The sequence below is a fragment of the Propithecus coquereli genome, unplaced genomic scaffold, assembly GCF_000956105.1.
Source record: "Propithecus coquereli isolate 6110/MARCELLA unplaced genomic scaffold, Pcoq_1.0 Scaffold45, whole genome shotgun sequence".
NCBI lineage: Eukaryota > Metazoa > Chordata > Mammalia > Primates > Indriidae > Propithecus > Propithecus coquereli.
The window spans coordinates 890,039-962,127 of record NW_012150285.1 but is presented as its reverse complement, the minus strand read 5'-3'; the positions used below and the strand labels follow the sequence as shown (position 1 = coordinate 962,127).

General features: G+C 36.8%; 1 protein-coding gene across 3 annotated transcripts; it reads right to left on the bottom strand.

Moving 5' to 3' along the window:
• Positions 1–31,109: 31,109 nt before the first annotated feature.
• VCAM1 (vascular cell adhesion molecule 1) lies at positions 31,110–49,974 on the bottom strand. 3 transcript variants are annotated; one of them, XM_012654904.1, is made up of 9 exons: positions 49,699–49,974; positions 48,871–49,146; positions 45,960–46,280; positions 44,375–44,641; positions 40,378–40,653; positions 38,155–38,475; positions 37,020–37,286; positions 35,398–35,664; positions 31,110–32,029 (listed from the first exon to the last, which is right to left on the bottom strand). In XM_012654904.1, the coding sequence occupies exons 1-9, from the start codon at positions 49,760–49,762 to the stop codon at positions 31,869–31,871; spliced, it is 2,220 nt and encodes a 739-aa protein (XP_012510358.1). In that variant the 5' UTR covers positions 49,763–49,974; the 3' UTR covers positions 31,110–31,868. The 3 variants fall into 3 exon arrangements, with proteins under 3 accessions (XP_012510358.1, XP_012510359.1, XP_012510360.1); XM_012654905.1 differs by having other exon boundaries at positions 49,057–49,146; XM_012654906.1 differs by lacking the exon at positions 40,378–40,653.
• Between the last annotated feature and the right edge of the window lie 22,115 nt (positions 49,975–72,089).

Here is a 72,089-nt window from a genome sequence, read left to right as displayed (position 1 = left end):
TTATGTTTCCACCACCAGTGTATATAAGAGTTCCTTTATCCCTGCATCCTTGCCAGCATTTGTTATTTTTTGTCTTTTTGATAATAGCCATCCTAACTAGGGAGAGATCATACCTCATTGCGGTTTTCATTTGTAGTTCCCTGATGATTAGTGATGTTGAGCATTTTTCCATATATTTATTGGCCATTTGTATGTTTTCTTTTGAGAAATATTTCTTCAGATCATTTGCCTATTTTTTAATCAGATTGTTTGTTTTTTTGCTGATGAGATGTTTGAGTTCCTTGCATATTCCGGATATTAATCCCCTGCTGGATGAATAGTTTGCAAATATTTTCTTCCATTGTGTAGATTGTCTTCTAATTCTGTTGATTGCTTCTTTTGCTGTTAAGCTTTTCAGTTTGATATAATCCATTTGTTTATATTTGCTTTTGTTGCCTGTAATTTTAAGGTCTCATTCATAAAATCTTTTCCCAGATCAATGTCCTAAAGTGTTCCTCCTATGTTTTCTTCTAGTAGTTTTATACTTTTGGGTCTTACATTTAGGTCTTTGTTCCATTTTGAGTTGATTTTTGTATAGGATGACAGGTGGGGGTCTAGTTTTATTCTTCTGCATATGGATATACAGTTTTCCCAGCACCATTTATTAAAGAGACTGCCCTTTCCCCAATGAGTGTTCTTTGCACTCATACATTTCTTTTAACTTAGAAATCCTCTTTGGAGGGTTCTTCCTAGCCCCTTTCATTTAAATAACACTTAGCCATCTTTCAGGACCCAACTCAGGTATCACTATTTGGGACAATTTCTTTAAAATCTCTGATGGTCCCTAAAGGGAGGAACTATTTTATTCCTTAACATTAGGCACAATTTGATGAATAAATACAAGAGGGAATAAATGAATTGGTCCCATACCAGCTTGTTTTTTTGATTAAGAATGTGTCAGGGGCTAACTCTGCATTTATTAAATCAGTTATTATCCACTTTGCACTCATCAAAATATTCTCCATAGTCCATTCTGTCTTTTAGGTCCATAGGTATCTACCCAGATGTATATCTTCTTGGCAAGGTTGTCTTCCCTACTAAAGAAGTTTTCTTGCTCTATTAAGTAGTATCTTACAATGTTTAAGAATATTCTTTGTTTATTGTATTCTAATTTTGTATTATACCTGTCCAAATCTCAGTGATGGTTAGAAAACTTCATTCCACCATGTATTAAAAAATTCATATCATTTCTTGTGATCTTTGCATTAATATATAAATCTGTAGGCCATATGCTTTGGTTTTAAATACTCGATCACTTTTCGGTCCTTACATTACTATGCTACAGAATCTAACACTATGGAACACTTCATCCTTGCTACTCTGTCTTCTTTTAGCTTCTGTAAGAAGAAATTTCCCTTCTCCACCTGCCCCTTCCTCACCTTCTGGTGGATAATTCCTGATCAGTTCATATTGGAGTAGAATTTTAAATTTAACTTCCTTTTATTATGCACTTGAATGAAGAAAGAAGTCATGAAAAGCACCAAAGTCTTAAGTTTCAAGTGCTTGAAATTTCCTAGTCATTAAAGATTCTCCCTTGGTTTGAGATTAGCTGGAGTAAGTAGTGCTTAATGGGGTTGGTTGTTCTCAACCTGTTTTGTCATCATGATGGTCTACCTTTTTGTTGACCATGTTGGCTCTATACACAATCAGCTCTGTGATTCAAGTAGGCAATGTGGCTTAGATTCCCACGGTGGGTGGTTTCTCATACCGCCCACTCCTGACCCAGCATCCCATTAAGACCATCATTACTCCCTTTTTATTTTTGCAAGAAGCCTTTCCTAATGGCCTTTTCCTCTCTTGTATTACTAATCTACTATTCACAATGTTGAATGAGTAATGTTCCTAAAGCATATCCCACTTCCAGTAACTTTGCGTGCTTCTTTTGCCCGCAGAATAACATCCATACTCTCCATGATCTGGTCCTGACTTAGCATGTCCTGGTCAGTTTAAGTACCTGATTTTAACTCAGCTGATCGGGGTGAAGCTGCAAATAGTAGCTCATGTTTATCAAGTGCTTACTCAATGCCAAGCATAAATCATCCTTAACATGGTGGCCATAAGATTTGACCTAACGTAAGCCTTGTCCTAACCTGACTCTTTCTTTGTCACTCTGTCGTCCCACACCAAATACCAGCTCAATTATTTTACTTCCTCCTGCTCTACTTCCTCTGGTTATGACATCCTGATTTTTTGGCTGCTCTGGTTGCCTCTGCCACATGAGTTTTTGGAGTCTGTCTTCTCATCATTATGGCATTTGTCCAGCCTTCCTGTTTGTTAACTAACCCTTTGCCTTGTCCTCTGGATGCCCTCCTTAGAACCACCACTACAGGAAACCCTGCTGGCAATGGCCCCAGCAATCTGGGCTCTTCTCTATTCTTTGGTTTTGATAGTGGAGGGATGGGGTATTCTTAACTTAACCTTCCTGATTTATGGTAAAATCATTCTCTGGATTTCCTAGAATCTCAGGCTTAAAAGGAATCCTAAAATGTTTAAAAGTACAACCCTTATCTCAGTTAAAGTCCTCTATTCTTTCTATTATTTTTACCATTTTCTGTAATAGTACTTAATATATTTGAAGGCAGATTTCATATCCCTGAGTCTGCTTTCTAAATAACTCAGTTCCTTTAATCACTGTCTCCAGCCTGATTGATTTCCTCTAGATTAACTTCATTTAATTACTGCCCCTTTTACAATAGCTGATGAGCAGAATTTTAAAACAATGTTGCAATTATTTTCTGACCCAGTTTGGACTAGAATACAGTTTGATATTATTTGCAATTAATTTTTTTCTACCTGTTTTCATGATGCAGGTTGGGATCTTTTTAAATCTTTGTTCTGGAATCAATGTATTAGCTACTTCCAGCTTCAGCTTCATCTCAGATCCAAATGACGATACTGAGATCAGGGAGAGCCATGCTTCCTAACCAGGAGGGCACCAGCTTTCTATAGTTTCTCTGTAGCAATGTACAAACATGCAACACATTGCCATGGGTACATCCAGATGCTTTAAGAACATTTGAGGGTTATCTACATTTCTTCCAGCTAATGGTAACTCCCATACCTTCTCCCTCATTCACTTAAACCATCTGAATACGAACGAATGAGACATTTATTAGAGGGAAAACCTTGAGTTCATGTTAATTTACTTTTCAGCTTTAGTAACAAATTCCTTTTTACATACAACTGATTGACACACGTCCGTGTGATTGTCTCCTCCAGCTGAGATTCCCCCACCTATGTAACCTTCCTCTAAGTATCTGACCTATTCTCCTAGTGCACGTTGTGTGCTCGTTTAATCAGCCGCTATAACTGTTCCACGTCTGCCCAAAGATTCTGATTTCATCGTGTTTACCACATTCCCCTTATTTAGAGACTTTATGACAAATGAAAATTAATTTAGTTTGGCGTAACTTTCTCTTTTTCAAATCCTGGTTATTACTTCTCCATTTTTTTAAAAGTATTAGAATTTAACAGAGGTCCACGTCAAGCTCCCTATTCGTGCTGTTTGGCAATTTGCCTCCATTCATGAGGATTACTGAAGAATTAGTGATTTTTTCTTTTTTTTGAGTACTGGGGATATGATTCTTTTCTTTGATGGGATCACTTCCCCTCTCCAGAACACACCTTGTCTTTTCTGCCCCCTTTGCCTTTGCCTGTAGGATCCACTGTCTGAAATATCCTGCTCGGTACTGTCTGTATGCCTTGACTCCTCAGCTACAACCAGAGTTCTCAGAGGCGGAAGCCCTTTATTATACTTCATAGTATCTGGTGCAGAACAAAGCACCTAGCAGAAGTTCAGTAAAGATATACTTTCTCTCAATGGATGAATAAGAACACATTTAAAAAATTTTTATTTTTTCCATTATGAATATTGCTGCAGCAAATAGCATATATGCTTCCTATACTGGTGCCTTTATTTCTATGGTAGAGAGTCCCCAGAATGAAATTAATTAATTAATTATATTTTAAATAATAGAGGTTGCTAGATTTCTTTCCCAAAAGACTATAATACACCTTTCTCCCAGTCACACATGAAAGTACTGCTTTTATCACATCTCTTCTAGCTGTAGGTATTTTGTGTCTCATTTTAATCTTTGATGGGCTTATATAAAGTGATACCTCATTATTTCATAACTGCATTATCCTTACTGTTGAGTTTGTACATATTTCCATATTTTTTAAGATCTTTTTTATTTTCACATCTGTGAATTTGTTCTTCATGTCAATTTTCACTGCTTTGCTCATTGTCCTGTGCAGTTGTTTGTCTCCTCTTGTCAGTTCATAAGGCCTTTGTATATTATTGATATTTCTTTTCTGCCTGACCTTAGCATTTTAAATATTATTGCCAAATATATTGCTTATCCTTTGACTTTGTTTATTGTATACTTTGCAGTTTTTTCATGTTTTATTTTATGTCTTTCAGTGAGATTTTATAGTTTTTAAAATAAACTTTACTGGCAAATTTATCTCTAATTATTTTGCAGTGTTTCTCAGTATCGGGAAAGAGATATTTTCCTCATTTCCGTTTCCAGGCTCTTTTCACTAACATAAAGAAAAGCTATTGATGTTTGAAAATTCAACCTGTATTCAACTACTTGCCATTACTGCTTTTTTTTGTTGTTGCTGTTACTCAATTTGTTGGATGTTCCAGATTTTCAATCATACCATCAGTAAAAGGAGATAACTTGATTTCATCTTTTTTTATTATAAAAGTTATTTCATGTTCTTGTTGTTTTGCACTCTCTAGCACTCCTAAGACAACGTTTACTAAAAATGATGGCAATGCATATGCTTGCCTGGCCCATAATTTTACTTAAGGATGTTTTAGTATTTCACCATACAGAGTAAAATCTATTTTGTTGGGTTTTGGCAAATTATTTTTATTATATATTTCTTTCCCTTCTTATTTCACCTGGAGTCTTTGCTAATAATAACTACTGAATATTATAAAGTACCTTTTCCAAGCTGGGCACGGTGGCTCATGCTTGTTATCCCAGCACTTTGGGTGGCCAAGGAGGGAGGATTGCTTGAGGCCAAGAGTTCAAGACCAGCCTGGGCAACATAGACTCTGTCTCTACAAATAATAAAAAATTAGTTGGGTGCAGTGTCATGCACCTGTAGTCCCAGCTACCTGGGAAGCTGAGGCAGGAGGATCACTTGAACCCAGGAGTTGGAGGCTGTAGTGAGCTGTGATCATGCCATTGCACTTCAGCCTGTGCTACAGAGTGAGGCTCTTTTAAAAAAATAAAATGAAATATCCTTTTCATAACTACTTGACCATAATTTTTTCTCATTTAAAAATTTTATATAATAGATTATGTTGATGGATTTTCTGATTTTGAGGCACTCTTGAATTCTTGGAAGATATCATATTTGGTCATAGAGTATTCTTTTGATACATTGCTGAATTCTACATGCTATTTTATTTAGACATTATGCATTTGTATTAATAAGTGAGATGGGTTTATAATTTTCTTTTTTGTAGTAATTATTAGGTTTTGTTATTAAACCATCTTTATTGGCTTTATGAAATTAATTGAAGGAGACTTTGATATTTTTTTCTAATACCTGGAAAAATTTAAATTGTGGTTCACAAACTTGGCTTTATATTAGAAACACAGGAGAGATTTAACAACATACTGATGCTTTCTTCTGAGTTTTTAGTTTAATTAGTCTGGGTTGGAGCCTGGGCGTTGGGTCACTTAAAAAATCCCCAGGTGATTCTCACTTGCAGCAAGTTGAGAATAGCTAACTGATTTAAATAACATCAGAATGATCTGTTCGTTACATGTAGTTAGAACTCGGCCAAGAACCCATCAGATTCCAGTGACTTTGTCAATAGCAGATATTGAATCACATTTCCAATCTTGTCTTCTTAAGTCAAATTTATAATTTGTATTTTGACAGAAAATCATTTATTTCCTCCAGGTTTTAAAAAGATTTGTTGCTGAAAATTGCATATAATATTCCCTTAAAATGACTAAACTTTTCTATGTTCATGCTGAAATCTTCATTATCATTTTAATCTTTTATACATTTGCGGTTTCTCTTTTTCCCTTAATCAGGCTCATGAGAGATTTTCTATTTTAATTGTTCTTTGTAAATAAAACAGCTTTCTACATTTTTTGTTTTCTTTTTCATTAATTTAAGCTTTTTCTTTATTAATTCCATCTTCTTAGTTTCTATTTCCTAAATTTAACATGTATACTAAGTTCTTTTTTTCCTCTGGTTTTATTTATATTTTCTCTCTTTAGTAACGAAGGAGTTTAAGACACTTTCCTCTGACAACAGTATTATTAGGTTGATGCAAAAGTAATTGCAGGTTTAGCATTGTTGAAATTTGCCATTTGATATTGGAATACATTCTTAAATAAATGTGGTTATGTTATACATCATTTTAGTGTGCATTCCTCGCTTTATGTTTTTTTTGCTAATGACTTATTACTTGCTATTTATTTTATATTTATTTTAGACTATGGAGAGGATGCTAGACAAAAAGCAAATTTGAGAGATTTTCTTATTCGAGTTCAAAATGGGTTGTAAAACAGTGGAGACAACTCGCAACATCAACAACGCATTTGGTTCAGGAACTGCTAACGTACAGTGCCGTGGTGATTCAAGAAGTTTTGCAAAGGAGACGAGAGCCTTGAAGATGAGGAGTGCAGTGGCTGGCCATCGAAAGTTGACAATGACCAATTGAGAGCAATCATCGAAGCTGATCCGCTTACAACTATACGAGAAGTTGCCGAAGAACCCAACGTCGACCATTCTACGGTCATGCAGTATTTGAAGCAAATTGGAAAGGTCAAAAAGCTCAATAAGTGGGTGCCTCATGAGCTGATCGAAAATCAAAAAAAATCATCCTTTTAAAGTGTCATCTTCTCTTCTTGTACGCAAAAACAAGCAACGATTTCTCGATTGGATTGTGACATGCAATGAAAAGTGGATTTTATACCTCAACCAGCGACAACCAGCTCAGTGGTTGGACCGAGAAGAGGCTCCAAAGCAATTCCCAAAGCCAAACGTGCACCAAAAAAGGTCATGGTCATTGTTTAGTGGTCTGCTGCTGGTCTGATCCACTATAGCTTTCCAAATCCTGGCAAAACCATTACATCTGAGAACTATGCTTAGCAAATTGATGAGATGCACCAAAAACTGCAACACCTGCAGCTGGCATTGATCAACAGAAATGGCCCAATTCTTCTCCACAACGCACAACCAACGCTTCAAAAGTTGAACAAATTGGGCTATAAAGTTTTGCCTCATCTACCATATTCACCTGACCTCTCGCCAACCGACTACCACTTCTTCAAGCACCTCGACAACTTTTTGCAGGGAAAATACTTCCATAGGATGCAGAAAATACTTTCCAAGAGTTCGTGGAATCCCAAAGCATGGATTTTTACGCTACAGAAATAAACAAACTTATTTCTTGTTGGCAAAAATGTGTTGATGGTAATGGTTCCTATTTTAATTTAATAAAGATGTATTTGAGCCTGGTTATAATGATTTAAAATTCACAGTTTGAAACCGCACTTACTTTTGCACCAACCTTATAACTATGTCCTGTGGGCTTTGGCAGTACATCTCTCTAGATAGGTTATCTTTCGCTTTTGATTTCTCTTTGATCCAAAAATTAACTAAGAGCAGCATTCTTAATTTCCAAGTAATTCCAAACTTTTGTTCACGTTTTAATATTTATTTCTAATTGTACTGGGGGTTCATAGATTGCACCCTATATATTTGAAATAAAGGTTTCCTCTGTGACAAAATATATGGTCAATTTAATAAATATTCTACTAAATGTATCTTCTCTTTTTGAGGGATGCAAAGTTCTTTATTTCTATCTATTTCAACAAAATTATTCAATTCCTCTATGACTTTACTAGTTTTTTGTCTATTATAGATGACCAGTTCTGAGCATGGTATATTAATGTTTTCCCTTGGAATTGTATTTTTATACAATAAGTTGCATTTCCAACTTAGCAGTGGTCACAGTATTCTCATAGGCCTGGAGGCAGGATTTAGGGTTAGTACTGTGTCACGGTGGCAGAGGGTGTTGGATGCCATTGTCAAGAGTTGGGGCTTTTCATCTTTACATATCATATATGCAACAAAGTTTTTGTCAGAAACAGTTATAACATTAGCCTGGCAGTGGATGTGGGGCACACCCCAGTTCACATGGAGGGGGTGGGGGCAATGACCAGGAGACTGCCGTGTGAAGTCCCTGAGTGTGAGGATGAGGGCCAGCAGGGACGGGTGGGAAGGAAGGGTGCTCAGGAGGGAGACAGAGTAGGTTGGTGTGGGGATGGACTAGATACCAGTTGCGGTTCAAATGACTAAAAGAGTTCATTTTTTTCCATTGTGAATCCTTAGAATTCTCTGAATTATATGTACTGCATTAGTTTCCTATTGTTGCTGTAGCAAATTATCACAAACTAAATGGCTTAAAGTGACACAAATTTATTATCTTACAGTTCTGGAGGTAAGAAGTCCAAAATGAGTCTTAAGGGGCTAAAGTCAAGGCATATGCAGAGCCGTGTCTTCGAAGTCCCTTTTACCATGTTTATTAACATGTTCACAGATTCCAGGGAGCAGGACATGGACATGTTTTTGCAGGTGGCAGTTATTATTCAGTGTCCCACACATAAAATTTAAGTTATTCTTCTCTTTTCCAAAATGATAAATTTCAACTAACATATGTTAACTAGATTTCCTTCACAACCTTATTACTTTCTCTGTTTGTTTGTTTGGCGTAGTACCACTGATACGGTGTCGGACTATGTATATTTGGGCAGCTTTAATTTTTTCTCTTACCCTCCCTAGTACAGAACACCATGAAGCACCCATTTTGCCCTTTAAAATAACTCTGTTTTTTTTTCTTTTCCATTTTCTTTCTTGTTCCCCTTTTACCTCATTCTTTCAAAATTTCCAAATTGAAAAAGTAAAAATATACATCAAGATCAAACATGTGCTGTACTGTAGGTCCAAAGCAATTTCCTCAAAAATCTGACATGCTGGCAGATGGCCGCTTAAACATAGTAACCCATATGTTTCTTCTAAATTCAACAGAAAGAAGATAAGTGTCCAGTGAACAGTCCTGGGTATTTCGCATAAGTAATCTAGGAGTCTTATACTCTTCAGACAAACACACAGAAAAACTTATCTGGACAATACTATCAGCACTTCTTCCTTCCCATAACAAACTGAGGACCTAAGATAAATTTCTTTTTTAGGACTACTTACTATCTGTCTTTCAAAGATGTCTAAGCCTGTGAAAGTCTATTTCATGTATATGAATTAAAAGTAGCACAGCACAGAGAATAATAGTGCAGGCTTTGAAATCAGACAAACCGTGGTCAGCCACATTACTTTGGGATGATTACTTATGTGCTCTAGATTAGTTATCCTACTAGTCAGGTAACAGTACTTAGCTGGATTGCTTTGAGTATTAAATAAAATAATTCATGCAAAATATTTAATCCAGGACAGCCATGTAGTAAATTCTCAATAAATATTAGCCATCAGTTCTTTGTATCAGGCTCATTAGAAATGTGCCAGACACATCAGAGATTTTGTTCCCAGCTTCAGTCAGCCCAAGGAACCACTACAACAGGTACAACCCTCTACTGACGAAAGAAAATGTTCAAGGCCCTTATTCTCCTCATCTTTTTCATTATCCTGATCTCAGCCTCATTTATAGATTAAAAAGAAATGAGCTGGTTTATGGTTGTCATTATCATAAGAGCCTGAGGATATATTTCTTCAAAAGGAAATAGAAAAAAGAAAGATCTAGTCCTGTAGAATTTCTCTGTTACTATTGGTCATATTTCTCCTTTCTCTTTCTGGGAACGCTGTAAAACTACCTTTAAAAACCTTTTAAAGTTTATTTACTTGGTTTGGATAGTTTGAAAAATTAGGACTATAGTTACTCAGATAAATCTTGGAGGAGCCCACGTCCCCTTTGCATGACAGAAAGAAGGGCCAAAAAGCAAACTTTTGTTACCTAGGGTGAACCTGGGAGAGACAGATGGGGAATCGTTTTCTCATGCCAAAGACATACACAAAATTCCAGAGCCACTTGGTTGAAAATTTCTGAGCAAATCAATAAATTGATAAATTCAGTTATTCAAATACAGTAATTTAGTGGTATGATAGTTTTTCTGCTTTCCCAGGATTTTCTTAAATCTTCCTTACTCTGTTTCAGTATAAGCGGATTTTCATAGCAGTAAAGTGCAAAAAACTGGAAAAAAAGGAAACAAAAGATTCTCGAGACATAAAGTCAAAATTTGCATGAGCTTCCAGCACAAGGCCCGACAGCTGGTGCGATAACAATCGTGCCTGGAGGTTTCAACCTCAATGTTTCCCTCAGTGTGACATTTTTACAAAGCAGTTACTGCTGCGTCCTCCCAACTCCAAGCCCTGTGAGAGTGTGGAGTGATGGTGTGCAGGCACCTCATGTCACCTTCTCTCCATCCAAGGCCTTATTTAGAAACTCGTAGAGGCAACTTAGTGGTAAAAGGTTGTTCAAATACTTTCCTCTCCTTTCTATTCTCTCAGAACAAACACTCAAATACTTAGAAAGCCAAAGCAGCCTTCTTACCCCATATCTGGATCTCAAAGCCCTGCCTATTTATAGGTCTTTGAGAATTCCAATTCTCAAGTTCAGGTAGGTCGTTGCTTTTACTTGGTTGCTGTTTGAAGACTTACTTGCTATGGTTAAAACACTAAAAAATAACTTACCTGACTATAACTGTAATACATTCTAATTTGGTAAATGAAGAATGGTACAAATAAAGAAATTAAAATACCCATAATATCATTACCAATGTTAACACTTTGAGTTCTTTTTCTCTATATACATGTACAGGCATATAGTTACTCAATGTTCAGATTTTTATGATGCTTTTAAACTTTATATATAATTTTCTTCTGCCTTATTAATTTATTAACATAGGCATTTCCCCATGTCAATGAATAATTTTTAAGACTGTTATTTTAATAGCTAAATAATATTCTGTTGTATCTATGTATAATACGAGAAAAGTGGTTCTCCTATTTCTCACTAACATGGTAGCCCTGGAAATAAATAATAAAAAAATAATTACCACTAAAGGCAGGAAGCTGGGAAGAGAGTCTGTGGGAAAAGTCGGGAATAGAGGTACAAATAGAAAATACCACACAAACAGGAGGTGCCGGCCTCCTTAGGCACTGTCTTGGTCTTCTTCATCCCTTACTCTTACTGGCTCTTAGTGATGAACAAAGCCCAAACTCCCAATCTGCCATTCAAGGCCTTCCACAATTTGTTACGACTCAGTTCTCCAACCTTGGTTCTCACTGTACTTTTTTACATTCCCACATGTTTCCGCAAAATGGACTAATTTACTTTTCTCTGCGTAGACATCCAAGGCTGTTGCTACCTCCATACCTATGCTCACTCTTTCCCTTTTACTTTGAATGTCTCTGTCCTTCCTCATATAACTTGTCTAAATCTTATCCATTGATTCATGACACAGCTCAAATAGCACCTTCTACAGTACATTACATTACTCAGTCACTTCTGGCCAGAGCTAGTGTTTTCCTCCTCTGAGTTCTCATCTCTACCTATGCATCAATATTTACTTGGATTATGGTTATTTGGACAAACATCTTATCACCCCTTTTGGATTGTGTATGAATCAATGTTCTGGGGCATTTTCATGTCACCGTACCTTTTGGAGCATTGTAACTTTTATTGGCACACACTGAGGAATAAATAGCATCCACAATTATACTACTAACTGGTCACATCGTGTCCTTCTTTGAGTAGAACTTCCCTGACTTACCTCCCTTATCTTCATCAGAGAAGTGTTTTTTGTGGTAGCTGGTCACCAGCGATGGTTGACAAGAACTCCTTTCACTCTGTAGACACGTACTCCCACACACATCAAGATGAGGATCTACCTTCCCCCCATAACCCTCAGAATCTGAGCTGGCCTTGTGAACTGGCTTCGACAAGTAGAATGCAAGAAAAATAGTAGTCTGGGACTTCCAAGACCAGGCCATGTTGTGAGAAACCCACATCACAAAGAGAAGAACCTAGGCTTTCTGTTTGACAGCCATAGCTGGCACTGGCTGCCAGCCACGTGGAGGAATCATCTTGAACATTCCAGTCCAGTCAAACCCCCAGGAGACTGACCACCAAACAATGGGACCCAAGTAGAAGAACCCAGACCCATCCAGCCAACCCTAATCAGCCCAAAAATCATTAGACATAATAAAATAGCTGCTGTTTAAGCCACTTAATTTTGGGGTTATTTGTTGCACACAGATAATTCTAGCACTAATGTACAAGTTAAACCATGTGAATTGTTGATATTGGACAGCTTTTGACTGGCAATTTCACGTATTTCCACCTGATATAAATAATGCCTTGAGATTACTTGGCCCTTCTTAGCCCTTATTCCAAGCAAGTTGTAACTTTCTTGTCTTAGAACCCACTCAGCAAAGAGTAGTTCAAAGTCATCACAAAAGAGTAATGAAAACAGTAAATAAAATAAGTAAATGTTGGGCGTTGATCACAATTGAGCGGTCCAACACAGAAATGTGTGTTGTATATACTAGCATTCCGTATACAAAACTAAGAAGAACCACTCCCAAGCCCAGTTTTTCCTGATTTCATTTTTTTATATACCACCGTCATGATTTGGGGCACATCTTCGTACTCACTGCATGATTCCCTATATTGTTGGTTTTATTCAAACAAATTCATTTTAATGAACATTGTATCCCTCTTATAAATGGAAAGCCTGTGTATTTGCCAAAAGTAGAAGATAAAAGTAAATCTGTAACTACTGACATTTTAAAACAAGTTTTTCCAGGTTCACATTTTGAATACCAGTCTGGAGATCCTGACCTGTGTCTTTAATTTTCTGAGGCCAAATCAATCCAGATCTGATTTAATTTTGAATTCTCCACCACACCTACCACAGTGCCTTAAATACAGCAGAATCACATAGTTACAGATGATTAGAGCTAGAAGAGATGTCAACAATCATCAGCGAGAACTTGAATCCAGGACTCTGACTCTCGGCCTGGTGCACTTTCAGCTACTCTATGCCATGTCATTTTCTAGCTGTGTGATCTTGCGCTGGCTACTTGGCTTCCCTGTGCTTTAGTTCCTTATCTGTAATATGGGAACAATAGTAATACCTGCATAATAGTGCTGTGAGAATTAAATGGAAAAATGTTTACCATGGTGCTGGATAAATGTTGGTTACTATTACCAGATGGTGCTGATTCATTATATTCATACAACTAGTGTTGCTAATGAGAGGTCTGATGTCATTCTGATGTTCATCTGATTTTCTTTCCCCATATAGATAATTTTTGTTTTGCCTTTGGTAACTTTCAGAATTTTCTCTCTATTATGATATTCTAAAATTTCATTACAATGTATCTAGATTTGAGATTTTATAAATATTTATCCTAAATCGGTGCTGGTGTTTCCTTCCACCTTTTGCAGCATCGTTATAAACATCCTAGATTACAGTCAATGTGTTTTTCATCTTTCGGAGGCCTCCCCAAAATTCTAATATGTTATTCATTAACCTTCATTTTTTGACTGAAGTTATGCATGTATTTTCAAAATTAACTTTTCTAACATTTCTGGAAATTTGCTACATGAGGGGACGATGTAATACCAACCATTTTAAAGTGGAAGTATAATCTATTTTCTTTGGCATATCCATTTTTAAACATTTGAGGGCATGAACCTATTTAAATCCTCAGTACAGAAGTTCAAAGTAATAGAATGTTTCTGGCCCTCTTTGGAGCTCAAATATTAAGATAGACACATTTTAATGCCCTCAGACTCTAGTTAGACTGTCAGACACACAAGCAACACAACATGTGTAATCGAACACAAAATATCAGTGTTCTTTCTTGGGAACATTGTGAAATAGTCAAAGTTTGCCTTCAGCTCCAATTTCTCTTTTTCAGTATACTCATTACTCTTCAAACCCCAATCTGAGGTGTCTAGGTCCCTCCACTGCCACAGATGTCACTGGTCTGCACTATGACACTTTATGTAGGGCTTTATTTGTTGCACAGCACTTAGGCTCCAGAGATTTCTTATCTTTTTTTCAACCACGTTTATCCTGTTCACCAACTCCATGGGCCTTGTCTTCTAATAGGCAGCAGTGAACTAATATAAATAATTCATTTGAACTATTTTGTTCACATTTCCACTTCCAAGGTACCTACTTTATTTGTTGATTTACTTCTTTAAATTCTGGATATTTTGCAATATTTGAAGCAATTTATAGAAATATTTTTAATCAAAATATAAGGAAAAGACCCACTTAGCTGGAAAAAAAATGAAAACTTATATAGAGATGCAACCAAGGGTGAACTAGTACTCAAATAAACAAGATAGGTTATAAAATACTACACGGATGCTACAGTTAAGTTCTAAATTTGTCTAACAATCTTTTGGTGCTCAATGTCATTCAGAAGATAGTAGAACATTTCTATAGGATTGAAAGAAAAATAAACTGTCAACCTAGAATTCTGTACCAATAAAAAATATCATTCAAAAGGAAACACATAAAAAAGACTTTCTCAGGCATAAAAAACAGAAAGAATTAATGATAAGCAAACATACACTATGAAAAATTATAAAGGAAGGCCTATAAACAGAAAGAAAAATGATAGCAGAGGAAAACCTGAATCTACAGGAAAGAGTAATGAGTGCTGAAAATGGTAAATGTGTGGTTAAATATAAAACTTTTTCTTAATTTTCAAATATCTTTAAGAGACAGTTGGCTGTTTAAAGTAAAAATAACAACAATGTATTGTCATGTTTAGTATATCTGTAGACTCAAAATTTCCTATAGCACAAAGGTGGGAAGGGAATAGGAAAAAAAAAGGTGTTGTGAATTCTTTTATGTGAAATGGTATAATAAGTTAAAAACATACACTATAAACCTTAAGGCAACTACTAAAAGCAAAAATATAGAGCAATATCTATTAAGCTAACAAAGAAGATAAACAGATTTGTAAAAAATATACACGATCTATCCAAAAGAAGGCAAAAAAAGAGGAAATGTGGAGTAAAGAACAGATGGAACTCATCCCACACCATACACAAAAATCAACTCAAAGTAGACTAAAGACTTAAACATAAGACTCAAAACTATAAAACTCCTAGAAGAAAAGATAGAGGAAAACTTCATGACATTGGTGTTGGCAATGAATTTATGGTTATAATATAATACCAAAAGCACATGCAACCAAAGCAAAAAGAGACAAATGATACTACATCACACTAAAGAGCTTCTGTACAGCAAAGGATAAAACCAACAAAATGAAAAGGAAATCTACAGAATGGGAGAAAATATTTACAAACCATATATCTGATAAGGGGTTAATTTCTAAAATTCCTGCAACTCAAGTTTCATAAATGAAGGAAAAATAAAGCATTTTCCAGACAAGCAAACACGAAGGGAATTTGTCACTACTAGACCCGCCCTACAGGAAATGCTCAAAAGTGCATTATACATGCAATAGCACAAGAGATACCAACCAGTGTAAAAACATCTAAAACATTTTATGTAACAATAGCTCAAGAGGGAATACAAAACAGTAAGATATTATACAATATGTTGAACAGAACAGCATCCCACATATCAATCAACATCCCACTAACACTCAATGTGAACGCTCTGAATGCCCCACTTAAAAGATATAGACTGGCTGAATGGATGAAAAAAACACAACCCATGTATTTACTGTATACAAGAAACACATCTAAACCACAAGGACTCACACAGGCTCAAGGTAATGGCATATAAAAAAATATTCCATGAAAATGGGAACCAAAAAAGGGGAGGTTGATTATTCTTATGTCAGATAAAATAGACTTTAAATTAATAATGGCAAAAAAAAGACAAAGTGATCACTATATAATGATACAGGGAGCAGCAATTCAACAAGAAGACATAAAAATTCTAAATATATATGCAACTAACATGGGAGCTCTCAGTTTCATAATGCAAATTCTTCCAGATCTAAGCAAAGAAATAAACAGTAGTATCTTAATGGAAAGGGACTTCAACACTCTACTGACAGAACTGGACAGATCATTGAAACATAAAATCAATAAAGAAATACTGGACTTAAACAGGACTCTAGAACAAATGGACCTAACAGATATTTACAAAACTTTCTACCCCAACCTACTGAATATACATTTTTCTCATTAGCACAGGGGTCATTCTCCAAGATTGACAATATCTTAGGCCAACAAACAAGTCTCAGCAACTTAAAAAAAAAATCAAAACCATACCATGTATCTTCTCAGACCACAGTGAAATAAAACTAGAAATCAATTCCAAGAGGAACACTAAAATCTACACAAAGTCATGGAACTTAAACAACCTGCTGCTGAATTATCCTTGGGTCAATTATGAAATTAAGATGTAAATCAAAAAATTCCTTGAGCTGAATGACAAAGGAGACACAAGCTATCAAAATCTATGGGATGCAGTAAAAGCAGTCATAAAGGGAAAATTCATAGCCTTAAATGCCTACGTCAAAAAGACAGATCACAAATTAACAACCTAATGTCACATCTCAAGGAACTATAAAATTAGAACAAACTAAACCCAAAGCCAGAGGAAGAAAAGGAATAACAAAGCTCAGAGGAGAACTAAATGAAATGGAAACCAAAAAAAAAAAACAAAACAAAACAAAAAAACCCACAAAAAACAAACAAACAAATAAACAAAGGAAAAATGTCCTATACCTGTTTTAAAAATTAAAATTTTGGTTAATAATCTTCTCACCATAAACTCTATGCCCAGCTGGTTTACTAATTAATTCTAGAAAACATTTAAGGAACAAATAATATCAATTATTCCACAAACTCTTCCAGGAAATTGAAGAGGAGGGAACACTTCCCAGCTCATTTTGTGAAAAACTGGGTAAATAGTTTGAGCCATGTGGAAATGAAGGTGCTTATGAGATATCTATGGAGATGACCAAGAAACCTCAGGAAGTAGAGAGATTGAGTCTTGGAATGTATATTTGAAATTGTGAATAGAAGTGGTGATAGAGGGCAACCTTGTCTGGTTCCAGTTCTAAGCGGGAATGCTTTCAATTTTTCCCATTCAGTATGATGTTGGCTGTGGGTTTATCGTATATGGCTTTTATCATTTTTAGTTAAGTCCCATCTATGCCTACTTTGTTAGCATTCTCATCATAAAAGGGTGCTGAATTTTGTCAAATGCTTTTTCTGCATATATTGGGAGGATCATTTGGTCTTTGTTTTGGCTTCGATTTACGTGGTGAATTACATTTATAGATTTGCATATGTTGAACCATCCCTACATCTCTGGGACGAAGCCCACTTGGTCGTGATGGATTATTTTTGTGATAAGTACTCGAATTCGGTTTGCTAGGATATTGTTGAGAATTTTTGCATCTATATTCATAAGGGATATTGGTCTGTAGATTTGTTTTTTTTGTTGAGTCCTTTCCTGGTTTTGGTATCAGGGTGATGTTGGCTTCATAAAATGTGTTGGAGAGGATTCCTTACTTCTCAGTGTTGTGGAATAATTTCTGCAGGATAGGCACCAGTTCTTCTTTGTAGGTCTGGTAAAATTCGGTTGTGAAACCATCTGGTCTGGGACTTTTTCTTTCAGGAAGGTTTTTTCATTGCTGCTTCAATTTTGGTACTTGATATTGGTCTGTTCAGGAATTCTATTTGTTCCTGATTGAGCCTAGGGAAGCTGTGTGTTTCTAAGAATTTGTCCATTTCCTCCACATTTTAAAGTTTATGTGCATGTAGTATTCATAGATGATATTTTGTATTTCTGTGGTATCAGTTGTAATTTCTCCTTTTTCATTCCTGATTGAGCTTACCAGAGGAATCAGACAAGAGAAGGAAATCAAGGCATCCAAATGGGCACGGAAGCGGTCAAACTGTCACTCTCTGCTGACGATATGATCTTATATCTAGAAAACCCCAAAGATTCTGCCATGAGACTACTGGAATTGATAAACAAATTTAGCAAAGTCTCAGGTTACAAAATCAATGTACAGAAATCAGTAGCATTCCTACACACCAACAACAGTCAAACTGAGACCCAAATCAAAGACTCAATACCCTTCCCAATAGCAACAAAAAAAATAAAATACCTAAGAATATATTTAACTAAGGAGATGAAAGACCTCTATAGAGAGAATTAGAAAACACTGAAGAAGGAAATAGCAGAGGATGTAAACAGGTGGAAAACCATACCATGCTTATGGGTTGGCAGAATCAACATTGTTAAATGTCTATACTACCCAAAGTGATCTACAGATTCAATGCAATCCCTATTAAATACCAACATCATTTTGTGCAGATCTAGAAAAAATAATTTTACACCTCATATGGAACCAGAGAAGACCCTGTATAGCAAAAGCAATCTTAAGCAAAAAGAACAAATTCGAAGGCATCAATTTATCAGGCTTCAAGGTATACTACAAGGCTATAGTAACCAAAACAGCATGGTCCTGGCACAAAAATAGAGACATAGACCAATGGAACAGAACAGAAAACCCAGATATAAAACCATCCTCATTTAGCCAGCTAATCTTTGACAAAGCAGACAAAAACATACACTGGGAAAAAGAATCCTTAGTCAATAAATGGTGCTGGGAAAATTCGATAGCCACATGTAGAAGACTGAAACAGGATCCTCACCTTTCACCTCTCACAAAAATCAACTCACGCTGGGTAACAGATTTAAACCTAAGGAGTGAAACTATTAGAATTCTAGAGGAAGATGTTGGAAATACTCTTCTAGACATTGGCTTAGGCAAAGAATTTATGAAGAAGACCCCAAAGGCAATCACAGCAACAACCAAAATAAATAAATGGGACTTGATCAAATTAAAAAGCTTCTGCACAGCCAAGGAAACTATCACAAGAGCAAACAGACACCCTACAGAATGGGAGAAAATATTCACTTGTTAGACACCCAATAAAGGGATAATAACTAGAATATATATAGAACTCAGGAAAATCAGCAAGAAAAAATCAAACAACCCCATTAAAAGGTGGACAAAGGACATGAACAGAAACTTTTCAAAAGAAGATAGACTAATGGCCAACAAACATGAAAAAATGTTTAATATTTCTAATCATTAGGGAAATGCAAATCAAAATCACAATGAGATATCACTTAACTCCAGTGAGAATGGCCTTTATCAAAAAGTCCCAAAACGATAAATGTTGGTGTGGATGCAGAGAGATAGGAACACTCATACACTCCTGGTGGGACTGCAAACTAGTATAACCTCTGTGGAAACTAATATGGAGATAACTCAAAGAGCTATAAGTAGAACTACCATTTGACCTAGCAATCCCATTACTGGGCATCTACCCAAAGGAAAAAAAAATGCATTCTATAAAAAACACATCTACACTAGAATATTTATAGCAGTACAATTCACAATTACAAAGCTGTGGAAACAACCCAAGTGCCCATCAATACATGAGTGGGTTAATAAAATGTGGTATATGTATACCATGGAGTACTTCTCAGTCACAAAAAACAATGGTGATGTAGAACCTCTTGTGTTATCCTGGATAGAGCCAGAGCCCATTCCACTAAGTGAAGTATCACAAGAATGGAAAAATAAGCACCACATGTACTCACCATCAAATTGGTATTAATTGATCAACCCTTATGTGCACATATAGTAATAACATTCACTGGGTGTTGGGCAGGTGGGGGAGGAATAAGGAATGGGTATATTCACACCTAATGGGTGCAGTGGGCACTGTCTGGAGGATGGACATCCTTGAAGCTCTGACTCCAGTGGGGAAAAGGCAATATATGTAACCTAAACGTTTGTACCCCCATAATATGCTGAAATAAGAAATAAATAAATAAAACCGAAAAAAAATGTGTCAGTGAAGCCATAGCATTAGCTCTCTGTCATTATAAATGGTTTTAAACAATATATACTAAAATAAAATGGCTATCTTGTAAAAAAAAAAAAAAAGAAAATCATAACCACAGAAAATATAAGAAAGATGAGGCATCAAGCGAGAGTAAACTGAGAAGAGAACCAAGTATGGAATCCATGATATAACATTCAAAGAACATGTAAAAGGAGATTGTAGAGGCAAATGAGAAGAGCCAGAGAAGCAGGAGAAAAATCAGTATAATGTGATGTAATAAAAATCAGGAAAGAGACTTATAATTAAGGAGTGGTCCACTGTCAGTGCTGCAGAGAGGTTGAAGAAGGACAGATGGTCCATTGCATTCGGTATTATAACAGGTTGAAATTTTCACACTATAATTCAGATGTACAAAAGAACCCTTTGTTATCTAATATTGATTTGCTATTGCCCTTGACTCGCCGTTTCTAATGATACCAGAAAAAAAAAGTAGTTTAATTAATTGAAAAGATTTCCTTTTCATTTATAAGAGTTTCTTGCATATTTTCTCAGACCTTCAGCATTCCTCCCCACCCTCTTTTCCTCCTCCTGGGTGTCACAGGGCATGCGGAGTCAGTAGGAGTCTTGTGTTCCCCAGCCTGTTGGCAGCCTATTCTGTCCTCTCCTGGGTGACCCTTGTCCTGGTCAGTGTCATTGGTGTAGCTGGGCCAGCCTAGTCTTTTTAGGCATTATGTTATTAACTACTGGAAACTGTAGATCTTGCCATTTTGTCTGGTCCTAATGTTCCCATACTTTGTGGTGTCCTGAATCCAGTTCCAGGCCACTTCTGTTCCACTAATCTCCTCAGTCCTCTTTTTAAATGCTTCTCTACCGCCCCCACAGTGCATCAGAAAATGCTAAACCCACATCTTCTCTGAGAAGCCTTCACTTCTGTGGAAGGAAGTTACCAGCTCTTATGCTTCTCTAATTCCCCGAGATTTATTTGAATGATTCTGCTGCATTGTTCCTCCCATAATATTTGACTGCTAAGCTCAGAGTGGCAAAGACATTTGTGTCTAATATCTTGCCTTTCTTTTCTTTTTCTTCATTCCTCATCTCAGCCCTAGAAGAGCTTTCTCTCCATCTTTCTGTCAGGGCCTTACTTTACATATCCCGTCTTCTCCATACTATTACTTATTATGATAGATCTCGAAGTTCTTGCTATGTCAGAGGAATTCTTGGAATGTATAAAAATGTTTTACTTTCTTTATATGGTCTGCATTCTGAAACTATTGTTTTCGTATGTATTTAAATAAATCTGGCTTGAAATCTAAAACTGAGCAGTGATTCTTTCTCACTGGGTTCTCTCTGCCTCCATGAAACAACAAATGGGTGAGTGAAGAAGCTGTGGAAAAAATGGGAATTAAGGATTATCAGAAATGAAAATATGCTGGCTTCATACTTCAAAATTATCCCCATTATATCAGTTAAGAGAGTATTACTTACTTTGGTAGGAAAACATTCAGAAACCACATAAGAGCTTGTTGCACAGGGACTGAAAAGTAGTGAACTATATGATTGTCCCTTCCAGAATCTTGATGTGAAAAGAAAGGCAAAATGGGGCCATAATGACAAGGGGGTATGGAATTGAGAAATTTTTTTGTTAGAATTTTTTTTAAGATGGAAGAGATTGGAGTCTTACAAGTGCTGGTAGAGATACGAGGTTGAAGACAGGAAAAAGTGTTTGAATGAGAGACAAAATTTCCAGAAAAGGTGAGAAGAAATGGTTGTGGATTAAAGGAGAAAGGATTAGCCTTGGATGGGAGAAATCTTTCCAAAATTCCAGGCTCAGTCAATATCTTCTAGGGATGAAAATCCACTGGATAGTTAAATACTTTTATTAGAACAGTGTTTCTCAAATACAGACACAAGAATCACAGTGGATATTTATTAAAAATTGCACTTCCAGACCCCACCTAAAGGAGTCTAATTCAGTAGGTCTGGGATAGTGCCCAGGACTCTATATTTTCAATGAGTACCCCTCATAATGAGGCAAGCTCGGGAAATACTGCCAGGATATTGCTAAATGGTCCATAGGCTATATGCAAGTGTGTAACATTAAGGGTTAATTCAAAAATGACTAGAGCAATTAAATAAGAGGAACCCCAACAAATAAGGGGAAGTAGGGCCTTGTAAGATTGCTACAGGACAAAATGAATTTGTTCAGTTTTCTGCCTGGAATCATGAAGTTATTTTCACAGTAATGTAGAAAGAGTCCACAAAACTTGGTGAGACAATGGCAGAACTCCGACTGAAAAGCAATTCCTTGAGTCTGCTGCTTTTTAAGTGGGCTTCATGTGAATATTCCTAAATTTTTAAGTACCAAATATGACTTCAAGCCAAAGTAGTAATGTTCATTTTTGTCATGCATTCAAAGTTCTATATTTATTAATAATAACACCTCTTGTTGGATTTTTAGCATGATAGCATTCAATGTCCCAGTAATTGAATGAACTGTAATTATATGCAAGTTGGATTAAAGAAAGGTAATCATAGTATTCTTTAATTAAAAATTATGATTTTAAAAATTCTTTTACACAGACTGAAACTTTCATTTGAGAAAGTTAGTTAAAATTCTTCACAATACAATTCAATTTAGGAGTGATTCACCATGGCCCCCTTGCCCCATGAAATCAGTGTCATCTCCTTATTCTTTGTCTTTTCAAGACTGAAACATTGCCTTTTCAATTACTATACTGAATCAACTTGTTTTACTGCTCCACAATGCTCCCAAAAGTCCCTGCCAGTGAAAAACTAAGAACAATAAAATGCTCTCTCCCAATAACATTGTCCTTCACTAAATAACCCAGACATTTGTTTCTATTCAATTTGTCATACTCTTCTCAAACAAATCTTACAGATTAGTCCCTTTCTAGAGGAACCATATTCTTCAACAGCAGCAAAGATTAAAAAGCCACTGAACACATTTTTTTCCAGAAGTGAAATTTTCACTATCATTGTGACTAAAACAAAATCTATTTCAAAAGGCATTACAAATGTCCCTCTTCTCTCTGCTGGGAAGAGTGGCTATTATAAAACTGTAGCAGAAACTACTTGGTAATGCTTGGATTAATTTAAATATTTTATTTTTCTTCTCAAGATCATTAGAGTTGATTAAGCAAGGGATGAAAAGATCTTGAAGCCTTTGGCCAAAACCAAAAGAGATTCTCTAAAATAAAGTGAAAGACAAAAGGTTACCTAAGGCACATACGTAAATTTTCATAGAATCATTGTGCTTGAGAATTGGAAATCATCTTCAAGTTTAACTGGCTGAAACTTAATTTTACATAAAAGAAAATTGAAGCACCTCAATATGTAAGATGATTGACCCCAGTTATTACCTCCCCTGGTAATTTTAATGGTCACTTTGGTTGGTATTAGCATCTTTCCAAAATCTGCAATTAGCAGAACAAAAGAGGCACTTCTGAGGATTCAATCAGGGAAGCAGATAAAAATTTCTGTGGTAGCCCATGATTTGAACCTGCATTTCCTCAAGAAGTTTTTGTGCATCTGTACAGTTTTTCTTCGTTTATAAGCAATCTTGAGTTGTATTTCATATTTTTCCTACATTATTCACCCAGACCAGAAAAGGTAATGGTAATGGTTACATGTGGTGAACTGCAATGAATTTTTTCAATCTGTTAGTCTTCACTTGACTATCACAACATTGGAATAGGAGGTGGCAAATTTTCCAGTCTCATAAATTCAGAAAATGTTTTTGCAGTTGAGAACCAATATTACCAAAAATGTATAGCAGGATTTGAATTCATTTATAAGAAAACCAGACTATGAAATATATTATGAAGGAAAGAAAAGCTTACTAATATTATGAACATGCTATGTATCTCCCTAAATCCATCATTTACTTCCTTTTCACTAGAATATTTGGCAAATAAATGAGGCAGTTCATGTTCAAATTTATAGACAATATGAAGAATGTCTGCTGGAGATGGAAAGGCCTGGCAAGTGACCTCTCTGTTTCACTGGAATGCCCACCAGCCAGAGGAAGCTGACAGTAGCAAGCAATTCAAATCATGCCTACTTCAGAGATCAGAAGAATCAAGAAAACGTTCCCTTGTTCCCCAAGATTATCAACTACTGTCCAAACCTAAGACTTGCCTGTTTTCCTTTACCTATTTTCAATCTATTTTCTGCTACTTCTCTTAACCTAGATCATGAAGAGGGGGTAGGGACCTCCACTGGTCTCTAGTGCAGAATGACCCACCATTTTCCCCCCACACTGTGATGGAGCTTCTGGAGGTAGCGATAACAATCCTGTCCCTAGAGGGACTTTATAGTGCCCTGCGCTACTGATCAGTGCCAGGGCTCAGCAAAATCTCAGGTCATGTATAGGCATCTTTCTGGAAAATAAAGAAGGTTTGCTGGTAGTTGTTTAGTAGAATGCCCTCTCTAAACAGTGATGAGGACAGCTAACTTGGCTTCTCTGCAAAGGTAATGTGATGGTTTCTAGTGAATGGTAAGTATGGTCTCTCTGTAGGCCTTGGCTCGGATTCCTGGAAGCTTCCTGTTGTTTGTCAGGCTGTCCATGCTGAATTCTCTCCTTTACCTGAGGCCTCCTCACACCAGGTTATTCCACTCAACATAGGTTATACCTCATTTTCTATAAGGCCTTACAACATCTCTCTTCTTCCCATTACCCAGAAGAGATGAAAGATGGAGAGTGCAGTGGGCAAGGTCATTTGCCTCTCTTTTTGTTCTCTTCCCAATGTAAAGCTCTTGACTTCCAAAAATTTCCTTGATTAAATGTAAATTTTATTAAAATTACTATCACCCAGATCAGGCAACAGAACAAAAACAGAATGCAAAAAGTTCTTTTATACCCCTTCCTGTCACTATCACCCAAGGGGTAACTATCCTGACTTCTAACCCTATGTGTTAGTTTTGCCTGCTTTTGAACCATAGATAAATGAAATTACCTCAACGTTTTTGAGTTTATAGGCATAGATATTTTTATAGTATCCACAGATGATATATTGTATTTCTGTGGTATCAGTTGTAATATCACCTTTTTTATTTCTGATTGAGCTTATTTGGGTCCTTTCCTTTATATTTCTAGTTAATCTTATAAGCTTTCTATCAATTTTGTTTATGTTTCCAAAGAACAAACTTTTTGTTTCATTAATCTTCTATATTATTTTTTATTTTCAATTTCATTTAGTTCTGCTCTAACCTTAGTTATTTCTTTTCTTCTGCTGGCTTTAGGTTTGGTTTTCTCCTTCTTTTCTAATTCCTTGAGACAATTCATTAGACTGTTGATTTGTGATCTTTCTGTCTTTTTGATGTAGTCATTTAAGGCTATGAATTTTCCCCTTAGGACCGCTTTTGCTAAATCCCACAGATTTTGATAATTTATGTCCCTTTGTCATTTAGTTCAAGGAACCTTTTTATTTCCACCTTAATTTCCTCCTTGACTCAATAGTCAAACAGTAAGTTATTTAATTTCCATGACTTTGTGTAGAATTGAGTGTTTCTGATGGCATTGATTTCTAATTTTATTCTACTATGGTCTGAGAAGATACATGGTATAATTTCTATATTTTTGAATTTGTGGAGACATGTGTTGTGGCCTAAGATGTGATCAATCTTAGAGAATGCTCTACATGCTGATGAGAAGAATGTAGATTCAGTAGTTTTGGATAGAATATTCTGTAAATGTCTGTTAGGCCCATTTGCTCTGGAGTCCTGTTTAAGTCCAGTGTTTCTTTATTTATTTTCTGTTTGGAGGATCTGTCCAGTTCTGTCAATGGGGTGTTGAAGTTCCCAGCAATTACAATGTTGCTGTTTATAACTTTGTTTAGATTTAGTAGGATTTGGTTTATGAATATGAACACAGCTGTGTCAGGTGCATAAATATTTAGGATTGTTATGCCTTCTTGATGAATTGCTCCCTTTACCCTTATATAATGACCATCTTTGTCTTTCTTTACTATTGTTGATTTGAAGCCTATGTTATCTGATATGAGAATGGCTACACCTGTTTTCTTTTGATTTTCATTTGCATGGAATATTTTTTTCTATCCCTTCACCTTGAGTCCAAATAGGTCCTTGTGAACTAGATGTATTTCCTGGAGACAGCAGATATTTGGCTTATTTTTTTTACCCATTCTGCCAGCCTATGTCTCTGGAGTGGACAATTCAAGTCGTTCATGTTTATTGAAAGAATTGATAAGTGGGATGCATTTCTGTTCATCCTGTTGGGTAGAACCTTATTGCTTTGTTGTACCTCTTGAACTATTATTTCGTATAGGCTCTGAGTTTTAGCTTTTGGGTGATTTTACACTGGCGGGTTTCTACTGTGCTGATCAATGTATAATGCCAATCTGAATACTTCCTGCAGGGCAGGTCTAGTCTTGACAAATTTCCTCAGTGTTTACTTGTCTGATAATTTTTATTTCTCCCTCATATAAGAAACTCAGTTTTGCAGGATAAAAAATTTTAGGCTGGTCATTATTCTATTTAAGAAGACTAAAGATGCAGCCCCAATTATTTCTGGCTTATAAGGTCTCAGTTGAGAAATCTCCAGTTAGCCTGATGGGTTTTCCTTTGTAAGTTACCTGATGTTTTCACCTTATAGCCCACAGGAGTTCCTCCTTCATATTAATTTTGGCTAATCTGATGACTATGTGTCGTGGTGATTGCCTCTTTGTGATGAATTTCCCAGGTGTTCATTGAGTTCTTATACCTGTATATTTGAATTTGTAGCAAAATCAGGGAAGTTTTCCTCAATTATTCCCTCAAACAGGTTTCCCAACCCTTGGGTGTTTTCTTCTTCACCCTCAGGGATGCCTATGATTCGTATTTTGGGCCTTTTTACATAATCTCATATCTCTTGTAAGCTTTGGTCCTTCCTCTTAACTCTCTGTTCTTTATCTCTGACTGACGTGTTTAATTTGAAGGTGTTGTCTTCAAGATCTAAGATTCTTTCTTCCACCAAGTCTAGTCTATTCTTAAGACTTTCCACTGTGTTTTGTATTTCTTTGAATGAGTTTTTCACTTCTAGAATTTCTATTTGATTTTTTTTTAATTATTTTGATTTCTTTAGTGAACTTTTCACTCATTTACTGAATTTTTCTGTGGTTTCTTTGTGTTGGTTTTAAATTTTCTCTTGTATTTCATTGAGCTTACTTATAATCCATATTTGGAATTCTTTATCTGTCATTTCAATACTCTGATTCCTGGTTGGTATCCATTGCTACAGAGCTGGTGTTCCGTTTTGGGGGTGACATTTTGGTCTGATTCTTCATACTTCCAAAGTTCTTTCATTGATTCCTTCTCATCTGGAGCAGCTGTTGCTTCTTATTTTTGAATTTTCTTTTGTTTAGATATGGGTCTGTTCATAGCATATGTTGGGTAAGAACCTTTGGCTTTGCTTGTTGGTTTGATAGCAATCTAGGTTCTGGGTGGATGCCTTTGCTATGGATATCCCTGATGTGGCGATTTGCTCAGTTGCTAGTTGTTTGTAGGCTGTAGGGATGGTGAGCTGTGTGAGTGGCCAGAATCCTTGTCTCTGTTTGATGAGAGAGGATGGGGGTCTTTGAAATCCTTTCTCTTTCCCCAGTCCTGTGGTCTTCTTAACAGTGTGAATGTAATGGCACACCCAGTTTAATCTCTGAGACAGTAGGTAGTGTTTGTGAGTGAGAATCAACCACCCCCTGTATTATTGAGTCAGTAAATGCTGTAAAGGGTGTGCAAATTGACCTCCCTGTCAGTAGGTGGTGTTTGCCAAAAGGAACAAGCTGAGATGTGGCTTTTGGGTCCTGTGGACAAATTCCTGGAAACTCACAACCTTCCCAGGCTCAAACAGGAAGAAATAGAACTCCTAACCAGAATAATTATGAGCAATGAAATTGAAGCAGCAATAAAAAATCTTCCAACCAAAAAAAGTCCCAGACCAGATGGTTTCACAGCCAAATTTTATCACATCTACAAAGAAGAATTGATATCCATACCTTAGAAATATTTTCATAACATCAAGAAGGAAGGAATCCTGCCTGACTCATTCTATTAAGGCAGTATCATCTTGATACCAAAGCCAGGAAAGGACAAAACAAAAAAAAGACAACCATAGATTAATATCCCTTATGAATATAGATGAAAAAATCTTCAATAAATTTCTAGGAAACCGAATTCAGTAGCACATCAAAAAAATAATCCATCACAATCAAGAGGGCTTCATCCCAGGGATGCAAGGGTGGTTCAACATACATAAATCCATAAATGTGATTCACCACATAAACAGAAGCAAAAACAAAGATCATATGATCATCTCAGTAGATAGAGAAAAAGGGTTCAACAAAATTCAGCACCCTTTTATGATAAAAACTCATAACAAAATAGGCATAGATATAACATATCTCAAAATCATATAAGCCATCTATTACAAACCCACAGCCAGCATCATAATAAATGGGGAAAAGTGGAAAGCATTCCCACTCAGAACTGGAACAAGACAAAGATGCCCACTGTCACCACTTCTATTCTATATAGTGCAAGAAGTCCTAGCCAGAGACATCAGCCAAGAGAAGGAAATTAAGAGTATCCAAATGGGGAAACAGGAGGTCAAATTGTAGCTCTTTGCTGATGATATGATCGTATATCTAGAAAAACCCAAAAGATTCCACCAAAAGACTTCTGGACTTGATAAATAAATTCAGCAATGTCTCAGGTTACAAAATCAATGTACACAAATTAGTAGTATTTCTATACACCTCCAACGGTTAAGTGGAAAATCAAATCAAAGACTCAATACCTTTCACAGTAGCTACAAAGAAAATAAAATACCTAGGAACATATATAACCAAAGAGCTGAAAGATCTCTATAAAGAGAAATATGAATCACTGAGGAAGGAAATAGCAGAGGATGTAAACAGATGGAAAAACCATACCATGCTCATGGATCAGCAGAATCAACATTGTTAAAATGTCCATACTACCCAAAGTGATTTATAGATTCAGTGCAATCCCTATCAAATTACCAACATTGTACTCATGCACACAGATAGAAGTCAAACTCAATGGAAATCATGCAGTTGGGAGGGGGGAGGAGGCCATGTGTAAAATCATACCTAAGGTGTACAATGTACACTATCTGGGTGACGGGCACAATTACAAGTTTGACTCCAGCAGTACAAAAGCAATCCATGTAACCAAAACATTTGTAGCCCCATAATATTATGAAATATACGAAAATGTAATTTTATAGTAAGTATTTTTAGTTTGTCTTACTCAATATTCTCTTTGTGAGATTCATCCCTGTCATCACATGTAATCATAGTTCTAGAAACTACCTTTGAAGTTTAGGAAAAGTTCATTAACTGTCCTTTCTATTTACATTGTTTATACCAATCTGAAATCTCCTGTAGCAATGTGAATACTTGTGGTAAAGAGAGGAAGGATTGAAAACCACAAAGAAAAAAAAAAGAACAAAAATTAATATTTCAAGATTTTATTGTCTAAAGGTACAATTTTTAAAATACCAGTTTCATTGATTTGGGAATATGTACATAATAACATAGATAAATTTCAGGAGCATTAAACTAAGTGAAGAACACATACGTAAAAGACTATATGCTATACAATTCCATTTATATAAAATTCTGGAAGAGGCAAGACTATAATGATAGAAAACATATCATTGTCTGCCAAGGACCAAAAATGGTGGTGGGGTGGGGAGCTTTACTGCAAATGGGGTGTGATGGAAATCTTGAAGTGATAAAAATGTTTTATTTCTTGATTATAGTGGTAAATATAATTTTTAAAATACCATGAATAATAGTATAAAAATTATAAATTCCCTAGAAATAAATTTTAAAAAGGAATAAGACATTTATGACATGAGAATAATAAAATCTTTCTGAAAGTTCTTCTAAAAATCAGTAAGAAAAAAACAACCAATGTCTGTAAAAACAGCAAAAGAAATGTACAGATATTTCACAGAAGTGAATGCTCTTCTTTAAACATAAAAGGTCTTAAAATATTTTAAAAAGTTCAATATTATTAATAATCTGGGAAATGAAATTTTAAAACATTATGACAAATCATTTTACACCCATAAGGAATGAAAAAAATTTTAAATTAGGCTATACCACAGTTGGCAAGCCGTTCAGTAATGGGAATTCTTATTCACTGCTGGTGAAAGTGTAAATTATTTCTGCCACTTTAGAAAACAGTTTAGCTTTCCCTATAAACTTCAATATGTATAAATACTATAATCCAGCAGTTTCGTTAGGTATATAGACTCTAGAGAAATTGTTGCACCCTAGGTAAATTCTTGCACATGTTAGCCAGGAGCATATATTAATACAATGTTTACAAAAGCTTTGTTCATTATAGAAAAAACTAGAAACAGCCCAAATATCCATCAACATTAGAAGGGATAAGCAAATTGTGGCAAAGTCTTATATTGGAATACTATAGCACAGTAAAAAATGAATTACCTATAACTATACAGCAACATGAATGAATTTTGCAAGAACATAATTTTGAGTGAAACAATAAAGTCATAAGACAAATGTATCATTTTACTGTATTTATATAGAATGCAAAACCTGGCAAAACTAAGTTATGTACTACTCAGGGATATATAGATAGGTATAAAAGCTCCAAAGAAAGCAAGGAAATGATCAATATGTAATTCAGGATATTTATTGGTTACTGCTCAAGGAGAGCAAAGAGTTGCCATCAGTACGTGGCCTATAAAAGGTTCTAAAGAACAGTGATGTTCTATCTCTTGGACTTGGTGGTATGTACGTAGATATTTATTTGTTGTCCATTAATATGTGTGTATTAATCTGCATTCTTTTTATGTACACTATCTATATTTTTAATTTAAAAATGGCAGATTCCAAGGAACCAAAACAAAATATTTCAATTCATCAGCTTAGGGTGGCACCAAGAAATCTGAATTTTTGTCAAGTTCCTACAGTGATTTTGATAAAGGTAGTCTGAGGACCACATTTTCAGTATCTATTATTTCCATAGTTTCAACTCTTTAGTATTGTAACTTAGCATTTCAAAAAGAGCTACAACATGATTAAAGGAGGCAGTTTATAATAAATAAACACACAACCCTTCCAATTCCAGAAATTACAATTTTACTGTGCAAGAAATCTAAACATTTACAAAGGAAAATGAAAAAAAGTTTCATTTTTAGACCATATTTGGAAAGTTATACAAGATTCTGATAAACAAATATCATGCAACATCTCCGTACCATGCCAGTACCATACAGAGAAAGAAACACAGCCAACCGTCTTATCATAGGTTGAGGTATTTAGTACCCAAAAGTCAACCTAGTGCTCTCTCTATTTATTATTTGCCTATAAAAATATAAAACCTTGGCATCTTTACAAAACATGAAATTATTTTCAATGAAATTTATAATAATAAAATTTTGTTAAAGGAAATAAAATATAAGAAAAATGACAAAGGCCAACTGTCAGCCAATATTAATGTTAAATTTTCCTAAGATGCATTAAATTATAACAGTCAGTACAAGCAACAGTATTTAATTATTTTAACCATCTTATTTTAACCAGGCAACTTTGCTATGGCATAATTTTATTCTACATATATACAGATTGTGTTATTATCTATACACATCAAGGAACTCCTCCAGTCACAGTATCTCAATAGCAATGATTGTTTTTCAGGCAGAAAGTTTTCCTGTGGCTTTTTGCTGACAGCAAGGGGCAAAGGTGGCCATTTATTTCCATGTTCAATTCATTCAGGGAAGTCTGAACTCCAAGCTCATTGTTTTTCTCATGGAATGATGAGCAGTATTAAAGATTTGGACTGATAAATAGTGTCTCTGGTTGAACATATCAAACATTAGCTACACTTTTGATTTCTGTGCTTCTACAAGACTGTATGACCCTTTCATGTTGGCTTTTCTTGCAAAGTAGATGATCATTCCGATGGCAGGTATTATTAAGGAGGATACACAATAAAGCACGAGAAGTTCAGGAGAAAAATAGTCCCTGTTATTTTCTCTTCCTGGAAAAATAACAAAATGGATGCAATTAATGTCTAGTACAAAAAGAAATCATTTAATAATAATAGTTACACATTTTATTATAACAGTACAATTAGTTCTCCAACGAGAAGTGAATTAAAACAGTGATAAGGACCATCAGGACCCAAAGTGCATATTTCTCTGAATTATCCATATAATTAGTTGGTGATTGCTATGGTCATGATGGGTCTAAAGATGACAGTCAAAAAAATAAATAACTAAAGATGACAATCATTAACTTCCACAAACTTGGATTCAAATAGGTTCACGTTCAGTTGTAGAAGGAAAGTGAGGGTGCAACTTTTTAGGCCTTGTTTAATAAGAACGGGAATTAGAGAGGGCTGTTTGTGTTGGGAAACAGAAGTATCTACTAAAGAACTAGTACTCTGATCACCGTGAAATGTGAAATGTCTAATCAGTTCTCCAAGAAAATCCTTATAACAGAGTTTGACCATTAAAGTCAAATACCATAAACAAGATAGAAAGAGAAAAAGTTCTTACCAATGGCTTTTTCAGAGACATACAGAAAATTTTATGTTTTGTGTGTCAAAAACGGGGCATCTTAATATGTTATTCCTCTTCAGCACTTATATCATCTTTCAAAAAACTGAAGTTCTTAGATACTGTTATGTTTCAGCTTCAATTTTATTTACTCATAGAGGCATTCTCTGATCCACATCTCCCCCAGTCTAAATTAAGAACCCCAACATACTCTCAAAACCTACAACACTTTCCCTTCATAGCCCTTATCACAGCATCACAGCTTGCAATTAAAGATTTGTTCATACGACTATCTATTGAATTTGGTTTCCTCCTCTAGACTGTAAAACATATGAAGACATGTATGTCCATTTTCTTTGTGTTCTGTCACTGCATAGCCAGCACCTGACTCGCTGCTTGGTGTAATTGGCACCCCAAAAATATTTCGAGCACTAATACAATTTTTTCTTTCTACATCCTGTCATTTTGCCATTTAGTTGTAAATGAAGCACAGAAGGTAATAGTATATAAAACTTTAAAATTAATGTTCTTTTTAATCTACTAAAAATCATATGACAGCTGCAATATCATTTAACATCTTAACCTTATAAAAACATCTGAAGAAGATACTATGTCATATACTGAAGACTCGTTTCTCTTTATACTTTGTTTGCATGGCACTGTATGACCTCACAAAGTTTCACTAAGGGGCATATATGTTGCCTCAATCCTGGCAGAAATAAATGATCTGACTTTGGTGATCACTACATTCCTTATAAGGCTTTCTAATTACTGGAGGTCAACCAGGTGAAAAAGACTCACTAGCACCAGAGGATGTGAAGTCATTTTTTTCCAAATTATTGAAGAAAAACACTTCACCCTAAGCATAACGATAATTGACTCATTTTCTACCTTCTCTTGCAAGAATTGAGCTAGTGCTAGTCAAAGTATAAGGGTAATATTTGAACGAGATATCCACCATCATAATTATTGTTAGCCATCAATATTGATGACCTGCTAAATAGTGATACTTCTATTTCTATTGTTTTCTTTTCAACTTCATAAATATCTTTTGCCTTTCAGCTTTCTCTCAAGCATCTGCAGAAAAACAGAAATTTGCTGCTAAGTCAGTTGCCAGGGCAACTACAATTTTCTATTGGTTATATAAACACTGAATATCTTAAAGACTCCTGACCATTTCCATCAATGGAATACAATCAAGCCAAAACAAAAGGAAACAAATAAAAAACCCAGCCAAATACAAAGGAAAGTTAGTTGAAAATACCCAGAAAATTGTCAAACTTTTTTTGTCTCCATTGATATCTAGCTATTTTAAACTATATTCAGGTTGGGGGCATGAATTTCCAACTGAGTACCTAATATTCTTTGATGTTCATTTAAATAATGAGTGAAAAGTGGCAAATATGTAAGTGGATAATTTAATAAAGCAATTAGAAAAGACAACAATGTGGAAGAGACAAAGTTAAAAAGTGGAGAAGCAGCTCTGATGTGACTTTAAAAGAGAGCAACTAACTACAAACAGAAAGAACTACAGAAATGTCAGGAGACCAATTCCCTGGCACTGGGCTTAATAAAAAGTTCTCTGGAGGCACCAAGGATCAGAGAAAATAGGAATGAATGTATTTCAACCTACTCATAACTGAGATCTCGATCCATCCAGAATCATCCCCAACCTCACTAGAAGCACTGAGTACATATACCCTGTGTCATTTTGAGTGACATGATACAAGGTAAATGTTCCATTCTTCAAAGACATAGTAACTCCATTGGCCAGATCAACTCTTTTCAGGATAATCACTGCAAGTGGATGATTAAAAATTTTACATGTAATCATGATATTTTCCCCTTCTTTAACATCTCTAGATGGATGTATTGATACTGTCATGTTTCAAGGAGAGATTTATTGTGAAGACAGAAAACATGGTAAAGCTTACAATGTTGAGAAATTTGGCCAGACAGTAAAATTTTTACTTGTTTCCTGACTTAGATTCAAACTTTCTCTACATTGACAAGTGGCTGCTAACTCTGTTAGCCAAGTGCCAGACCTCATAAAAGTTGGCATTTGTTTACACTTGGCATTTGTTTACAGTCCTGTTTGCATGCCACTGCCAAGTATGGCTTCCAATACACAACAGTCACTCATTAGCATGCAAGGAGTGTGAAACCGATTAGCCAAGGCTAATGCACTCTGCTCATACCAGTAAGATCAACACATCCTACTCACTGAGCATTAGCAGGGGGAGTTGAGAGTTTAGGGGCCTTCTGAAGTTTCTCCATGAGGACATTGCCCCTCCCTTTCTCTCTCCATCAGAATAGGGTAGGATGGCAAGGCACTTGGAATTTTAAGGAGGCCTTTCTGTAGTACAGAGATCTTTTTAATGTTGTTTAGGATCAAGTTTGCTACACTCAATTATTATCCTGAAAGAAAATATGCAGTTACTCCCTGTTCAGAAAATAGCATTCTTTTCTGGTAGGAAGGAAGAGGGTCCTTCTTTTTCTATATGCCAGTCCTACTTTTTTAGTTTCCTTATAACCCCCAGGGAAAGGTTTGGAAAATATGGTTAAACATTTAGTAAATGCAAGACCTCAGAGACCAATGATGAATTGTAAACTTTGAAAAAAGCAAATGGGAATTCCACACTCACCAATGATTAATGTCAACTTCCTTGCTTAACTCTATAGGATACAGCAGCTGTGCTTGATTATTTCAAGAAACATTAAGAAATAACCAAATCAACATAGAATTCAGCTCCATTTTGCCAACTCACTTACCTAATACTAGAAAGTCTTTACAATCCATGGAAACTCTGAACTATTATAAAGAAAACCCTAAAAACAAAAAACTAACCTTTAACATCAAGTGTTAAACTTTTTAATTTTGAGCCAATTTCATTTTTAGATTCACATTCGTAAACCCCTGCATCCTCCAACTGGGCCTTGCGGATGGTATATGCGCCATCTATAGATTTTAGCACTGTGTCTCCTGTCTCTGCTTTTTTCTTCAGGATTATCCATGTTTCTGGAACATTTCCACATGTACAGGAGATAATGACAGTGTCTCCTTCTTTGACACTCTCAGAAGGAAAAGCTGTAAGTTTTATGTCTTCTGGAGCAACTGTAAAGAGAATTTAAAAGGTACCCCTGATTAAGTGAAATAGAAATCAACTCCATATTAATTTATAACACCAACACTAGCTGCCAGGGAGGTATTCGTGCTTATTGTTTGCATCAGATGTTAAGAAGGGCAAGTAAAGAAGTCAAGAATTTACTGGATTGTTGGAAATTATCATGTTATAAACAAGAGAAGACATGTCATACTTCTCTCATGCCCCTTAATATAATTCTTTACCCAGCCTAGCATAAAAAAAAATAGGTGTTTAATAAATAGCTATAGAATTCAAATGTGAAAAAGAAAATTAATCTTTTGTCACAATATTTTACAAAGTTTTCTTGCAAGTACAAAGGCCTTTACAGGCTTCTGGGTTTTGACTTGGATCCTCCCAGATTAAGAAATTAAGCTGTATAGAGATGGCTTTTTCAATATCCTAAACAACACCACTACCATTTATCAAGTTCTAGGCACTACGTGACATATAACATCTTTATTAACGCAACAACCCATGGGGGAGGTACCACATCACCATTTTTTAAGCAAGATTCCTACCAAGGTCATCTATTTTGTGACCTGATTTGAAATTCTTTCCCCATCCAAGGCTGTGACAGCTATCCTAAAAATTGTGGTTTTTTTTTTTTGAAGGTTGTGCATTGCCTTCCAAAATTATTCCTTTAAAATGCAAATCTTATTGAGATGAGGTTATTAATATCAATATTTTAGTGGAAATAATACCACGGAGTAAGAGAGGAAATGACAGCCCTAGTGAAGAAAAGAACCCTGGTGCCCAAAAAGGAAAGTAGAGGGGCAAATCCAGGTTGATCACTTCATAATTGACTTCAACCTGCGAACTAGGAATTGTTTGGTTTTCAGTTTTGGGTCTCCATCCTGGAGAGAGGGGGCCTAGATCACCAGGCTGATGAGTCAGAGGACACAGTCGCTACTACTCTAAATCTTAGAATTTGCAAAAGGTTTAAGTGCTGTCTTAGGCTTCTAAGTTATTACTAGTAGGCATCTTTTAAAGACAAATATTGTCGCTTTAATCCTAAGTAATTCCCAAATACATATATACCTCTTCCTATTTTTATTTCAACACCATGATCATTGCCTGATAAATGTAACTGGAACTTCTGGCACAGTACCCAGAGCTAACATTTCACTTGAAGTTAGAGAACTTTCAAGATAAATAACTTGTAATTTCAGGAGCTTTCCATGCATAGGAAACATCATGAACTCTTCAAAGCCCTCAATACACTTTTGTAGTAAAAATTCTATTTTCAAAGAGGACTTTGCTCATAACCAGTCACACAACCGAAAAGATACGAGTAACGATAACTCATTAATCACACTCTATTCACCTTGGATAATTAATTCGACTTCTTTTCTGCTTATTCCAGCCTGGTTAATCCCATCACACACGTAAATTCCAGAATCTTCCATTGTTGTAGAAATTAAGGTAAGAGTTGCATTCTCAGAAAGAGGCTGAAGAGCCCCATTATTTAGCTTCCTGCTCCACAGGATTTTCGGAGCTGGAAGGCCATCGCTGGAGCATGTCATGGTCACAAAACTGCCTTCCTCCAGGATGGAGGATGGGCTGACCAAGACAGTTATATCTCTGGGGGCAACTGAAAAGGTAGAGACACTTGTTAGCTTGACTTCTTGTACCCTGAGTTCCAAAGAGTTTTAATAATGTTGCAAAACTGGGTATGGATTCAGACAGTTTATAAACCTTGATAACTTTCCCAAAGGAAGTTTCTGTCCTGATTTACTCTAGCAGATACAGAATGAAAGAGTAGAATATGGATACATCATGGATATTTTCTAATGGGAGTAAGTTCCATAGAAACTCTCTTGCTACCAAAGAATGGATGGTCAATGATAGTGTGTATTGCTGTTTCTGGTAGATTAAACATGACCATGAATTATTTGAATCTCCTCCTGTGAAAAGATGTGGCCTCTTTTTCTACCCCTTGATTGTGAGTTGGCCTTGTGACTCACTTTGACCGATGTAACGTGGAAGCAGTAACACTGCATGACTCCCAAACCGAGGCCTGTAAGAGGCTATTTTTGTTTTTAACCTTCTTGAAACACTGCTCTGTGAGTAAACTTAGGTTACCTTCCTTGAGGATGACGAAAAGAGGCCACGACATCCCAGATAAGGCCCCAGACTTGTGAGTGAGGCGATCTGAGACCAATCAACCCTGCTGACCTTACTGAAAATGTTTAAGGGAGCTCAGCTGGTACCATATTGAGCAGACTGCCCAGCTGGCCCGGTCCAAATTGCCAACCCATAGGATCATGAGCAAATAAATGGTTATTATTTCAAGTTTTGGTAGGGGGTGGTTTCTTATAATCATCATTCTTTTGAAATTTCTTTTCAGCTATGTTTTTTTTCCACAGAGGTTTTAACTATTAACCTTATGTTAACTATTGCCTGGCAAACATGGTAAAGAAATCCATATTAAATTGTGGATACATCACATATGTACTTACCATTGACATAAAGTGTCTGTGTACTCTGCCTTTGTTTGGGTTCAAATTCCATTTCATCAATATGTAACTTAGCCCGACAAACAAGAACTTTTCCAGTATCTTCAGTGGTGGGGATGAAGGTCATTTCCAAACTTTTGGTCTCTAGGGATTGCCCATCCTCTCCCTCTGAAAAGTTTTTATTTTCCAGAATAGTCTCCCCCTTAAGTAATTCAATCTCCAGCCGGTCAAAAGGGTACACATTAGGAACCTTGCAGCTTACAGTGACGGGACTTCCATTCACTAGCGGACCACTCATCTCAATTTCCGGATCGCTAGGGAATGCTACAAATATCAAACAAAAATGATGTTTATAAGTGACATTCAAGGAAAAATTGAATTAAGCTCTATTAAATGTAAAGATCTCAAAACGACAGCTTTAACTCACCTGGAATAGAGTGATCATTAATATATAAATAATGACATTAATATTAATAGTTAATATTTATGATATTAAATATAAATAATGTTGGAAACAAAAAATACTTAATACATCATCATCCAGTAATAAATATTTTTTATTTCTTATTTTTCTCTTGCTAGTGATGCAATCACGTTGAGTGCCATGGCTTGATCTTTTCTAAGGACACATCAGCTTCCACCATCTTATTTAGTAACAATACATTTTAAATGTTTTAAATATTTGCCATGATGTATTGAATACTGCATATGAACTAGTGTCTTAACATCCATTATCTCAGTCTTCAAAGCAGCCAGATGAAATGAGTATTATTTAATTTATTTCATAGCTTGGAAAACTGAAATGTTACAGAGGTTAAGAGATTTTCAGTACACATCATACCTAGTAAGTCACTGAGCTGATATCGGAATTGTGTTTCTCTGACCTCAGAGCCCAGGCATGGTTTCACAGAGCTATGTAGCTCTATATCAAATAAGAGCCACAGGGCAGTTCTCAATTTAGACAGTTGAAATTCTAATGACCAAATTCATGCAGCAGTTTTTAAATATTTCTCAGATAATATCTGCAATTATGAAAAGAATTGGCTTAACTGTATTATTTAGAATCTAACCTGAGAGATTTATATTCTAAATAATAACATTTATAATATATCCTATGCAAATCAATAAAAATGAGATTAAAATAGTTATCAAGGACAATTGTAATGCTAAAAAAAATTTTCCTTAAGCAAAATGTTGTTAACGTGATACATTCTCAAATATTTCCATATTGAAATAAGACTTCACTGCTGGTTCTCATTTCTGTTGGGAATGTGCCTACATCAGCAGATCATGGATTCTGGGTAATATGATAATGCAAATGAAATTTAGCCTTCTTTTGAGAGATTCAAATCCCTTTATAGACATACTCTAACTCATTCTGAACAAAATCCTGAAGGGTATCACAAGTTTGGGCAAGGATTCTGTTGGAAAATCTCTACAATATGTTCTCTGGAGTTCCGCTGAATAAAACAAGGCAAAGTAACCCTCTCAGAGACCTAATTTTGTGGTCACTTTGCATATTTTGTCCCTCACTCATTATAGACTGAGGAACTCCAGCAATGTCAAACTATAGAGATTTGAGGTTGTAAATAATGTTTATTAAGGCGACAGGAAGAGCAAGCAGAAGTGTAGCGCGTACGCAGTGTAGATCAGCACTGAGATCCAGTGCTGCCTCCTGATTCTGCTCTTCCCCTGCTGCCACTGGCCATCCTCGTCTCCAGTCGAACACTTTATCATGATTCTTGGCTTTCTTCTGCTTAATTTTCTTCCCATCCTATAGATCGGTTTTCCAAATGTGCCATTAAAACAGCGGGTCAGGCCTCACCTCCAATCTGGATATTTGAGCAGCCGTCACCCCCACCCGGTCATCTGTATTCACCCCCTCCATCCACCCGATATACACGTGGAAGGGCTGGAAAGCAGGGAGCATGGACCGTGTTCAAGGGCACGATGAGAGGGTACTGACGAGACCCAAACTTGTCAATACATCCGCCAGATTGTGGATGTTGTGTACACACATAATGTGTACTTAAGATTTAGGCCAATTATGCTGCATCAAACCATTGTGGTTCAGAGATTTAGGAACCGTTCACAATGCTAAATTGCCTTCCTAAATATAGGGAGCTCATTGCATGTCACAGACTCGTATTCTTTTCCTTCCAATGGGATTGAAAATAAATAAATGAAAAAACAAACAAACAGGAAACGATTCTGAAAACCACTTACAGTAGAGCTTCACATGGATCCCCTTTTTCTGTTTCTTATGTCCACAGGTCACTGTGCACAGGTAAGAGCGTTCGTTTGCAAAGCTCACACGGCTCAGAGTCAGCGTGGACTTGGTGCCCTCACTCCTCACATTCTCACGCAGAGGGCTGTCTATCTGGGTTTCCCAAGAGAAAGACGGGAACTCGCAGTCTGTGACACCACATGTCAACACAACTGAGTCCCCAATCTGAGCAGCAATCTGGGGACCAGGGGAGATCTCAACAGTAAATGGTTTCTCTGGGGAGGAAGAAAAGGACAAGATGAAAAGAGGATAAGATTCTTTTCTCCTTTTATCACAATCCATTATATGATCTTTATTTTTCCTGATCTCCTTTCAGGTATTTGTGCCAAGAAATGACTCCTCTCCGCCTTGGGACCATCAGGAATGAGACCACATCTTTTAAGAATGAATCTATGACAGTCTGTTGATTCATGCACTTAACAGAATGAATGCAGATAAAAATTTGTCAAGACAGGTTGACATCTTTTCATAGCAATAATCCAGTCTCTGCTCATATGTAGTTTGCCAAATCACTGTAATAGTGGACAATAGCTCAAATAATTTAAATGGTTCTTGTATGTCAAGCATTATGTAAGCCACTTTCTCTTTCTCCTTCTGCTTCTACACCTTCTCTCTTTTATCCTCCTTCTCTTTCTTTATGAGGAAATTTAGGCTCAGAAATGCCAAATAACCATACCCAGCTTGTGAGAGGCAAAATTAGGACTTGATGCCAGGTGGGTCTGATTCAAGATCCTGGCTTTTCAGCTGTGAAAACAACTCAGTCAAGTTACCCTCATGTGGAGATAAAACAAGATGTAAAAGAGGTATTGGAGAAAGCTACACAAAATGTCTTTTAATTAAAAGCAGTACCCAATACCCATAATGGACCAGCAGTTAGAGCTTCTGTTCCAATAATACAAAGTTGTACCGCTGAAAGTCACACAGAATCTCATTGAAAGCAAAGTCAAAATCTAAGCATTAAAGTGATACATAAGTCACCTCCAAAGTTTTGCTTGATGCAATATAAAATATTTTACAATTAATTCAGGGGCTGAAAGCTCATACATGAGAGCAAACTCCTAAGTCTCAAGTATCTAGAAAGTCCCTTTGGCCATCAGTGTCCTCCCTGATAGGCACACAGACTTCTTTTGGATGACCACTGTTTAGAGAGAAAGGGAATTCTAAATCTTGTCTTTGTTCCCCTGAAGAAACTGGGAGTGGTCGGGCAACTCTGAAAGTGATAGATGAAACACTACAGAAAATCACTAAAATCTTCCTTGTAAATAGCAGATTAGAGATAGAAGAAATCTCAAATCATAAATAATCCCAATCAACTACGTCTTGCATGGTTCTCATCTGTGCCAGAAGCTATTTTTCTCAATTTGGTTTATCTTAGTATTTTCCAAAGACGGATCTCCTCAACAAACTGATTTGCTATTAGATTTGCTATTAGAAAGAGAGATCTTTCAGAATACTAACCAGAGTTCTGAATTCCTTATATGCTAGTATAAGAATGAGGAAGTTTAAACACAGATGCACTTTCTGCCTGTGAACACTTCTCAGATCATTCTTCAGAGTGGCTACGTATATTACCATGAGAACTTGTAGCTCTGGGGGAGTAATTCTTTTAAGTAGCTGAAAGGTCCTTTAAAAGTTCAATTCTACCTTCAGTACTTAAGGTCATTAGTATCCCATGTGACGCAAAGTGCAAAATCACTCTCCCCAACCCCAGAACACATTTCTTCTGAGCATTGAATTGTGATGCATCTTATTATGGGGTGGAACTAACCCAGGCTGGATAATAAGCTTTGTACACTTGTATTAGTGTGATATTTTTCCCTATCACTTGAGAATGCTAATCGAATATCCAACTGAGGTAATTAATTGATGGTCAGTTTGAATTGTTTTTAATCACCCAAGTTTAAACTCCATGTTTCCACATTTGTGTTGTTCATGTTTACAATTTATTCATTCATTCAACAAACATTTACTGAACACTTATCATGTGTCAAGGACTGTGCTAGGTGCCCAAACAGTAAAACGCACACACACACACACACACCCACACACACACACAGAGTTCCTGCCTTAACTAAGCTTAAGGCTTAATAGAAAGACACATTTAAATACTTACACAATTCTTGGATTCTTGGACAAGTGTCCTTAATTAATAGGTGTTGAACAGAGTAGAAGTGCATATAGTCGTGTTGAGTGTACACAAAGGGAAGATCGAGCAGCTCGGCCTGACACAATGTGGAATTGGGAGGTTGACAGGAGCTTTGTCTTGAAGGATGGCTGAGACTTTGCCAAGTGAAGGAAGGAGAAAGGCCATTCCAGGCAAAAAGAACAGCATAAACAGAGGCATCGAGTCACCAGCAAAGCTGCAAAGGTAGTTTCTGACCAGACTCTGAAGAGTTATATGTAACTACTTTAATAAATATATGAATTCATATAAAATGAACATCTTTTGTGTTTTGTGTTTAAAGTAATTAACTCTAGTAGCAGTGCATAGGACTGGTTATCTTGGGGAAAGAATGATAGCAGGGAGACCATTTAAAGACAATTAGCTATAAAACACATGCAATACTACTCAGCCTTAAAAAAGGAAATTCTGTCATTTGTGCCAACATGGTTGAACCCAGAGGACATTACGCTAAGCGAAATAAACCAGGCACAGAAAGACAAACACCACATGATCTCACTTTTAAGTGGAATCTAAAAAAGTCAAACTCATAGAAGTAGAGAGTAGAATAGTAGTTACCAGAGGCTGGGGGTTGGGGAGTAAGGTAATCAGATGTTGATCAAAAGGTACATAGTTTCAGTTTCACGGGAGATAATAAATTTTTGAGACCTGTTGCACAGCATGGTGACTACAGTTAATAATAACGTATGTTTTAAAATAGCTAAAAGAGTAAATTTTAAATGTCTCAACACAAAAAATGATGTGAGGTGATGAATATGTTAACTGACTTGGTTTAATCACTCCACATTGTATACATATAACAAACATCACATTGTACCCTAGAATTGTATGCAATCATGGTTTGCTAATTTAAAAAATATTAATTTTTAAAAAATAAATCACAAAGACAATTAGCTATAATTGAAAAGGCATGGGTTTTAGATTAAAACAAGCCTTATTAAAATAACAGAAAATGCAACTAAAGAGCTATTTGATTATAGGCAAATTATGAACTATGCTGAGCCTGAGTATTTATCCACCTCATAGTGTGGTAAAGATTAATAAGATAATATATACAAAGCGGAATGTGGATTTCCTGGCAAATATTAGGTGTACAGTCCATAGGTGGTGCTGTTATTAATTTCTGTGAGATTCCATTCTCTCATCTGTAAAATGGCTATAAAATATTTACTCTTTAGTTAACTCTTAAAGATTACAGATAGCATATGGAAAGTGCCAGAAACATAGCTGCTGTTCAATGAATACTGTTAACACCTTGCAAGAGTCCAAGTGAGAGATGATAAACTGAGGCAATGGCAAGAAGGTTGAAGAATAGGTCATATTTTAGGGATCATTTTGAGGTAGAACTGACCGGATTTGGTGACATAGAGTGGGTACATGAATTTGGGAGTAATCAGCACAGAATAGTCCCATTCTTGGGCGTCTAGAGTGAGAAAAGATGAGGACCACATATTATAACCGGAAAATATCAATACCCAAGGAGCAGGAGGAAGAGAGAAAGACAGGGAATAATGCAGTGAAGAAGTGATTTGAGATGGAAAAGAATTAGAAAAGCAGAGCTGTGGAAACTCAGGGGTGGTGGGGAGACTTCCAGGAAGCATGAGCAGGATAAATGCATATTTGTGCTGCAGTACCTGGCAATCAGATGGGTCATCAATGAAACTCACAGAAGCAATTTCAGCATTGAAACTGTGTCACTATTGCTCCAATCCCAATGACAACACCTTTATCCTTCCTTGACATATTCTACTCACCTTGAACAACTAATTCCACCTCGCTTCTGTGTTTCCCAATCAGATTAACTCCTTCACACACGTAAATTCCAGAATATTCCATTCTCATAGCAATTAAAGTGAGAGTTGCATTGTCAGAAAGGGGCTGTAGATTTTCATTGTCTAATTTCTTGCTCCAGAAAATCTGTGGAGCTGGTAGACCCTCACTGGAACATGTCATTGTCACAGAGCCACCTTCTTGCAGCCTTGTGGAGGGATTCACAGAGATAACTGTATTTTGGGGTGAGACTGAAAAGGAAGGATGTAATATTAGGAGTTGCTAAGCATTATCCCAATCCAACAGGGGTAATACGTTTCTCTCACAAACTGTATGTATGTGCTTCCACAAATTTGATGAACTTACTCTGCCAAATTGCCATAAGGAACTGCTGAGTCATTAAAAATAAGCAGTATAGTTTCTGACTAACCTGACTGAATTACTTTTTTTGATGTTTTGTGTTTTCAGATTGTCACAGATGTTCGTAAATTAAAAAGATTGTCATAGATGTTCGTAAATTAAAAAGCGTCATGTGGCTCCAACTCCCATCTAAGGGTAGGAGTCCCATCTAAGCATCCTTGGCACATGCTCATCCAAGACAGCTTCAACATTTAATGAGAGTCAACCCATTGCCTTAGAAAGCGGTCAGTTTGATTTTTGGACAGCTCTAATTATTAGAATATTTTCCTCTATTGAGCTGAAATCTTCCTCTCTATAACTAACTTAAACATATTGCTCATACATAGCTCAGCCCTCTACTGTTACAGAATAAATGAAATCACTCTTTCACACAACTGTCTTTCAAACACTTAATTAAAGCTCTCTTTTCCAGGTTTTGTATTTTCTAGGAAAAATATTATCTGTCTTGATTATTCTTCTCAAAATATTAAAACTTATCCATCTCATTCTCTTTTGGCTAAACACACTACAGTTGACAATACTTTTAAATGTGGTACCCAGAGCAGAACACAGCATTTCAGTCGAGAACAGAGCAGAGTGTGTCCACCCTTACAAAATTCTGAGACTTCAAAACTGCCTCAAATCTCCCGGCAGTCTCAGGGACATAGGAGGCAATTGAACCCCCTCGCCTTTCCCCCACCTGGTGCATATGTGTACGTGTGAGCACATCATATACACACGCACACACAAACACACAGAGAATAACTGCTCACCTTTTTGAGTTTCTATACCTGTGCAACTAATATTTCAAGGCTTATTATGAGAGTTTACACAACAAGATTAAAAACATTTTATAATTTGACCTATTTCCTACTACCCACTCAGATGGTATTGTTATTCCCCTTTGATAGACGGGGAAATAGAGAAATTAAGTTACCCAAGCTCACACAGTTAAGGGAGCCGGCAATTAAGTTCAAGTCTTCTCAAATACAGTATTCTTTTCATTGAATTATGCTATTGGCAAATATTGTGCTTCCAATGAATAAAAATGGAACAAAAACTATAAACAAATTTCTTGTTGACCTAGTTGCTAAGTTTATTGCGATATTATATTGCTATATCCAAGACTGAATTCCCATAAAAACTAGATCACATCACACAAGTACTTACTGTAGACTTGCAGTTCTTTTGTAGTCTCCCTTTCTTTGGGCACAGAATCAATTTCATCGATGTGTAATCTAGCTCGGCAAACAAGAGCTTTTCCAGTATCCTCGATGATAGGAGTAAAGGTTACTTCCACACTCTTGGTTTCGAGGGACTTCCTTTCCACATCCTCTACAAAGGCCTGACTCTTCATGTGATGGTCTCCCTTCCATAAATCTATTTCCAGCCTGTCAAACGGGTATACATCAGGGACCAAACACTTGACTATGACCGGCTTTCCAGCCTCCAGAGGGCCACTGAAATGAATCTCTGGATCCTTAGGAAAAGCTGCAAAGATCAAGTAAATACATAGTGGACTTTTTGGTCACTTTTTCCTCATAGAATAAGGTCTCTTACTGTTTCAATGCAATGCAAATCAAGTCTAACATTTTGTTAATATAGTCTCAATACAGCAGAATTATGTAAATAGCCTTCCATGATTTTGAGTGGGTTCAAGGAGCAAGAATCAGAACAATCATATTTTAGAGGATTCTTTGGTTCTGATCCTCTGTGTATTAAGGGTTGCATGTTATTGGAGTTTGGAGTAAAAGAAGGAAGAAAAAAAACTAATGTTTATTGAAACTTACATGTGCGTGTCACTATGATATATACTTAACATAAATGATTTTATTTTATCCACACAATAACCCTAAGAGATAAAGACCACATTTCACAGATAAGAAAACTTGGACTGGGCATGTGTGTGTAACTTGTGTGAGGTGACACCGGTAGGAAGGTAAACATGGGACTTAAACTCAGGATTTCTATTACACCGTGTTACTACTGCAGATTTAGACTATCTCACATTCTCTTAGGACAGCTGTATTTCCATTCTACAGATAATGACTGTAAGGCTCAGAATGTCATTGCAAAGAACAGTTATTGAACAAGATGTGCTTAGAAATGAAAAGGCAAACTTTAAATAACTGGCTTCTGAAAATGATGCCTCTGACAAGAATATATCCACCAGAAAGGTACTCCTGTGCAGTCTTTACATTCCAGAAGGCAGATTTGTTTCCTGAAATGCCTAACTCAATGTCCCACCATGTATTCCACTGAAACTTCCAGCGCTAGGAAACACACGATTCCAGTTGGCCATTGCCTCCTTTGCAAGGGTTACCTATTTCCTCACACACTGCCGTGATGGCAACACGTTGGTAGCTTCAAGACTGTGTAGTAAAAAGAATATAAAGATCTCAACTCTAAAGAATATTACAATCAAATGTGAAATGGAGACAGACTGTTAAACATAATGAGAAACAGACACTCTTAGAGAAAAACCCCAGGCAAGATAATTAAAGCCAGAAGGGTCTTCATTTCTCTTTTTTAAGTCTTCAACTATTTGGTACTTATGGGCAAAGGTGAAGGAACTGGAAATGCTTTGCTATGTGAAAAACATAGCATTTAAAAATTTTTCCACCAGTAATTTCTGTCCTTCAGAGTCTGTAAGAAATGTGCCTATTCTATGCAGTTTGATGTCAGGTAATATAAGAACTTGCTACTTTTTCCTGTATTTACATAAGGGGACCTTTCAGGGAGCTCAGGAGGCTGCACAGACATAAACTATGCATGTACAACCAGCATAATTGAAAGCAGCCGGCTAAGCACAGTTTTTCGGGAAGCTTTAGCAACACATAGGGCTTGTTGAAAAATCAGTTAAGGTTACTGGGCAAAGTTAGACTCCAGTATGGTAGAAAGGAATGAGCATATTTATAATCAAATGAGGTCTTCACGAAGAAATGACCATAAATGAGTCTAGTTTGTTAGAAAGAGACGCCATCAGTAACCAAAGGCAAATAATTTGTTAGGTTAGATTTTTACCTCTCTTGCTAACTTCATTTGCTGAATTGAGAATAGAATGGGATGCGTTTCAGTAGCTGGTAAACTGGGAGTATTCGTTCACTTTCATGAGACGAAACTAGTTTATTATACAAATATCTTTGAGGTTGAGCACCATGGCTTTGAGGCACCAAAAAAACACAAAATTCCTAAATTTATTGACACCACAATCAAACAAGTGAAATGCTTGTAGATTTTTTTTCTAATGCTTAAGGAGAAAATTTTTATACTGAAGCCTATTACTAATTATGGACCTTCTATTTAATCTTTAAACTGATTTTAAGCACCAAATTGCATAAGAATAAATGAATAGAAAATCCCTGGAAGATGGAATTCATAAATCATTTAGACACATGAGCAAGTAAACATGTAAGAATATAATCAAATGAAAAATTTTTTAAAAATTAAATAAAAGAATCTTAAAGATTTTCGTTTTAGGCCGGGCACGGTGGCTCACGCCTGTAATCCTAGCACTCTGGGAGGCCGAGGCGGGAGGATTGTTTGAGCTCAGGAGTTCGAAACCAGCCTGAGCAAGAGCGAGACCCCGTCTCTACTAAAAATAGAAAGAAATTAATCAGACAACTAAAAATATATAGAAAAAATTAGCCGGGCATGGTGGCGCATGCCTGTAGTCCCAGCTACTCGGGAGGCTGAGGCAGGAGGATTGCTTGAGCCCAGGAGTTTGAGGTTGCTGTGAGCTAAGACGACTCCACGGCACTCTAGCCCGGACAACAAAAGTGAGACTCTGTCTCAAAAAAAAAAAGATTTTCATTTTATAGCTAAGGAAACTGAAGCCCAGAGAGAGCAAGTCTTATGCATAGTCATCACGTTTGTGGCAGAGGTGGAAACAGAAGCCAAGATTTGGATTCCTGATCTAGTGCTAGCATCAGCTACCTCTAGCTTTCTTGATGTCATTCGTTCTCTAGCCAAGAATCTGCACATGAATATCCTTTCAAAAACTTTTTCTTAAATATCCTCTTTTAAAAAACTAATGCAAAGAAAAATTGAGAGAAAACCAAACGTTCTCCAAAGCACTCACAGTAGATCTCTACCCGGATTCCTTTTTCCAGTTTCTCAGATCCACAAAATGCCATGCACAGGTAAGAGAGTTCGTTCTCAAAACTAACAGGATTCATGGTCAGCGTGGAGTTGGTCCCCTCACTCCTCACACTCGCATACAGCGGACTGTCCATCTGGGTTCTCCACATGAAAGACGGAGACTCACAGCCCGTGGTGCTGCAAGTCAATGAGACGGAGTCACCAATCTGAGCAAGAGATCTGGATTCAGGAGTGGTCTCCATTTTAAAAGCTTGAGCTGCAAAAGCAAAAGGGAAAAAAGCAAATTTGCCACTGGTTTCTCTAGTATTCTACCCCCTCTTCTTTGTTCTGGTATAATGTCCAAAGTATGATCTGACTGATCTCTTTCCTAAATTGCTTCAAACTAACTGCAAAGCAGCCAGAAAGCACTAAAGTCACTGCCGAAGAAGTTGTTGAAATTATCTTCACTCAGGAGAATTCTCAGTTCTGACTCGATGCCCATTTATCAAAGCTGTTTTGTTATTTGCTAAGTTTGACCTCATTATCAAGTATAGGAAACTAAAGAGATAGACCTACCAGAGAGAGTATCCAAATTGCTCATTTCACTTTGGGAAAAAAGCGATAAAAAATACATCAATTTGCAGCTCTAACTATGACAGTATAATGGCATGTAGCAAAACTCAATAGCACATTAAAAGTTGAGTTAAACTAACTTTTTCCACTGTTTAAAATCCTAGTGCTCTCTTCACTAACATAGGAAAACTGACTGAAGACAAAACCAAGGCTAAAATGGAATGCTAGCATTTGAAACAGATCAAGAAGAACTTACAAGCTGCAAACACTATCCAAAGCATATATGAGGCTCCAAAGATCACGACCATCCTCCCAGGCATTTTAAGTTGCCGCTGTGATGAGAAAATAATGGTTCCAAAACCCTTATTTCCGCTCCACCTGAAAGTGCCTGGGAAGAGTCTTCAGCCTCTAAAGCCAGTGAGGCTCGTGAGGAGTGAAATAGAAAGTCTGCTTCTTATAAAGGGTCTTGCTGCAGAGGCGGAGGGAAATCCCTTCAAGGGGAAACCCGGGGCAGAGCCAGGGAAAAAAGTTTAACTGACACCCAGCCAAGTCCCAGTATTAACCCCTTCAGTTGCTCTCAGTGCTGAAACTACTCTCTCTGTCCCAGAAAAATAAGACACTTCCAAGACTATAAAAGATCAGGCTTTTCCTGATCTTCAAATCCAAAAGGATATCTTTACTAGAAAAGGACAAGACCACACTCACTGCAGAATGAAGCTTTCTGAATCTAATGGAGGCAGGGGAGGGAGAAATAGTAAATTATACTTTAGTTTTTGAACGGAAAAATAACCACTATGTCATGTGAACTTATTTTCTCTATTAAGAAAATACATTTGCAATTCTAAAATAGAGATTATATTTTATAAGAAAAAGAAAAAGATCCTTTCTTTTGATGAGTCATTTTTTAAAAGGGAGACAGCATAATTTCTTAATTTTATATTTTTTATTCATAAAAACAGTTCTTATGACAACAAATATCAGCTTTCTGAAATTATTTTCTTGAGTGGAAAGTAAAAGAATGCATTAATAATTAAATATTGCTGCCAAAACAAGGGATCTAGTTTTTCCTCTTTTGTTTCAGAGAAGCTACCACCTCTTTGGTCGAATTGCTAGATGACTGGAAATCTTTCGCAGACTTCAATGCAACTGTATGGAATCCATCTGAAGTGGCAAATCTCTTGGGCTGTGGGATTTAGCCACAAGTCCAGTTAAAACGTGAAAAATAATTTGTTATTGTTATAGGGGAGGGGATGATAACCAATTTTATGTTTTCGTTCCCCGCAGTGAAATGGCTTTTTTAAAAGCTCAATTAACTGGCTGGTTTAAGCTTACACACATATAGCCTAAGTCCTTGCAAAAACGCTTACCCATCAAAAAGAAACCGGAATAGCCACTTCCTTACACATGTGCAGGTCTACCTCCCCCATCAGATCATCAGTTCCTCTCACGGCCAGGACCAGTTCTTGTTCAGCATCGTATCTACTTCTACAATATCTCATGCATGGTTTTGCACTCAGTGGATACAAAAAAAGTGCAATAATAAATATTGCAAATTTGGAAAAGACACTTCTAAAAAATAGCAATAATATGTAAATACTGAATGAGAAAGCTCCTACCAAGTAGGAGCTTTTGAAGGAGCAGGAATATGTGTGTCCTGTTCACCATTAGAGCTTCAGCACTTGACATAGTGACCAGCAGATAGTAGGGGCTTGGTAGATCACTACTGAATGAATAAATAATAACAATTTGAAAGAAGATTTGACTTAGAGCCCAACAGTCCTGAGTTCAAGTCCAGCTACTCCACCAAGGAATTATGAAACCTTGCACAGGTATAGGTAGCCTCTCTGAGCAGGTTTACAAAGGCTCAGATAGGAATAAAGCACCAGTTCAAATGATTTTCATGATTTTATGACTATCGAATCAAAACTGATCATATGAAATATCTTCAAATAAATATAGTAAAGTGCTATATAAATGGTATATAATAATAATTAGATACAACCGTATTAAGTTCATTGTAAAGAACTTTCCAGTTATTAAATTTTTTTGAACAATGCGATGGCTCACCTTGTGAATTTGCCAGCTAGTAGTCACTGCAAATATTCAAGCAAAGGTTGGGTGACATCTCTGAACAACATGGTAGAGGTCAAGTTTTCCCTTCTGTGAGATATCTAACTGGATGGCCATTAAGGTGCCCTCCAATGCTAAGATTCTGTTATCATAGTCAGTGCTATCCGCTCTTTCTAGCCTAACTTCACCAATCTTCTCCTTGTCCACATTAGTATTAAAAGCATCCTCTGCTACTGCTGTAGTTGAACTCTGAGACACTTCAGGCATGCTTTTTCAGCCTGTTTAATAACTACTAAATTTGTAGCAACTCCAACGCTTTCACAATTTCCAAGTAATTTATTGTGGGCCTCCCTGGAGCAGAGGTTCCTAACCTTTTTTCTTGAGTGGACTAACACATCTGAGGAAAGTGACATTCCCAGCAGTTATTATGAATCATTATTGCAGCAATTCTTACCCAGATGAAAGGAAGAGTAACTCCTTTTTTGAAGGGCATATCAGAATGTGGTAGGGAAAGTGAAAAACTATTTTGGTACATTCTACAATGTCAATTCTTCCTCCATTTGAGAATCACTACTCTAGATAGATGCCAAGAATCTAAGTCCATGACTCCATTTGACTTTAGGTAACAGAAATCTTTCACAGTGGCCTAATTAAATAGAAATCTATGGGTATGCAGTTCGAGACTGGATCAACTACCTGGAAAAACATCGAGGAGCAAGATTGATTCTAGTTCTGGTTTTATCATCCTTACCATGTGACTAACCCTCATGATCTAAGATGGCTGTTTCATCACCAAACATTACATCTGTGTTTCAGGCAGAAAAGCAAGGAAAAAGTGAAAGGCAAGAAATCAAAGCCAATGAAATCTGTCCTCTTTTAAAGAGCTCTCCAAGAAGTTTCAGGCAGTGACTTCCACTTATATTTCGTTGGAAAAGTGAGGAATGGAATATTTTAACTGAATACATTGTTGCCCCCAAATAAATCAAGATTGTGTTCATAATAAATGGAGGAGAATGGATGATAAGTAGGGAGGCAATTAGCAGCATCTGTCACAATTTCCTAATTCAGTTGAATCCACAGAAAGTTAATTGAGAAACTACTATATAGACACTGCTCTAGCACCAGGAATAAATAAATGAAGACATGGACACAGTTCATATCGGAATGAAGAAGATCTGTGTGGTATCAAAATAGAACTTTCACACAGTTCAACTTGTGACTCAGAAGAGGAGCCATTTATCCACAATCAGGAAATAAAATGTATTTTAGCAAGCTGATCTAGGTTTGAGATTTTCTGGAAAGCAAACTACAGGAAGGATCATTGTCTGATAAGAAGCTTACTTCATCATGAGTTTATTGTGACTTTCTGGAATCTTGAGAAAGATTCTGCTTATCATTAAAAGTAAAAACTATTATGTAATAAAATACACACAGGATGAGTGATTTATTGAATTTTAATATAATACTAAATTATTACACAAAATAATAATAAGACTGCCAATATAAAAATTATTTCTCCTTTCTTTTTTGTAAATTTATTTAACAGAATTCAGAATTTGATCATTTATGCTCTGACTGTGCCACATGTTTAAGTTCAGCGTTTCAGGTGGACGAAGGTGCCTTTATGTATTCCAGGTCTCCTGTTTGAGACGAACTTCCACGCTCTTTGCTAATCCCCATTTCTGGCCTTCTTAGAAAGCATCTTGCCTTGCAATTGTTTACTACTTACTATTTACAGCATGAGCTTTACTTTCTCAACATATTTCACATCTTTGGGTATAGAAGTCTTGCTCCTTTTTACATATTATCTGATCTGATGCTCTGTCTGCCCCAAGTACCTATTAAGTGATGAAATAAGTAAGTGCATGCTTTCGGCAGCAATAATTCAGGACCATTTCTTTCAGTTACTAATAACATTTCACATTTGTGCAACTCTTTACCTAAAGAGTACCTTAAGATTATGGCCTGTGGGTCCCACAGCAATCCTATGAGAGAGCTGGGGGAGGGGGTTGTTTATCTTCACAGTGTCCATCAAGAAACAGAGGCTCAGAGAAGTTTGCTTGCTTGAGCAAGATCACAGAGACAGTGAATAGCAAGAATTAGGTCTTAATCCCAGCTATTCTCTCTCCCTGTTCTCTATTTGGTGCACTACGCCAAGTTGCCTCAGTGCTTGTTGGAGGGATGCGCCTTTCCCTTCAGGCATTAATGCTGTCATGTAGAGCATCAGTCCACAACCTATTTGACACCAGGGACTGGTTTCATGGAAGACAATTTTTCCACAGACATGGGTGGGGGGTGATTTTGGGGTGATTCAAGTACATTGCATCTATTATGCTCTTTCTTTCTATCAGTATTACATTGTAACGTATAATGAAATAATTATACGACTCACCATAATGCAGAATTTGACAAGAGGTGGAACTCAGGTGGTTTGCGAGCGACAGGGAGTGGCTGTAAATACAGATGAAGCTTCGCTCACTTAAATGCTGCTCACCTCCTGCTGTGCAGGCCAGTTCCTAAAAGGCCATCAACTGGTACCAGTCCACAGCCTGGGGCTTCAAGACCACAGATATAGATGACCCAGAAGCCCATGAGATCTAATTCAAATCTGAGTATGACAAGTGACCCAGGAGGCTGCACCCACGTCACCTCAATTTGATGACTATAAGCTTCTTAACACCAACTTCAGGGCCATATTTGAATTTTAAATAGTGGGAAAACTTATGCTGAGCTTTTAGAATCTTCTGTAGGTGTCCAAGAAGAAAAGAAATGAGCAGACAATATGGGAACATCTTGTCCAAATTCACTCTGGAGGCCTCAGACTGTAACTCCAAAAAAGGAATTCCCTTTACCCCTTGTTGGAGCTTATGGAGCCTAGTAAGGAAATTAACGGAGCCTCTGAACACCAAAACATACCTCCTGCCCACGTTCTTGTAGCTGCCTCCAGTCAGCCCAAATGGGATTTCCTCGGAAGACAGCCCCATGAGCCCCATCCCACCACACTTCCTGGCCCCATATGAATCTAACTCTCATCTCCACCAGGAGATGAGATGAAAATATGGGTCCTCTCCCATTCTAAAATGATTGCAAAACATCTGTTTACATTATTGAGAGGAGACTTGGAGAGGACATTTCATGAGCTTTTAAATAGGGACAAGTAAATACACGAGAAAAAGAAAGGAACAAATACCATGAGAGAAAATTACTCTATACAAATGTATTATATTTATTTATAAATGGCTCACGTATGTAATTTGGGAATGATCTCATAATGCACAATGATCAGAGTCTGGTATCTAAACAAGTAAAAAAAAAAAATTCTGCCATTTGACTAAAGCATAGACATTTTTTTCCCCAAAGCATAACATCTTTGGAAATATCTCTTTAAAATGTGAGGACTTTTTATTTATATGCTAAATTAAAGTTCCAATTTTCATAAGCAACACATAAGATTTCCTTTGGGAACCCAGAGGCCTTTCAAGAACTGCAACTCAGCATTGTACTGTTAAACTGCTTAAGACATTTTGACATTTGCAGGACACCATTAACAAAAAAAGACACAGAATTAAAAAAACCTGGGTTCTTATCTCTGTTCTGTAAATAAAAGGATAATCTGAGGTAAGACTCTTCACTTCCAGGATTCAAATTTTCTTACCTGCAAAGCAGAAGGTGGCACATTAAATGATCTCTAAAGTCCTTTCCTTTCTTCAGTATGATTTCTGAGTTAATAATGAGTAGCTGAAGAACTATGAACAAATTGGCCAAATGTCTATGGGACCAGGCATTATGACTCCAAGCAAACTAACACAGGTCCTCTTGTAAGGCACATATTCTTTGTACGACCTTCATGGGAATGTTACCTCGTATCTTTAGGTCATTGTTATTGCTTTTTTAATGCTTAGACAAGCTTTCTGCTGTTGGCTGCAGGCTCTAGGCTCTTAAGTTTGCTTTGCATATTCCAATGTTTCTATCTGAGCCTCTAAACATTGACATGTCTATTTCCCCTCTATGTTAAGATTGGTGACAGTACCTCCTATGTGCCAACCACTGTGCTAGGTGCTCAGGAATACAGTGGTGACAAGGCAAACAACATGCTTGTTTTCATGGAATTTACATTCTAGTGGAACTGAACAAAGAAATGCAAAGAACAAATAAACTATCTGAGGGAAAGTAAGTTAGAAAGGAGAGAGAAGCAAACACCAGGTGGAAGTACAAAACATTTGAACAAGAGGATGGTGAGTTTCTTTCAGAACCTTCTTCTCCCCAGTCTATAAAGTGGAGCACCACAAGAGCAGCAGAACGGGACCCATTTGTACTCACCATCAAATCGGTATTAACTAATCAACACATAAATGCACATATCAGAACAACATCTATTGGATGCTGGGGAAGGGGGAGGGTGGTGGGTGGTGGGGGGAAGAGGGAGGAGGGGAGGGGTATTTGTATACACAAGGAGTGCAATGCGCACTACCCGAAGGATGGACATATTTGAAACACGGACTTCGGTGGGGGGGGGAACCAAGGGTAACACACGTAACCTAAACGTATGTACACCCGTAATTTGCTGAAATAAAAAAAAAACAAAAAAAAAATGCACTTTTTGTGAAAGACTTTAGTTTTTTTTTTTTTTCTCATTTTTCTGTGTGTGTATGTATAGGGTGGAAGATGAGGGGGACTTTAAAGGTTCTTCATGTTTAAAATGTTTATTAACTTAAAAGAATTTACTGGGAAATTATGAACTTTATAAAAGACAGACATTTCTTGAGAGTCAATTGCTTCTAATAGTCTTTTTTTTAAGAAAGCCATTTTTCTATTCTTTCTTCCTATAATTACAGAACGTTTTAAATATGAGTAATTATACCTTGACGTATCTCATGATTTAAAATGGACTTCTGAGAATGACAGCAAAGTGGTTTCTGCATTTTGTAGTTCCATAAAATCAAAAGCAGTTAAAAAAAATAAAAAAAAATAAAAAAAGAAAGGGGTTGGAGGAAGGCATCGTTAGTGGCCTGAAAGATAGAATATGGCTGGTTTGAAATAAATATCTTAAGAAGTCACACTCCTGAAAGACTCACTGGTTTTGCCCCAGTCAAGATTAGTTATAAGAGTGCAGGTTCAGCACGATGTAATTTTGGATTAAGCCAAGTTGGGAGTTTGCCAGGAGAAGACAACGGAGAACAAGAGGCCACAGGAGTTGAGGGTGAGTCTGAAACATGGCGTATAGGGAAAATAAGACAGAGTCTGCTAAGTTGGGATTGTAGTATAGTAAATACATTGGAAAAAATGAGGAGGTGTTGGTCAGAAAATGAAATCTTGATATCATGATTTCAGAGTTAAGGATATTATGGGTGATGTCAAGTTTTTGAGAATGGAAATGGGAGGGAATGACTAACATTGAGTTGAGGCAACAACTATTACACATGAAGAATTCAAGGAACTTGGAGGTCAGATTCATGTGGGTATTCAAGCTACTAAAAATAAAAATTAGCATGGTGGAGAGGAAGAGAATGAACCAGGTGCCAAAATCATCAAAGAAGGAAGAAGGGTCACTAGAAGGTATTGAGATTAAAGGAGATAGGCTTTGAGCAGTATTGCAAAGGAGAAATGTTTTGGAGGTGGCAACAAGAAGAAGGAGGCTCTTTAATCTAATCTCCAGGTTCTGTGGCATATGGGATCACCAGCTGATAAGGCTTCAGTGAAGTGTTACCAAGCCAAGCCAGGCTTCCATTAGAATGAAAAATGAAGGAAAGGCTTTCTGAAGGTAGATGACATCAGGGACAATATCATTTTGCAAATGACTAACATTAAATTCCAGAGGACACAATGAAATTCATGGTAAACACAGAATTGGCTCAGAGTATGGCATGTACAGAGACATATTAATAATGAGTCCAGAAGCTTGGACTTGTCAAGAGGGATGTAAGGAAAGATGGGATTATTCCTGATGGTCTGTTAGAGGAAGGTCTGGGAGCAGACCTAATGATCACCATCTTCTGGCTCTAGCTTCATAGGCAATTCACAGTGCTAAGACGGGCAGTGGAGGGGTGGTCTTTTCAGGAGGTCGTTGAGCTTTGGAATAACAGCAAAACAGAGGAGGGTGGTCTTAACAGGAATAACAGAAATTCATAGACTCCTCGTATATATTACAGCAGAATCATTCACATTTCCTGAACCTGCTCCAAAGATACAGTTAGATAGACTTATTAGGGTTTAAACAAATACTACTAATATAAATGCCATGCCCTGACAAGGAAAAATACCCCAATTAATCTTGCCATCCTATGTGATTTCAACATTAGGTATTCAAGGACTAACTGAATTACAGAAAGATATTATAAAGATATCTCACATTAGTAATGTACTTTATAATTTTAAAAATTCTTTAAGATATTTTATTTTATGTGAGCCTCCTAACAATCCTAGGAAGTAGGTAGGGCAGGGCTTTTTAAAAATCTCCATTAGAAGGAGGAGGAAATTGAGAGTCAGAGAGGTTAATTGACCTGCTCAAAGGTACACAGGTAATAGGAAAACTAGGACTAGAAATTACGTTTCCTGGTTCTACATTGTGTGTTCTTTCCAGTGTAGCACACTGCCTTCTTTCAAAACAGTCTCCATCCAGCTCAACCCCAGACCTTTTTGGGTCTTCCTGTACCGGTGGTTGTCCAGGAAAGCCTCGTAGTTAACTTAGGCATAACCCTTTCCTGGGATATGCTATCATCAGATGCAAACTATTTTTACCATTTCTTTCCTCTGAGTTCACAAAAACAAACTTTCTGTTTCCAAATCAGACTTAAAATTAATTGCCCTGTTAAGCACACATATCTGCAAAAACAGTAATGCTGTGAAGTAAATCAAGTGTATTCAAAAATTCCCTGCTTTCTGTCTCTGTATATTTTTGTTGGCTCAGAATGTAAGCTGTGGAAATTCCAAGACTTCCATATAAAAAAATTATAAAAGCTTGTGATTTGCCACATTATGGCTAAAAGAAAACTTAAGGAGAATATCCTGTTTTTGAAGCCTTTGTGCCAGGATAAATAGGATAAATACTAAATGATTAAAATGTCCAAAAAGGAAATTGTAACACAAATATTGCATTGTCCTTATGGAGATTACAAATAATTTCTAAAAAGTCCCCAGGCAGGCTTTTAAGAATCCCAAAGGAAATAAATGAATAAATAAATAAATAAACAGGAAGAAATGCTGAATGTAAAAATGGAAGTAGACAATTTAACCTGAAAGATTTCCCCATTTGAAGGATTCGGGCACCTACCAATCAGTGGGTTCTATTGTCTTCTCCACCCCAGAGCTGAGGCCATCTTTGCTCCATATGACAATAATCTTCACAAGCCAGCAGGCACCATGCAGCCTGGCATTTCCCATGCCCCTCGGGATTCTGCAGAAGAAATAATGGAGTCCAGCAATTTTGTCTTCTTCTCAGGGCTGTTTTTAAGTTTTATCAAAGCATGACTGCTGGCCAGGCGCGGTGGCTCACGCCTGCAATCCTAGCACACTGGGAGGCCGAGGTGGGAGGATTGCTCGAGGTCAGGAGTTCAAGACCAGCCTGAGCAAGAGCGAGACCCCGTCTCTACTAATAATAGAAAGAAATTAGCTGGACAACTAAAAATATATACAAAAAATTATCCGGGCCTGGTGGCACATGCCTGTAGTCCCAGCTACTCGGGAGGCTGAGGCAGGAGTATCACTTGAGCCCAGGATTTTGAGGTTGCTGTGAGCTAGGCTGATGCCACGGCACTCTAGCCCAGGCAACAGAGTGAGATTCTGTCTCAAAAAAAAAAAAAAAAAAGCATGACTGCTGTACTTTTTTTTTCAGATTAGCAAACTGGACAAAAACTTAGAAGTAATTGCACAACGTAACTCATCTTCAAAGCCATGATTCCAGAAAGACTATAATGAAGATCTGTTGGAGAAAAGTCCAAGACCATAAATGAGATGTTTGTGTGGGAAGGGATCTGAAAATCATCTAGTCCTGTGATTCTCAACCACAGAGTAGTATCAGGTGTGAGTGCTATCACCAATAATTTATTACTAATAACAATGTGTTGCCATTTGGAAATGATTTGTTTTTAAAAAAATAAATTAGATTAGATTCCAGGTAACTCCTATGACAATGTCATCATGCTTACCCACTTGCATTCTGAAGTGCTTTCTTGGCTGGAAATAAAGAGATAAAGTTAGAACCAGCTTGCTGTCAATTGCTCATAACCCTCAGTCTGTCTTATCAATGGCACAATCAGTAAGATAACCAACATTCTTTTAATTATTACAGCTGTTGCAATGAGAAAAAAAAGTCTACAATAATATTTTGTTTTGCATCCCTGCAAAATATTCATGAGTTTCACCCGAATCTTGTTTTGTGAATGTGAAAATCATCCACTCTACCGTAGCGGAGAAAAATTTGAGCGCCTCTGATCAAGTCCAACCCCATCAGATGTAAATGCAGGTAACAGCGACTGCCTGGACCACAGAGAGCAGCAGCAGAGCCAGAGGTGGAGACCAAGAGCCACAGTATCGGTCTTTGCATTAACTCTGGTGACACCAGGACATCTACTTAAAGGGTTACATGTTAAAATTAAAATAATTTTGAGTAGTTCCTTGAAAGTCACCAGAAGAAAAGAATGCATGACCATTTCGAGGACAAGAACATAAAAATAATTCTTTAAGGAACAGAAATGCAAGGAAAGTAAAACAGATAATAACAATTTATAGATTGTTGCATTTCATTTGTTGTAAAAAAGGATAATAACATCTAAAATATTTCAGAATAGTATCTTGTAGCCACAGCACATCATTTCTTTGTGGCATTCGATAAGTCTATTATCTTATTTATTCACACATTATCTCTGGGAGATAGGGCCATTTTACAGAATATAAACAGTGAAGAGGGTATTTGGTGTTTTTCAGTATCATATAGCCGGAGGCAGTTCAGTGTAGCAAATCCTAGTTCCACCACTTCTTTTTTAAATAACCTCAGGCAAGTTATTTTGCCTCTCTAAGTTTTGGTTTCCCCATCTACAAAATGGGGATAAATATAATATCCATCTGATAGGATTTCATCAGGGGTCACATGAGCTAGTACGTGTAAAGTCAGTAGCACATTTCATGGTAAATAGAAAATACTCAATACATATCAGCTACTCCTAAGAGAAAAAGAGACACTTTAATATATATTTGAACTCTGATTTGTGATCTTTCTCTATTGAATTCTGCTAAAAACTGATGAAGCACCATCCAAAATATATCAATCTTTTTATTCTTTTAGGCTAATTATATAAACTGGACTGTCTGCAGTTCTGAGTCATACAGAGAGGAAAGGTGGGCAAATTGAGCGACTATATGAGTTTGCTTTCTTCTCTATTTTCTGTGTTGATGTCTTCCTCTTCTGTGTGGTAATTACTATTGGAAAACAGAATCTTCTGGAATCAAAAATAGGAGGTCACAGCATCATCTCAAGGGCTGCCCATCACACGCTGTAACCTGGGACAAGGTCGACATGGAGAGATTCAGACCACCGCCTCCATGAGGAGCATATAATGCTCTGTTAAGAGCCGTTCTCCAAGTGTGGTCTCAGCACCAGCAGCATCAACATCACCTGGGAACTTGTTAGAAAGACCAACTCTCAGACCCCACCCCAGATCTGCCGGATCAGCAACTCTGGGGATGGGGCCCAGCAATCTGTGATTCTGACGCTGCTAAACTATGAAAACCACTGGTTCTCTTAAGAGTCCTTCCCAAGGGAATCCTGTTTTCTTGCTAGGCTATCCAACAAAGACAACCAGAAATGCATTCCTGTGTCCAACTTGCTTTTTAGAACAGAAATTCCACACGTGTTACTAGTTTTGTTCCAGAGAATAATAAGTCACAGAAAGAAGTACCAAGATGAAAGGAAACAGTATTTTATGTTCTTGATCCAGTGAATTATTAATAGAAAAGGAGGGCAATCAAAGGTATGGTATTCTAAGGTCCCACTGTAGTTCATTTTTATGCTCTAGATTTAATAGCCTAATGGCTTTTTTACTGGACAAGATCTTGGCCTTTGTCTACTTCATCTAAAGGCCTCAGGAGTCATCACCTTCCCAAACACATAAGGCTGTTTGCAACAGAGAAAGCAACTAGAACCCAGGCTTCTGGCCTAAATTAGATCACTGCTTTTTCAGTAGACTAATACACTGTGCTACTTTTTGAAAAATAAGGATATCATGACATCAAGGAAACCTAAGAGAATTTTTTTTCTAAAATTCTAATCTGGCCTATCAGTTAACCCAGTTTTCTAGTATTTTTTTTTATAGGGTTTGTAAATACATTTGCATAAGTAGCTGGTGGCACTGCCATTGTCTATAGGATATGATTGTCCAAAAAAGTCATGGAAGAAATTGTCTGAAAAGTCACAGGATGAGGTGTGAGGTAGGTGTATTGAAAACCACTGGGGAAGGTGATCAGAATCTCTTAGGTAAAAGCTTACAGTGTTTAAAACTTCCCACTCCCCAAATACACATACTCACATCCAGGAGACTTTAAGAAGAATTTTCTTCTCCCTCTCCTCGAGTTGAGATCAATCACTGCTCTTAATGAAGCAAAATTTCCATCCTGAATAATGGGATGCATTCTCCCTTATAAGCAGATTCTTTGATTTAGCATCAAAATTACGACCCTTGTAAAAGACAGAAATGTCTGTATGAGAATGTCTGGAATGACTGTGCCAGTCTTTCTTGAGGACTGAGAACCTCACGTTGATAAGAGAGGTCTTGCAGCATAGCCACTGGGGCTGCCATGTGACAGTATCAGAAGAATGCAGGGGCTTTGCTCAGAATAACATTAAAAACAAACAAAATAATGCATATATAATGATTGTGTGAATTGTAAAATAGATTGTTCTAGCACTTAGTTATCATCAAGTATTAATCAAATATTTTTCAGGAATTTCTCATAAAGTGGCTTTACTTCATTTTCTTTTTCCCAGCAGATTTAAACTTAGTTCCCCTTTTCACAAGCCTGTCACCTTCCGTATGTCTGACATACAAAAGGTACGAATATAAAGCTGTATTGCCCTTGCCTTAATGCACCTTCAGGTGCCAGTCTTCCTGTAGATCCACCTCTAAGACCTGGCCAGCACGTCGCAGGCACTCCCTTGTCCTTGATTTTAATGCAGGCATACTGTTTCTAGTTTACCAGAAAACAGTTAAATGAGGCCACCAGAGTTACTGTCAGCCAACAGGAAACTTGTATGTCCCACATCATTAGCCTAACTCTGAGTCACTATTTACACCATATTCACAAAGGAGAAAGTGTTAGCCCCTAGGAAATGTAGTGCAATGAATCTAACCCCAACACATTTCCATTTCAGTGTAGGATAAGTTTGTGGAGCCAACGTGATGTGGTACAAAGAACAGAGAAGAACACGGTAGTCAGAAAAGAAAAGTTCATACTTGGGGTCCATTTTGTATCCATGGAGTGACTGTGGGCATCTCACTTAATGTCTGATTCTTCCATTTATTCACCTGTAAAATGTGGTAATAATAATAATACCAACCTCATATAATAAAAAGTAGTAAAACATAGAACGTTTTAAATATATTTTAACCTTACTACCAGAATTCTACTCTACTTTTAGGTATAGAGTCCAGAGAGATTCTCACATGGTTCCTAAAGTGTCATGTGTGTGGTTATTGGCTTTAGCATCATTTGGGGTGGGGTAACTAGAGGTACTCTGGGTGCACGTCACTGGGAGAGTGTGTGGGGAAACTGTACTCATTGTGTGGTGGTTAGAAGCAAGAGACAAGAGGTACACACAGCAACATGGATGGATCTTAAAATATGGTCTTGAACAAAAGAAAACTTAAAAACAGATGGAAATATATAACATGACATTATTTATGTAAGTTAAGTGTACACAAAACAATATGCTTTTTACAAGAGCATGTGCGAACAAAAAGATGCACATCTAATACCCTAGAAGGACTGCTGGGGGAGGTGGAATGGGAATGAGGAATGGAAATAAAATGCAAAAAATAAAAAAAAGAAGGTCTTGCTTTGACCAGTGATGATAATGTGCCATGAACTGAATCATTGACTCAATTTTCTGCATCTGATGTCCAGGAAAGGGAAAAGAATTATTATGTAAATGATATTTGTTAAGAAGACTATTGTTGTCTCCCATTCCAAACTCTTTGTCTCTTTCTCTCAGCGGTTCCATTGAAGGATTTTCCTTCCCCCAATCCTTGTTCAACTATCGTATTTCCTCCATTAAAGAAAATGATATAAATAACTCATTTATATTAAGTTTTTGAATGCCACTGTCTTATTCAATATAACACTATTTTTTATTATTAGATAGAAAGAAAGGCTTAAAATAAAGGGCTCACGCCTTCATGGTGAAATTTAAGGGCAAGGCAAACAGGTGGACTATTTGGAAGAATGGAGGGTATTCCACCACAGCCAAGTCAAAGACATCAAAGGTCCTCAGATATCAGCGACTGTAGATTGAAAATTTGGATAGGCTGTCATATAATTAAGGAAAGAATATCACAAGTGGATGTCTATTCTTGTATCTCTTTGAAAGTTGGCTCCAATTAAAAGTTTTCAGGTCAAGGTGATGCCCTCACTGGTCTGCCCCAACACACACGTGGATTATTCAGCGAATATGTCTACTTTAACCTATTAACTCCTTTGAGATTTTGTGAGGGGGGAGGTAAAAGGAGAGATGAGGTAGAGTTGGAAGACTTGAGTAACCAGGACTAGGGGGTAACAAATAAAAGACTGATTAAGGAAAAATACAGCTTGTTGGAGGCATTGTCCAGTAAAATCTCTCCCACCAGGCCCCATCACACTTCCTAGGCATCTGATTTCCCTCCACCGAGGAAGTTAAGGAGTTACAGTGAGAGGCCTTCTTTTATGTATTAACAAAGGGCAGGTGTTTGTAGGTGTACTGCGGAGGAGGCTTCTGACGTTTCTTATTCTGAGGATTATGTTTAACTTGTCACCTTGTCATCTTTCTTTTTTGTTTCTTATATTCCCTCTTTAACATTTTCACCTTGTTCTACTGACTTCTTTGTTCCACAAGATGTTAAGGGTCATCAAGCTTTCATAGCCATTGTCAAGACACTGTCATTTTGTCAGGAAAATCAGTCACTGCAATTGTCCCCTTCTACCTGGTAACTTCTTTGTGAAGTTTAAAGTGTCACAGACACTCTTCTGGTTCTTAGCTCAAGCTTGATTGCTCAGTCTCCCAGATCTTGTAAGGCAATGAAGGAACATCTCGCCTGCCCACAAGAGGTTTGTCTTCCCAAAATAGTTTACAATAAGAGCATTAACAACTAATTTTTTTTTTTTTTTTTTGCTTTTTTGCTTTATTTGATTTAGGAGCATTTTTGTAGTAATTATTTGGCCAACATGCTCTGTGACTTCCAAAAAAGATCTTTCTTTTGAGTTGTCAGTTGCTCAAAAAGTAAACAATTTTAAAAACGCCATTATGCCTAGTATACTGCGTTAAGTGGTTGAATTTAATTGCAGTCATTTGTAGGAGTTTAAATTCTATTATGATGTTCAAGTAAGAATAAAATTGAGTCTATATCATTTGCCTGGATTTCCTGTGGCTCAGTATTGCTCAGTATTTCTTGTAGACACAGAGAAATGTGGGTTGGCCAGGCTGAGTGCTGCCAGTTGCTCTAACCAGCCACAAGCCAGCACTAGAAATTAAAGGCACAGGAAGGATGTTTTTCACTTTGGGTTTCTAAGGAAATACCGCTATAATTTATGGAGCCAGAGGGAAGAATCAGGTAGATGGATGATATTTCATAATAATAAGAGCAGCTGTTGGCAAATGTATAGCCTTCTCTTGTCACTTTTAGGAGCAATTGAGATAATCAGGTTTCCTTAAATGCATGTCTACTCTGGTGCATGGGCCAAAAATATACAACTCTTTAAAATCCCTGTGGTTCAAAGTATAATCTTAATTGGCCCTTTCCCCTCAGATAGGTCAGAAAAGAGCTGCGCCAACCAAATTCCCAGAAAAGCTACACAACATAACCAAAACATTAGCTGTTTTTAAATCATTTTCTTTTTATTACTTTAATAATATCTTACAGTAAAATAAAAAATCTACATTAACAATGTTATTACAGCTTATACGATAGTAAATACAGGGGCTGCTAGATTTTGCCACCAACCTTGATGTCACCACTCATGTGATGGGGAAGAAGACGGTGCTGAAACACTAACATAAGCATTAAGAGGTCCAGTTGGATTCTACAATAAGGACATCTGCACCCGAATGTTTATGGCAGCACAATTCACTATTGCAAGAATGTGGAAACAACCCAAGTGCCCATCAATCTATGAGTGGATTATCAAAATTTGGTATATGTTTACAATGGAATATTACTCAATCATAAGAAACGACAGTGATCTAGCACCTCTTACACTTTCCTGGATTAAACTTAAGCCCATTATCCAAAGTGGGGCACCACAAGAGCAGAAGAACGGGATCCATTTGTACTCACCATCAAATTGGTATTAACTAATCAACACATAAATGCACATATAAGAATAACATCTATTGGATGTTGGGGAAGGGGAGGGGGGCGGGAGGAGCGGGGAGGAGGGAGGAGAGGACGGGTATTTGTATACACAAGGAGTGCAATGCGCACCACCCAAAGGATGGACATATTTGAAACACGGACTTGGCGGGGGGAACGAAGGGCAACACACGTAACCTAAACATCTGTACCCCCATAATATGCTGAAATAAAAAAAAAAAAGAGGTCCAGTTGGAAGGCAGTTGTGTTGTAGTTAATGGGGATGACCGAGGGAGAGTGAGAGTGGGAAAGCAAGGGACAAGGGTTGGAGAAAGCTGCAAAACATGGCCGAGAAATAAGTAGAGGGAGAGATTTGGAGTTGTGCTCTTTTCTCTCCCTTCTTATTGCATTAGAAGGTCCGTTCCTGTTTGCCGTGTTGCCACCCCAGGGCAGAAAAACAACCAAGCCAATGCACTGCTGCTCAGAAACAGCAGGGTAACAATAAGCTATGGCAGAGCCCAGCTGGGAGAGAAGCAGATACCAAGCAATGCAAGCACAACAGCTGCCGGGAGAGTTCCTTCTGCTCCTCCCCCGCCTCCTTCCACATGCCAAGGTCGTGGTGGTTTTGTAATGTGTCAACTTGGCTAAGATGAACTATGTTTCCAAGAATTCCCATTCCTGTATTTCCAGTTAGAGTTAAAGAGTTTTTTGTGCAATACTGGAGAGTGGAAGTGGAGCAGCATTCGGATCGTTGTTTTTACACTCAGAAACACGGGGCATGATAACCAGGGACTTCTGAAACTCACGCATGTTGTCGTTTTGCTGGCTTATTTCACAGCTATGTAAAGGATCCAATTTCCCCTGCAACCTCTTTCGCCTTTTCTGTCTCATGGACCAGATGTGTTTAGCTCCATGACAAAGGGCTCCAGCTTCTTACTGGCATGAGTTCCATTCCATCATTGTGGGTTCCAACTCAAGCTTATGTGTTCCAGTATGCCTTTGCTCTCCACACCTTTACATCCATCTTTCCTTTCTGACTGCCCTCCCTGCAAACTTCAAACTACAGTGTCAGACATAAAGACAGCTGCCTTACAGAGACTGTTTAACGAGCTCAACTGCGTAGCTTTGAATCCCCAAACAAATCTTTTAACATAAAGAAATAGATGAATTTCCTTCTAGTGATTCTACTTAGACTTATACAGAGATCTAGAATATTATGAGCAAAGTAAAACGCTTTTAGAAAGAGCAGTCCCCTAGGTGAAGGCATGATTTATTTGCTGGAGAACAGGGTCAACTGTTTGGGGGAGAGGGAATAGCAAAGAGGTGATGGAGGAGTTGGTTCTCCTCCCAAGATGACTTCCCCACTCTACCCCTATTCCTTAAACTTCCCCAAAAGGTCACAGTTAGAGCCTGGAATTTAACCCTTTCTTAAAAGTTAATTACACTCTCAGGGGAATATGAGCACACAGGGAAACTAATAAGACATCTGATTTCTATACCAGCATTAAAAAACAAACTGAAAAAGCCATACCTGAAAAATCAGGCCTAATAAACAAGAGAGACAAATGATTTAAAATAATGATTTAAAATGACTAATACCAGACAAAATATATGAAACAATGGTTTTTAAGACACTGGAATCAAAAAATGAGTGACAGTGATTAGTGAGATATGGAAAATGAACATGTAAACCTGAGATTTATAATCATCTTCAAAAAGATGAGGAAGACGAAATAAAAACAAGCACTTGTATAATATAACCGTGTGGACATACTATAGCAGAAAAATAAAATTTGAAATAAAGAACTTAATACATAGTATGATAGAAGAACATATACAGTTCAAAAACAAATTAGTGAGCTAGAAGATGAGAGCAAAAACCCCTCTATGAAGGAACTAGAAGGAAATAAAGTTGTAGAAAATGTAAAAGAAAATTTAAGAGACATGAAGGATAGAATTATAAGAGTTACCATTCATACGGGATTCAGAAAAAAGAAAAAGGAAAACAATAAAAAGCAAAGAAAAATGTGAAGGAATAAAGACCAATAATACCCCAAATTAGAGAAAGATGTAAGACCTTGGAATTGAAGGGGCTCATAAAGTACAAAATGATATAAATAAGAAAAAATCCCTTACTTACATATCCTATAGTAACGTATTTTTCAAAAACTCAAAGGTAAAAAAAAATTAATGTTACTGGGACAAACTGCATTTCACCTGTAAAGAAACAGGCATCAAAACTGACACCAGATTTTACAACAGCAACCTGGATGTAAGAAAGCAATAGATACTGATTTGAAGGGAAAGGATTTTAGTCTTATACTTTCACTATCAACTAAATTATTTTTTAAATGTAAAAGAAAAATGAATGTATTTTAAGCATATGATGTCTCAGAAGTTTGCTACACAAAAATCTCTTTAAAAACTATTTGGAGAAAGCACTCTAGCAAGAAGAGCAAGAAATCCAGAAGAATGCTATAAAATGTATGGTGTTTCAGATACCTAGGACTGCATAATAAATCACCTCAAAACTTAGTGACTTATAACAACCACAGCATTTATTTTGCCCACCAATCTGCAAACAAGACAGGACTATGGGACAACTCATCTTTGCTCCACTTAGCAGTGTGGCTAAAAGGCAGGTATTTAGAATGACATAAAGGCCCACTCACTCATACTTGGGCTGAGAAGACTCAATCAGCTCGTGATTGGAAGAGCTGGGGCTTCCTGGGTAACCCAAATGTGATATACACTCTCTATTTGATTTTCCCAACACAGCAGCCATAAGGTAGCCAAATGTATAACATATTGACTCAAGACCCCCAAGGCACATGCCTCCAGAGAAAAAGCCAGGCAGAAGTTGTATTGCTTTTTAATCTAGCTTATTCTGTTTTGACTGTCAAGAACTGTGAAGGGTATGGGATTTTACCTTATTTGCAAGCTAACAAGTTAGCCTGCCACAGTATCATGGATGCTGGCAGAAGGCACAAGACTCCTGGGTCAGAGACAAAGGACAATTTATTACTCACAACAATAGCAGTAGACAAGAACAAGCATTTTATTCCACCAATTCCTCAAGCCCCAATTCCCACAGGGTGATGCAAAGGGGGTCAAGGATCAACTTCTCACACACTGGGTTGCATAATAGAGGAGGCACATTCAGCTTAGGAAACCCAAAAATATTATACTGGACAGTAAGCATGTGTGTACTTTGCTCTGGAGAGAAACTCTATTTTCCAAGACTTTAAGCAAACCTGCCCTTTGTTACAGAGGGAGACATTACTGTACATTAACTGTACCTTTATACAAATATTCTTCAAAAGATAGTCTGGAACACAAGTGCTCATGCTTTTTGCTTGAAAGACGTGTTAAAATCAATGAGATCCGTGGAGAATTATTTCTCAGGAATCTCATTTCTACTGCATTCTATTTGTTAGAAGGATAAATAGTTATTCTCTAAGGAAGGTTGAGTCTGATTCTAAACCAAGATGGAGTAACAAGGGCCAGATTTACCCTCCTGTTTGAAACAATAACAACAAAAAACTGAACTAAATATGAACAAAATATATGAAACGGTGGTTTTCAGGATACTGGAATCAGCCATTGAGTGACGGTGATTCCTGAGATAGGAGAAACAAACATGGTGAACCCCAAGATTGCCCCAGCTACTGGCTTGACAGAGCCTTCAGGCCTTGGCACAGGGAGAGGAAACCGAAGCAAAGCCCAGAAATTTTTCTGAGATAGATCTGAGAGCCCTGGGAGAGCAAGGTGGTTAGCATTCCTAGGGCAGAGCACCAGAGAGGAGAGAGCTGCATCCAGAGACCCAGAGATCTGAAAAGTGGCCCTCCTGAGTATTCAGCACAGTCCTGATCAGTGCATGTGTGTGAGGAAACTACCTGAGGTAAGAAAAGAACCACCAGAAAACGGTAGAGAGGACAGTCACCAGAGGTTACACAAGCATAGGAAGAGCCTATTTCCAGGCTAGAAAGTTTTGTAATTAATGGAACATTAGGCAGAGTTCTCAGAAGTGTCTTGCCTTAGTAGTGGTGAATAATCACTCTAGAATAAATGCTGCTCTGATCCCACCTAGCACATGTTAAGAAGATTGTTAAAATTGTATTCATATGTTTTAAAAGCTAGGAAAATAAAAATGAACATGTTAGATAGAGACATGGAAGATATAAAAAGAAACCAAAAGAAACTTATGAGAGATAAAATGACAACGTGTGAGATGCAAAATGCACTGGGAATGGGATAAATGACAGACTGGAAACTGCAGAAGAAAAGGTTAGTGAACTCAAAAATACAGAAGGAGAAGCTTTCCAAAATGAAACACAGAGTGGGGGTAAAACGTAAAAAATGTGAATGACGCACCAGTAAGCAGTAAGGACAACTTCAAATAGCCTAATATACATACAAATGGAATATCTTTCCTTTGGGAAAAAAGAGAAAAGGATGCAATAGAAAAAGTATTTGAGGAAATGGCTGGGTTTTTTTTTTTTTTTCCAAATTTGATTAAAACTACAAATTCACAGATCCAAGATTAATTTCTTAATTTTAATAAATTACCTATGGTTATATAATAGGTTAACAAATGGAAAACAGGTGAAAGGCATATGAAAACTTTCTATATTATTTTTGTGACTCTTTTGAAAGTATAAAGTTACCTCAAAAAGAAAAGTTACTATATAATGTAAAAAAGCAAGAGCCAGCTATACGCTGCCATCAAGAAACCCACTTTAAATATGAAGACAAAAATAAGTAAAAAAATAAAAGCATACAAAAAAGATAGTATGTTAGCAGAAATTGAAATAAAGAGTGGCTATACTATTCATAAATTAGTCAAAGTAGATTTCAGAGAACCAGAATATTACAAGGAGTAAAGAAGGTCATTTCATAATGATAAAAGAGTCAATTCATAATGAGAATATAAAAATCCTAAACTTCTATGTGCATAATAAGAGAGCTTCAAAATATATGAAGCAAAAGCTGTTAGAATTGCAAGAAAAAATAGACACCCACAATTACAGGCAGATTTTTCAATCACCCTCTCCCAATAACTAATAGAAAAACACTAAGAATATAGAAAATTTGAGCAACACTTCACCCCTAAATTGTTAAATGTAGATTATTTTCAAGAATACATGAAACATTTACCAAGGCACACCATATTCTGGACCACTAAACAAATCTCAATACATTTAAAGGATTCATGTCATACACACTATTTTCTCTAACCACAGGGGAAATAAATTAGAAATCAATAAAAGTAAGATCTCCGGAATATCCCCCGAAGTTTGGAAACTAAATAACACATTTCTGTGCAACTCAAAGGATCAGAAAAGAAATTAATGAAAAAAGTAGAAAGTATTTTGAACGGAATGAAATTTAAAACACAACGTAAAATTTTGTGGTGTGATGCTAACATAACATTTATAGTATCTATAGTACTAAAGATTCTATAGATATTAAAAGGACAATAAGAGAATAGTATAAACAACTTCATACCAATAAATCTGACAACTTTGGTGGAATAGACAAATTCCTTGAAAGACACAACGTACCAAGGTTCACTCAAGAAGAAATAGATAAAGTGAATTTCCCTACATTACCCAATCAGCTTCACTGGTTCAATATACCAAATATTTAAAGAAGAAATGATACCAATTCTGCACAAACTCTTCCAGAAAATTTAAGAAGAGGGAATAGTTTCCAATTCATCTATAAATCTGGCATTACCATGACACTAAGACTAGAAAAAATACATTACAAACAAACAATTATAGACCACTATCTCTCATGAACATAGATGAAAAAAATCTAATCAAAATTTAGCAGATCATATCAACAATCTATAAAGAGGATAATACATTTGTGCCCAAGTGTGGTCTATCTTGGGAATGTAAATTTGGTTTAATATTCCAGATTAATCAATTGCTGCAATTTACCATATTAAAAAACTAAAAATGAAAAAATCATATGACCATCTCAATAGACACGGGAAAACCATTTGATAAAACCTAGCATCCATTCCTGAATAAAAACT

Coding starts and splice junctions, on each gene's coding strand:
- VCAM1 (XM_012654904.1), bottom strand. CDS start 49,762: ATGCCTGGGAGGATGGTCGTGATCTTTGGAGCCTCATATATGCTTTGG. Junction 46,281..48,870: donor AATCCGGGTAGAGATCTACT/GTGAGTGCTTTG, acceptor TGATCTTTGCAG/CTTTTCCTAAGGATCCAGAG. Junction 44,642..45,959: donor AAAAGAACTGCAAGTCTACA/GTAAGTACTTGT, acceptor CTTCCTTTTCAG/TCTCACCCCAAAATACAGTT.